The sequence below is a fragment of the Staurois parvus genome, unplaced genomic scaffold (assembly GCF_062004578.1).
Source record: "Staurois parvus isolate SC_StPar_1 unplaced genomic scaffold, SC_StPar_1.0 ptg000049l, whole genome shotgun sequence".
Lineage (NCBI taxonomy): Eukaryota > Metazoa > Chordata > Amphibia > Anura > Ranidae > Staurois > Staurois parvus.
The window spans coordinates 1,581,752-1,653,840 of record NW_028317845.1 but is presented as its reverse complement, the minus strand read 5'-3'; the positions used below and the strand labels follow the sequence as shown (position 1 = coordinate 1,653,840).

The 72,089-nt window shown below is 42.7% G+C and overlaps 2 protein-coding genes across 5 annotated transcripts in view; both read right to left on the bottom strand.

The window, feature by feature from the left end:
- Positions 1-14,645, bottom strand: part of DGKD (diacylglycerol kinase delta) — a 136,341-nt gene extending 121,696 nt beyond the window's left edge. For 3 of the 4 annotated variants that reach the window (XM_089665735.1, XM_089665741.1, XM_089665754.1), the window contains exon 1: positions 14,427-14,644. In XM_089665735.1, coding sequence (XP_089521861.1) covers positions 14,427-14,552 — 126 coding nt within the window. In that variant the 5' untranslated portion in view covers positions 14,553-14,644. Of the gene's footprint in view, positions 1-14,426 lie in introns of all 4 variants that reach the window. The other variant, XM_089665748.1, reaches the window with a different exon arrangement.
- A 15,391-nt stretch (positions 14,646-30,036) lies between these two features.
- D2HGDH (D-2-hydroxyglutarate dehydrogenase) lies at positions 30,037-63,228 on the bottom strand. The gene is made up of 10 exons (XM_089665726.1): positions 63,156-63,228; positions 56,866-57,164; positions 53,768-53,825; positions 52,713-52,852; positions 50,153-50,346; positions 49,902-50,070; positions 46,343-46,486; positions 46,118-46,260; positions 32,039-32,204; positions 30,037-30,694 (listed from the first exon to the last, which is right to left on the bottom strand). Exons 2-10 carry the CDS (start codon positions 57,155-57,157, stop codon positions 30,432-30,434), a joined length of 1,569 nt encoding a protein of 522 aa, XP_089521852.1. The 5' UTR covers positions 57,158-57,164; positions 63,156-63,228; the 3' UTR covers positions 30,037-30,431.
- Positions 63,229-72,089: the final 8,861 nt, after the last annotated feature.

The window sequence follows — 72,089 nt, the reverse complement described above, 5'->3', positions numbered from 1 at the left end:
CTGTCTCAAAACAATGCTAAAAATTTCATATGGGTACAGTGTTGCATGACCGTGCAATTCTCATTCAAAGTGTGATAGCACTGAAAGCTGAAAATTGGCCTGGGCAGGAAGAGGGTGAAACTGTCCGGACTTGAAGTGGTTAAAAATACTGAAAATTAGATTACATGTTAAAGTTGATATAAGAATATAGTGATTAGGTTTTCATATACTTTATGGGCTCATTCACATGGATGCAGAGGGCCCTAAAGCGTGAAGGTGGTGAGTATTTATGATGCCAGGAGCCTCCCGGGAGTGACAGGTGTTTGCTCATAGTAGTCTGTAAAAATCATTGACAAGCTGTAGCTTTACATGCGTCACTGCACATCTGAGTGTTTGCATTCATACAGAGACAGATGAGCAGCCCTGAACACAGGCAGTTTGCATCCAGGGATGCTCAATCATCCCCATACGCATGCAAATGCCTGGATGTGTGGCGACACCTTCTTCATGCTGTACAGCATTCTGCACCCATATAAAATGACATCACATCTGTGCTTTGCTTTAACCACTTGCCTACCGGGCACTTATACCCCCTTCCTGCCCAGGTAAAATGTTCAGCTTTCAGCGCTGTCACATTTTGAATGACAATTTCATGGTCATGCAACACTGTACCCATATGAAATTTTTGTAATTTTTTTTGTGACAGATAAAGCTTTATTTTGGTGGTATTTAATCACCTCTGGGTTTTTTATTTTTTCTTAAACAAACCAAAAAACACTGAAAATTTTGAAAAAAAAAAGTTTTTTCTTAGTTTTTGTTACACAATTTTGTAAATAAGTGATTTTTCTCCTTCACTGATGTGCGCTACTGAGGCTGCACAGTGATGGGCACTGATAGGCTGCACTGATGGACACTGATAGGTGGAACTGATGGGTACTGATGAGGAGGCACTGATGGGCATTGACAGGCATCACTGATGGGCACTGAAAGGCAGCACTCATATATGGCACTGATAGGCAGCATTGATAGGCAGCACTGACGGGCACTGATGCACACTGATGGGTGGCACTGACTGGCACTGATAGGCGGCACTGATTGGCAGCACTGATAGGTGGCACTACTGGCATTGATAGGTGGCACTGACTGACACTGATGGGTGACACTGAAAGGCAGCTCAGATGGGCACTGATATGTGGCATTGATGTGCACTGGTAGGCACTGATATGTGGCATTGATGTGGCACTGATGGGCACTGGCAGGTGGCATGGATGGGCACTGACAGCTGGCACTGATGGACACTGACAGGTGGCACAGCTGGGGCTACACTGATCATCAGGGCACACTGATTCTCAGTGCCCTGATGATCAGTGTAGATGCCCCCTCTGAGGGATGCCGATTACCGGCTCTCCTGTCCTCTCGAGCTGTCAGCGTGACAGCTCGTGAGGAGAGAAATGCCTATAACCGGCATTTCCCTATTTACATGTGATCAGCTGTGATTGGACACAGCTGATCACATGACCGAGCTGACATCTTCGGCTCTTTCTGTTGATCGGTGATCCGCTGTGTCTGAGGGACACAGCGCACCACCAATCGCCGTGCTGCGCACTCCCGGAGCCGCGCATGCAGGGTTAGAATGGTACGACATCATAGGAAGTCGTCCTAGAACGAGAGACCCACCTTGCACCCGTAATTGTACTATATGGCGGGCGGCAGGTGGTTAAAACATGGTCGATGGTGTGGTGCCATTCATTTTAAAGGCTTCATAATCCTTCACATGTGCATCTTGTGTTTTTCACCTGTATACGCTGTGCACTGATCATGTAGTTTCATGGTGATATTTGTTGCCCTGTACACACTGATACTGGAATGTGAAGCTTTACTCTATACAGGCTGAGGTTTCGGTTTGTCTCCAAGCATGAGGCATGCAGCATGGCACTGTGCTGGTTAATGCACGACCTCTGTCTGATAACGAACACTTACTAAATTCTTACGGAAACTATGTATCCCACAATCCCTGGATCTCTCTGTCTTACATTGGTATAATTAGATCTGACACAGCCACAAAGAGGTAGAGCATTCATGCAGGCTTTCATCACATTAGCACTCTCACATTTGTGATGCAACACAGAGTGAGGCATGGATTGGGCGCTGCATGTCTTAAAACAAAGAGTTGCCCGTTCCTTTAGAGAATAGGGACAAGCTAGGTGGATGAATACATGGACATAGAAGAATCGATCAGGCATAACACTACATACTACAGCCACATGTGAGGTAAGGCAAACCAATGACACAGTGAATAGAACTACACCAATACCTAGATAAAATGACAAAACATTTGAATGTTTACAGTGCCTTTAAGGCCTCATTCACACAGGCATATTTAATCGTACGCCCATGCTTGCCTGCATGGGAACGCACAGGAGTTCTATTTATGTCAGATGGGATGCAGCAGCATGGACACAGCCACTGCTCCCATTTTGACGGTCGTGTTGGTGTGGGTTCCCAAACACAGACAATGTGCACTCGGGGACATCATCTATGTGATGTGGTGCTTTGTCGTTGTGCTGAGCTGCAAATCCATTCCAAAAAGGCTGCTATAATACAAAATGTGAAATAAAGCACATTCATGTATCTGTGTTAATGCACTGCAACGCACCAAAGCAGTAGGATTGGGACCTGACAACAGCATCCTATCAGATAACGCCACTACTCTACAAAAATAAGAGGAACAAAAATTTTTTTTTTATGTTTGCCTTTTGCAAAAGTTTAAAAATGAGGAACAATACCCTTCCTTCAATTACATTTTTAGGTCTGCCGTTTGGTAACTAAACATATTCACAAGAAAAAAAGCCAGTACATTGCCTGCCTCAAAACCCATCGCTTTCTCAGTTTCTCTGAAACATTAGAGTCAAGCCACCAAAGGATGTGGCTTGAAGTATTTTCAGAACTGTGCTTTATTTCCTAATTTTAACTATTTTTGTCTTACAATTCTTAAAAAGATCTGCTGTACGTGTTTGTGTTCTAGCTGGCAGTAACAACTAGGTTCTATCAGGTGTCAATGGCAAGTTCATCATTGGACAGTTCAAAAATCATATGATAAGTCATAACCCATTTGCAACAATAAAACTATTCAAATTGTTGCAACTCAAGTTGCAACGACTTTGAAAAAAGGTTCCTGCACTATTTTTGTGAGATTTCATTGCGACTTGCATTAACACCTGTTTAATGAGGTTGCAAGCTGCAATGGAATCGCACATTAAAATCGCACTGATCATCGGATTTGAAATTTTGCTTTAGTAGCGCAACTTTAAAGCCGCACTGATGTGAAGCAGAGCTAAATGCAGAAAATATGAAAATTTTGATGCAAAAAAAGAAAAAAAAAAAACTTAAAATCATGTGGCTTTGTAAATAAAAAAAAAAAAAAACGCAACGACAGTTCACCAAGACGGCGAAAGCAGAAATAAAACAGAACAATTAATGCAAGAAAAGGTTAAAAAAAGATCACAAAACACATCCCAACCAGAAACCAACTGAAATACAAAAGAAGAAGGATGATGGAAAGGAATGTTTTAATATACTCCTTTATTACAATGAATACATAATCACAACTTGAAAAAACAATAAAAAAAAAAAAAAAACTCCTGAACAAATCCCTCTGCGAATGTACTGTATACAAAGCTGTCAGCCAACCACATGGCATTATCTCCTGCACACATCAATCCCACTGCCGGAGGTAGCGGGACCAAATCAGTACATGTCGTTTTCGATACTCAGAAATCTATCTGTAGTGCAACAAATGGCAGGACTTACCACTCATGCATGTCCTGCTAAGGTGTTTAGGAATCGGTCACAGAATTGTCTCATGGATGCGGTACAATACTTACATGGGACACAATTTACGCCAACATGTCCTACCTTCTTTTTCAACAGTAAAGAGGTATTTCTCACAATTTGTCGCAGCAATAGATAGACAGTATATGTGTCACTTCCGAATGGCTTCTGAGTCCAGTGCCAAGCGACTGTCCTGCTGCTTAGCGAACACAGGGGATCGCTCGTTCAAAATGAAGCCATTAAGACAACACTATGCATTGTCTCAATGAATACAAATTGTTCCCTGAGTGGATGAGGTGGAGACTGCAATGTCACCACCCCTTCGAGCAAGCACCTTCCATGTCCAGTAAACAGCAGGGCAGTCATTTAGCATAGGACCCAGAAGTCAGTGGAAATCTCTGTGTTCTCAGTGCCCACTACACTGATTTTCAGCTTCCAGGTGGATCCCACAGTTACAGCACATACATACTTACATAGCTCCAAGCTGAAACCGTCTGGAGTTCAGCTTTAAAGTGGTGTTAAACCAAAAACAAAAATGTATTATATTACACCTCACCAATTCTCTAGTCTGATAGCTGCATTCATTTTCTTATTTAGGCTTTTTTCCCCCTTTATTTTCTCCTGGTGATCCTTCCAGTAACACACTTCCTATTTTTGGGTGTCTCCACTCTACTGGAGAAGCAAAGGAGACACCTGAATACAGCAGCATCTCCAGTCTGGGAAGAGGGTAATGTTAGATGGGCTAGCAGATTTAAATGGACTTAGCTAACAAGTTACACATTAAAGGTTCCCTTTTTTTCTCTTTAAAATAACCATGTTATAGGTACCTTCTTTGTGCAGCCCCAATTTTCTTCTGGGGTCTCTCGCCAGCTCTCCTTGCTCCTCCCCTATAGCTTCTTATGGAGGTACTCATGCATGCTCACTCCCGAGCTGCCTTGTCTGGATCCACTGATACCCCCGGTGCCCTCGTCACAGAACTTGATTGACAGCAGTGGAAGCCAATCTGTGCAGTGAGGCAGGAAAGCCGCTGCTCTCATGCACATGGCTGGATCGGGCTCAGGTAAGTATAACTGACTTCAATGCAAAATCGTGCGCCATTGACTTCAATGCAAAATCGCGTGCCATTGACTTCAATGCAAAATCGCGTGCCATTGACTTCAATGCAAAATCGCGTGCCATTGACCTCAATGCAAAATCATGTGCCATTGACCTCAATGCAAAATCATGTGCCATTGACCTCAATGCAAAATCATGTGCCATTGACCTCAATGCAAAATCATGTGCCATTGACCTCAATGCAAAAACGCTTCCTGCTTACCTCAATGCAATAAATGCCTCCCGTTGACCTCAATGCAAAAACTTCTGTCAATAGCAATCCTATCCTAACTTGCACAGGACCCTTTCGAAATGGCACTCAAATCGCAATGCGTGTGGATCGCATCTGTGTGAACCACCTTAATAGGAACACATAATATCTAGCCTGTCATGCAAACCTGTGACTTTATATACACATCCAGAATTGCATGTGAACCAGGAAGGCTCCAGTCACACTTTGGAGTTTTGGAATCGCAGCAGAATCACAGCAATTCTTCCCACAATCGCAAAACGCGGGTTCAAGTGCCATTATTTTCAACGGCACCTAAAACGTGATGCAATTTTGCCACGATTGTCAGGTGGCAAATCTGACTGCATGAAGCTTGTCACCCAAAAGAAGGGGATTGCCGCACAGTGAACTGCACAACAATTGAGGCAAATCACATCGTGTGATTGACGCCCAATAGAAGCTCCTGCTCCTCTTTGGGAAACAAGCTTCACGTGATGTGATCTGCCATGCAGTAAACTGCATGACAATAGCGGTAAAACCGCACTGTGTTTTAGGTGCCATTGAAAATAATGACACCTGAACCTGCATTTTGTGATTGTAGTGTGCTTTGAGATTGTGGGCAGAATCGCAGAGATTCTGCCGCAATCCCAAAACGCCCAGGTGTGAACGGGGCCTAACGGAGGGGACACCCAAGTTTGATTTGGCTGATGGTACTGAGCACCCAAATGCTTCTGTGTGCAAATGTAGCCTGAAGGAATAAAGTTGTTTTTTTTTTTCTTCATTGGGGCCCATGCTGTATTTACTCGATCAGCTGATGTGCTTCAAAAACGTTAAAAGGAGTCAGACACTCCCTTTCCTGACGAGCATCCAATCGGTGCTCATTACACTGCAAGGTCCCTCCCTTCCCTGCTAATCCCCGGGTGCTAGCAGATAAACAGAGCAATGTTAGAAACATTAACCTCTCGGCACCGGCCGAATGCAAATGTGTGGCCTCCCGGCGTCTGGGCCTAGATGCTGAGCGGCCGCACATTTGTGTTCTATTAAAAAAAGACATATGTGCTGAGAGCGCGCGCTCCCAGCACACATGTCCGGTACTCATGGAAAGCTCCCGATCTCCTTTCGATTGGGACCTTTCCCGATCATGTGACCACCGTGATGTCGTGTCACGGTGGTCACATGACTCTAAACCCCACCCCGCCTCCCGGCTTCTGAAACCCTTATAGGGCCGCGAGACGCCGGCACCAAGGGGTTAAGGCTCCGTGCACACGGGGCATTTTGATAACGCTGGTAACGTTACCTGTGTAAAGTCACGTTAAAAACATGAGTTTTTCAGCTTTTTTTTAGTATTTTTGCATTAGCGTTTAGCCGCGTCATTTTCTACCAAAAAAAAATTTTTTTGGGTCAAACAACCTTCACAAAACGCTGGTTTGCAGCATTTTACCGCATTTTTCAGCATTCGAGTGTTTGTACAGCTAAAAAACTCCTCTAGAAACCCACTAGTTCTGGGTTTCTTTTCCAGCCAAGAAACGTTCCAGCCAAAAAACGTTGATTACAGTGTATGTGTGCATGGACACATAGGATAACATGCTGGGGAGTTTACTAGCTGTAGAAAAAAACATCAAAAGCCGCTGTAAAAACGTCCAGTGTGCATGAGGACTAAGGGCTCATGTATACGGGGTGTTTGGAGAAAACATCTGAACAATGGAAACTGACTGCTGGAAAACGTAGGTTAAAAATCGGCAGTTTAATCGCGTCTGCATACTGCGTTTATGCGCGTTTGCCTTTAGAAGCATTTTTAAAAGATAACCTCAGGAGACCTTCCAAAATGCCCAGAATGCACTGCAAAATAGTAAATAATTAACTGTTTCAGACATTTTGAGAGAAATAGAGAGAGCAGAAGCAGAGAGAGCAGTATGTGTTGAGATGACCTGTCTTTTCTGGTTGTATTCACTATGGATCCCATCATGAGCATAATGCAGCATGTATTACCATTTTTTCCTTCACGCGAAACCTGGAACTGACTGCACTGGTGTACTGGGTCCATTTGAATACACAGAAAACGCTTTGTATGCATTTCTTATGATGAAAAATGGCTCTAGACAGCATCTGGATATGGAACAGTTTAAAAACTGCTTCTAAACGCAAATACTTATAAATGCGGTTAACCGTGTTTACAAGTGTTTGGCATTAGAAACGCCGGTAAAATCTACTCCTAAACGCAAGTTTGGTGCGTTCAAAAAAACGACTGTAAACTCAACTGCCTGTAAACAACTGTAAATGACTATGTGTACATGGACACATAGGAAAACATTAGGGAGAGTTCAGGGGCTGCTGAAAAAAAAGGCAGAAAGCTCCTAAACGTCAGTTTAGCAGCTGTAGCGTACATGAGCCCTAAGTCGCCATAAAGCCGCTTTCGTTTTCAAAAGCCACAGACATTCCTAAAATCACCTCAGATTTCAATACAAATTTGGTTACATTTTTTTTTTTATCCGGACAAGTAGATTGCCATGAGCGACAAGTAGATTAGGTCCCCGATTTAGTCCCTGGACAAGTAGATTTTTAACAAATGTCCACACCCCTGATAAATGAATAAAGGCTGACCATTGTATGCACCCCTGTCAGTGGTAACTGGCTTGTCTCACCCCTCTGTTGCTAGGTTCACATATATACAGGTGTAGGAATGCGTGCAAATTGCAAGCATACCCGTAGGAAAACCGCTGGGGAACTGGAATAGTGGAAATCCAGCCTACAGGGTTATAAGAAAAAGGCAAAACCCATAGCAACCTAACCACTTCATTATACAGAGAAAATTATTTGCCACAGAGACGGAATATTATTAGGTAATGTTTTGTATCTTTTATGTGCTATTTTGAGGAACATAACCTAAGTGCGACAAAAATAACTACAAGGTGGTAGAAAAGGTTTTGAGACTAATTTTGTAACACACCAACAAATGGCAGCACAAGGCTGCACACACAGTCACATAGAGCACCGCCCTTCATAAGTCAGTGGGCCAAAAGACATCATCCAGTGTACATCGGGAGCTGTGCAACTGGTGCTATTCTGACCACATGCGTTACTACGTCTGCTATTTCATGATGAACAGCAAGTTAGAACAAAGCAAACATAAAATTCTGTATGAAACCTGTACACCCAAGTCTCATCACCGGTAATGATCCTCGGCATGAAGGACGGGTCATCCACGGCACGCTGATGAAGTTCTTGGCAGACTTCGACCCGATGTTCCTTCTACTCCTGGGTTAGCAGCCTGGGGACGAACATGGCAGAAACATGGTGCATGTTCAAATCACACGTAAGGATTGCTTGGACTGTTCCATATGATGCACAGACAATGGCAGCAATGTTGTAGATTGTTCTCTGACGATCATCATGCACAAGCCGGGGGTTGAGCTCATTGAAGGTCTTTCTGGTCTCTCGTCATCTTCCAGTTATGTTCTTTCACTCATGAAGCATGTGTGCTACTCAAAACACCTCGAACAACTCATTGCAGCATCAACATAAATTTTCCAAATCATGTCAAACGTCTCTGAAGCAGGTTTGCCCAGTTTCTTGCAGAATTTCACGTTTGCTCTTTGTTCTAACTTGCTGTCCGTGATGAAATAGCAGACGTGGTAACACATATGGTCAATATAGCACCAGTTGCACAGCTCCCGATGTACACAGGACAATGTCTTTTGGCCCACTGACTTATGAAGGGCGGTGCTCTATGTGACTGTGTGTGCAGCCTTGTGCTGCCATTTGTTGGTGTGTTACAAAACTAGTCTCAAAACCTTTTCTACCACCTTGCAGTTATTTTTGTCACACTTTGGTTATGTTCCTCAAAATAGCACATAAAAGATATAAAACATTACCTAATAATATTCTGTCTCTGCGGCAAATCATTTTCTCTGTATGATGAAGTGTAGGTTGCTATGGGTTTTGCCTTTTTCTTATAACCCTGTAGGCTGGATTTCCACTATTCCAGTTCCCCAGCGGCCTCAGCAGCCAATTCATTATGGCAAAAGCAGAAAAAAAGGTCCCTGCACCTTTCCCAAAATCACAGGTGCAGGCAAGCCACATAGTGCTACGTGGTTCCCAGAATGGGTTCCCAGAAGAGTGCCATGGACAGTTAATGAAACCCCCCTACCCCTGCTAACAGCAGTGCCTCTTTGATATGGGCCCCACGCCTGCATATCATGTAAACCTATCCTAAAGTGGTTTTAAACCCAAAACCAAAAATGTTATATATTGCAGATTACCAGTCATGAGATGTTGTGACTGCATTAGCTTTCTTTTTTTAGGCTTTTTTCCCCCTCTGTATTTATCTGGTGATCTGGCCAGTAATACTCCTCCTGTATTAGAGTGCCTTTAATCTGGATGAAGCAGCACAGGGGGAACCTTTGGACAGCACCATTGTTATTCTGGGGGGTGGGGAGTGTTAGATGTATTAGCAGATTTGGATACACTAACAAAGTGAAGCCAAACTCCAGCTAATACTTTATAAGCAGTTACAGCAACAGTTTTGTTCCTTTTTACACAGGGGTGTTCGATTCCTATCGCCCAACACATGTAGTTCTGGGCACCGGGCAGGTCGTTTTTTTTTCTACCCTTAGGCCTCGTGCGGGCAAGTAGCGGGCTCACCTGTCAGGTGGAAGCATTCAGGCAGAGTGCTGCCGCCCGATTGCTTCCACACAGTTCCAAACTCTACCCACCCCCCCGGACCCATCTGCGGGTCCGGGACTGACTCATTGCTGTCGACTAGAGGGGAGGGAGAAGTACGGACAAGTCTGCTCCCCTCCCCTTCTTGTCCTGACCTGGAAGAGACGTTATGAGGTCACTTCCGGGTCCCCGTTGAGAGATTCCCGGTCATGGAAGCCAGGAAAGAAGGTAATTCGCTGCGATGTGCACCACATTACATTCAGTGGAGCACAGGGGAGACATGCAGGGTCTTTTAGACCCTGGATGCCTCTATAAAGAGAACCTATCACCAAAAAGTCCTTTGTCCCCTACATGACTGAAAAAAAAAAAGTATTTTTTTTCCATTGTAAAAAATAAACGTTACACCCAAGCACATACAATCCACCCCCCCAAAAAAAAAAAATTGAGGACCCCCATCCCCACATATACGCACCACCAAGTTTTGGTTAAAAAAAAAAAAAAATTATCTGCACAAGTAGAGAGACAAGTAGATTGGGGCACTGATTTAGTCCCTGGACAAGTAGTTTTTTTTTTAAATTTCAACACCTCTGTTACATAAATAAAACTAATCATTGAAAGCACCCCTGCCAGTGGCGAATGGTGTGTCTCTTCCCTGCAACTTATACACCTGCAGTACAGCTTGTTCTTTTGAAAAACAGACTTACTGGCCAGATCACCGGACGAAAATAGAATAAAGAAAGCCTAAAATAAAAAACTAATGCAGTCATCCCATCTAAGATTTGGTAAGCTGCAATACATTAAATGTTTGTTTTTGGGTTTAATACCACGTTAACCCCCGACATATAGAACACCGTGAAGTGCTCACCTCTTCCATAGCCAGCAGTCAGGATCACATATTGTTCTATCACAGAGCTGAGCGCCCTGAACAACGTGCCGACACCTTCACACCCTCAATGTGACACTATGCAGTCTTCAGTATATGTGAGACACTCGTCTCACCATCATATATATTTTCTGTTTCCCTTTCAGCACCACATCACTGTCATGTTCATGCTAATTTAATAAACGTCCACAATTCAATTACTGTGTATTAGGAACAAGCAGTTCTTAATCTATTAACACTATAGAAGGCCAATGATGTGCTTTACACTACAGCAAAGGATTCCAGCTATAAAATAACATTTCTGATTGTCAGCTATAGGAAACAACATATCAATGTCATTTTTCTTATTTCAATAAAGAACATTTTAGTTACTCTAATAAAACATCTACAACAGGTTACTGCACTTTGTACATGATTAGTGCTCATAGCATTGACTGCAGAAGGCCATATGAAGTCCATGATCATTGTACCAGTTTAATTTCCTTGTCCCTGTACAAGGGACCAACTGAAAATTCCCATTCCAGCCTGTCATAATGATGTCTACCACAGTACTGATCATCACTGACATCTGTCAATTCTGCAGCCATTGGACAAAACACATGTTAAGGCTAGATTCACACCTATGCAGTTTGCGTTTGATCCATTTCTGCAGTGCTTTTTTGCACATGTGGTTTTTGACGTGTTTTGCGGGGTTTTTTTTTTCTTGTTGCTAGGCAGATTAAAATGCAAAACACATAAAAAATGCACTACATGCTTTTCTGCAGCGTCTCCATTGAAGTCTATAGAACCAAAAATGCAACTTTTTGCATTTAAAAAAGTCCCTGACCCTTTCCTAAAAATGCCCCGCGTGAAAATGCAGAGATGTCAACGTGTCCCATTGGAGATCATGTTAAATGGACTGTACTGCGTTTCTGCAAAGCACTTAGGAGTGAACCTAGGGTTAGGAACGGCTAAGCCTCGCAAGGTGCTGGTCCCCTGAAGAGTTTTTTTTTTTTTTTAACCACTATATATCTGTACCAATCCTAACAACCACTTGCCTGCAAGATACCAACATTTATTTGCCAAGATTTTAAAATAGTTTCCATTAGGTCAGACTCACACCTTTTGATTTAGAGAGCAGGTTTTTTTTTATTATTTTCTTGACACAAAATTACAAACACCATGAACAGTCAATTTACATTGCTTTGCTCCTGCTTTTTGGCCCTGGGCTCAAGCATTTGCTCATAGAGCTTTACATCTGGGTGTATTTCAGCACTCATGAGTCACAGGCGGTGTGTACAGAGGGCTGCCAGCACCTTGTCAAAATCACCGACAGGCTGAAATAGCAGCACATCTGAGGGGTACTTGTGTACAGGGCCATGTGGGTACAAGGATGTATTTCCTAAATGCAGAAAGCTCTTACCCTAGGTTCACACCTAAGCATTTTCTGCAGCATTTTGCGTTTTGCAGAAACGCAGTACAGTCCATTTAACATGATTTCCTATGGGACAGGTTCACTTCTCCGCGTTTTCACCCGGTGCATTTTTTGGAAAGGATCAGGGACTTTTTTGAAAGCAAAACATTGCATTTTTGGTTCTATAGACTTCAATGAGAACGCTGCAGAAAAGCATGTATTGCGGTTTTGATGCATTTTGTGTTTAAAATCTGCCTAACAAAAAAACGCATCAAAAACGCCAAAAATCAAAAAAGTGCAAAAATGCAAAACAATGCAGAAACGCCTTAAATGCAACCTGCATAGGTGTGAACCTACCCTTAGGCTGATTAAGGCCACACACCACAATAATCAGTGTATATCTGCACTAGGGATCAAGGGTGTATGTGATCAGCTACAATCAAGGAGTCTGTACAACTCAACGGCAGGCTGACATGTACCATGGCTGTCTGCAGGAAACCAGACATTGAGTTGTGACATGCGGTGGTCCTCGACGCAGACACTTTATACCAACGGTCACCATACATGTTACAACCTGGCTGCACAATCAACTTTGGATCTACTAAATCTATGCAATCTAAATGTCCAATCAGGGAGGTCCTAACACTACATGCTTTTAGGTAGATGTAAAGGAGATTGTACAATCAGATTGTAACAATGCTGCAACTGTATTATATTGTCTAACTTATTCATTCTGTGGAAAATCCTAAAAACCATTAACGATATCCAGGGGCCCCGTTCTGCTAAGCTGGGTTATCTACAAGTATCCCCTATAATTATGTTCCCCACCATTCCTTCTCCACTGAGAAGTATTTATTGTACTCATTCATTTGGCAATCGTTCCTCATCTCTATACAGGCTTCTAAATCCCAGAGCACACTGACAGCTCTCAATACCTGCAATGCAGAAAAAGATTTGCAGTGCATTCTGTTTATATAGCAGAGCAGGGACATCCCAGAGAAAATACTTCAACACCAAGTATGACCCTAAAAATCATGGCTAATGGCCAGCTCAGTCAATGATCAGCTACACCAACATTCACCCTGCCCAATGGTAAGCTCCACCAATGGCCAGGCCAATGGACAGCTCTGCAAGTCGTCAGCCTGGCAAATGATTAGCTCTGCCAATTGTCAGTGCAAGCCAAACGTCAGCCCTGCCAATTGATCAGCTCTGCTAATCGTCAGCCCAGCCAATGGTCAGTTCCACCAATGATCAGCCCCGCCAATGGACAGCCTGACAAATGATCAGCTCCCCCAATCGTCAGTCCAACCAATGGTCAGCTCCAAAAATTGTCAACCTGGCTAATTGTCAGCCCGGCTAATGGTCAACTCCACCAATGGATAGCCTGGCAAACGATCAGATCTGCCAATCATCAGTCCAACCAATGGCCAGCTCCACAAATTGTCAACCTGGCTAATGGTCAGCCCAGCCAATGGTCAGCTCCGTCAATCACCAGCCTGGCCAATGGTCAGTTCCATCAATTGCCAGCCCGGCCAATGGTCAGCTCCACCAATGGATACCCTGGAAAACGATCAGCTCTGCCAATCATAACTCCAACCAATGGGCAGCTCCACAAATTGGCAACCTGGCTAATGGTCAGCCCAGCCATTGGTCAGTTCCGACAATCGCCAACCCAGCCAATTGTCAGCCAGGCCAATGGTCAGCTCCGCCAATGGATAGCCTGGTAAACGATCAACTCTGCAAATCATCAGTCCAACCAATGGCCAGCTCCACGAACTGGCAACCTGGCTAATGGTCAGCCCAGCCAATGATTAGATCCGCCAATCACCATCCCGGCCAATGGTCTGCTCCACCAATGGACAGCCTAGCAAACGATCAGCTCTGCCAATCATCAGTCCAACCAATGGCCAGCTCCACGAATTGTCAACCTGGCTAATGGTCAGCCTGGCCAATGGTCAACTCCGGCAATCGCTAACCCAGCCAATGGTCAGCTCCGCCAATCATCAGTCCAGCCAATGGTCTGACAGTGGCAGCTGTGAATTTGGTGCCCTGGGTATGCCAATGGCTGTCCTGTGTGGGTGTGCAGTGCCCCCTATAGATCAGATCCCGGTGTCCTGTCCCTATGGACATCCCTCTATGATCCGCCCCGGATCTCTCCCATGGCCTCTCTGCTCTCGCTGTCCCCAGATCGCGCCGATCAGTGTGCTGTAGAACTGTAAGTCCCAGCATGCCGGGCTGACTGCCCAGAGACTGCTGAGACTTGTAGTCCTTCAGTAGTCGGAGGGCCGCAGGTTGTCCATGTCCCCGGCCACTAGCTGCCCCCACCTTTCCTTCTTGTCCCAACCTCCCCTCCTCACCTTCCTTTTGATCTGTCCCGACGTAGACACTTTCCGGCTCAGCTTCTGCGGCTCAGGCTCCGGCTCGCTGTCCGATGAGTCCTCGGCCGGGGCCCCGGGATCCGCCGCAGCCAGGGAGGCCGCCATCACTAGCCGCAAGCCGGGGACATGGAGACACGCAGGGCCAGCTGCAGGGGACCGGGATCATCCGGGGGAACAGCGACATCTGCTGGCAGCCGGGGACGGGCACAGCGCCAGCTACTGGTGAATGGGTGCAGAGCCTGGGGAAAGAATGAAAGCTCCCACAATGCCCCGCTCTGCAGGGAACAAGTCGTCCACCGGAAGTCCTGTGATATCTGGACATCCAACTTCCGCCAAGATTGACTGGATAGTCGGGAGTGGTCTGGCTGTAGAATGGAGCTCTATTTTCGGCAGGAAACATGTGACTTCCACTCCCCCCCCTTTTTTTTCCAGTGAACTTTAATATAACAAGCAGAGGCTGAAGAGTGGAGCTCCACTAGACTGGGAGCATGTGACCTCCACTGCACCTTTTTTTTATTTTAATGAACATTAATGTCATAAACAACCAAATTGTCCAAAATGTCTTGGTATGCTGACGCCTTAAGAGTTCCCTTCACTGGAACTAAGGGGCCAAGCCCAACCCCTGAAAAACAACCCCACACCATAATCCCCCCTCCACTAAACTTTACACTTTGCACAATGCAGTCAGACAAGTACGGTTCTCCTGGCAACTGCCAAACCCAGACACGTCCATCGGATTGCCAGACAGAGAACGTGATACGTCACTCCAGAGAACACATCTCCACTACTCTAGAGTCCAGAAGTGGCATAATTTACACCACTGCATCTGATGCTTTGCATTGCACTTGATGTGAGGTGATGTAAGGCTTGGATGCAGCTGCTTGGCCATGGAAACCCATTCCATGAAGCTATTTACGCACTGTTGTTGTGCTAATCTGAAGGCCACACAAGGTTTGGAGGTCTTTAGCTATTGACTCTGCAGACAGTTGGCAACTTCTGCGCACTGTGCGCTTCAGCATGCACTGACCCCGCTCTGTCATGTGACGTGGCTTATCACTTCATGGCTGAGTTGCTGTTGTTCACAGTTGCTTCCACTTTGTTATAATACCACTAACAGTTGACCGCGGGATATTTAGTAGCAAGAAAATTTCATGGACTTATTGCACAGGTGGCAACCTATCGCAGTACTAGGCTTGGATTCACTGAGCTCCTGAGAGCGACAGCATGTTAATGCTGGCAGGAGAGAGACCTGTGTTGTTTACACACAGGTCTCTCACGTCAGTGATACTCAGCAATCGTCAGGTGCCGGCGAGGAATTCCTTTGCAGCTATAACAGCTTCAACTTTTCTGGGAAGGCTGTCCACAAGGTTTAGGAGTGTGTCTATGGGAATGTTTGACCATTCTTCCAGAAGAACATATGTGAGGTCAGGCACTGATGTCAGACGAGAAGGTCTGGGTCGCAGTCTCCGCTCTAATTCATCCCAAAGGTGTTGTATTGGGCTGAGGTCAGGACTCTGTGCAGGCCAGTCAAGTTCCTCCATTTGCTTATCCATGTCTTTATGGACCTTGTTTTGTGCAATGGTGTGCAGTCATGTTGGAACAGGTAGAGGCCATCCCTAAGCTGTTCCCACAAAGTTTAGAGCATAAAAGTGTCCAAAATGTCTTGGTATGCTGACGCCTTAAGAGTTCTCTTCACTGGGACTAAGGGGTCAAGCCCAACCCCTGAAAAACAACCCCACACCATAATCCCCCCTCCACCAAACTTTACACTTGGCACAATGCAGTCAGGCAAGTACCGTTCTCCTGGCAACCGCCAAACTCAGACACGTCCATCAGATTGCCAGAGAAGCGTGATTTGTCACTCCAGAGAACACTTTTCCACTGCTCTAGAGTCAAGTGGGGGCGTGCTTTACACCACTGCATCTGACGTTTTGCATTGCACTCTAATCTAAGGCTTGGATGCAGCTGCTCAGCCATGGAAACCCATTCCATGAAGTTCTCTATGCACTGCTGTTGTACTAATCTGAAGGCCACACGAGGTTTGGAGGTCTTTAGCTATTGACTCTGCAGACAGTTGGTGACTTCTGCACACTGTGCGCTTCAACATGTGCTGACCCAGCTCTGTCATATTACATGGCCTACCACTTCGTGGCTAAGTTGCTGTTCCCAGTTGCTTCCGCTTTGTTATAATACCTCTAACAGTTGACCGTGGAATATTTAGTAGCAAGGAAATTACACTGATGGACTAATTGTATAGGTGACAACCTATCACGGTCCCAGGCTTGAATTCAATGAGCTCCTGAGAGCAACCCATTCTTTCACAAATGTTTGTAGAAGCAGTCTGCATGCCTAGGTGCTTGATTTTATACACCTGTGACCATGGAGATGATTGGAACACCTGAATTCAATGATTTGGAGGGGTGCCCCAATACTTTTGGCAATATAGTGTATCTACAGGTGCCCCTTACCTGCATAGGCAGTTTTTTGGTAAAGATGAATTAAGCCTTTTAAAGCTTTTGCTGCCACTAATGTAGAAACTACACCAGTGGCAGCAAGAGTGTGTTTATATATGACAGATGGAAGTGATTGGGTGCTCAATCACCTCCACACACCCTAGTAACAGCAGCCATCACTGCCCTCCCCTACACACCCATCATTGGACTCAGCATGAGCAAACTGGTTTGCTGGTCTCCCCTTTATCCTACTGACCCAGAAGAAACATGTTAAACATCACTTTCCCCAGCTTGTATGGCCAAAGAAGAAGCTGATGGAGCGTGATCTGCATTCCATCAGTTTCCATGGAGGACAGGTGAGACATCACGGGTCTTTTAGACCCCTGATGGCTTATTAAAGAAGACCTGATAGGAAACTTACTGTATTTGCCCTTTATGTGATGAAAAAATGTTTAGTATAAAAAATTTTATAAAAATGTAAAAGAGTTCCACCCAAGCACTTAATATTCCCCTCCAAAAAATAAATGTAAATGCTCACATTGTGGGCACCTACGCATGAAAATGTCAGTTGCACTACATGTTATATATCACCATGCGCGCCAGAGTGAGAGCAATAATTCTAGGGCCATTATTCACAGTTAACTCTAATAAGATAACCTGTAGGGCAGGGTTCTCAACCTATGGCCCTCGGAGCCCTTTGATGTGGCCCTTGACCTGAAACCAGGGAAGTGCATGCCTGAGGTTGACAACCCATTGATCGCCATCTGTGCTTGCTGACTAGCCAACCCAGAGCATCAGAATGGGATCCTGGGCTCATGAGTATGTCTCTCTCCACACTACAGGAATGTCTCAAATCATACCGGACTGATGTGGTGCTGGTCAAGACACATGTCACTGGCCATCTCCAACTGGCCTTGAGACACCCGTGGATAGGCTGGACATATCATGCTATGCACACCCAATACTCTCAGGGAGTGTTGGGAAATAAAACTACATTTCGAGCTGCTCTCTCTCTGTACTGACCCCCATGGCAGATATATTTTTATGCATGTTATTTTGTACAGTCGACCATATTTAATCCTAGCCTGTTATATCCATTCTCCATATAACTCCACGGTGGTCAGCGAGGGTTTCCTTTTTATGGCCCAATACCCGATGGTGCCTGCAATATGGCTAGGGGACTTCAATCTGGTCCTGAATCTGATTTTAGACCAATTACACCCTGTGATGGATCCGCCTGCTAGGACGATGACCAGATTTGGCTGCCGATTTCGCTTTAGCTTACATCTGGCGCTTTACCCATCTACTCCTGCAAGCCATATCTCTTCCACTGTTGTCTGCATCCCAGAGGAATGACCTTGAGGCTCCCATCACTATTGAGGAGATTGCGGCGGCAATCTCATCTCTCGCCCCTGCGAAGGCACCTGGTCATGACGGCCTCCCCCTAGACTTTTATTCCACCTATTCGGAGGTGTTGACCCCAGAGCTGTTGCACCTATACAAGAACATATTTACTGAGGGTGTACTCCCGGACTCCATGCGGGACGCTTTAATCATAGTTATCTCTAAGCCTGGTAAAGACCTTACCCACCCAGATGCCTATAAACCTAATTACCTTCTGCAAGTGGAATTTTGGCTAAAATCTTGACAGCTTGCCTTAACCAGATTATTCTGTCCTTGGTACACCCTGACCAAATGGGATTCATGCTGGGGAAAAACACTGCGATGAACATTTGGCGTTCATGAATCTGCAGGCTTCCCACGACGAGGTTGGTACCAGGGCAGTAGTGGCGCTTGATGCCGCTAAGGCATTTGATTTGGTGGAGTGGGATTACCTTTGGGCATCCCTGGAGAATTTTAGATTTGAGCATTAAATGGGTACAACTGTTATATTATTCCCCCATTGACAGAGTGGCCATCAATGGTTGGATCTCGGACGCATTTCCCTCGGACCAAGGGACCTGTCAGAGTTGCCCTTTGTACCCGCTGTTATACGCGCTGGCGGCAGAGCCCCTAGCCTCCCTGATACGGACACATCCTGAAATTAGGGGCCTTTAGGTTGGCTCCTTGGTGGAGTCTATAAGGGTGTATGTGGATGATATGCTTCTATATTTGGCTGATACGGGCCCTTCTCTTAGAGCCGCCCTCCGGGCTTTTGAGGAGTTTGGAGCACATTCTGGACTGCGTATCAATTGGAATAAATTGCAGATTCTCCCGTTGGATGCCTATCCTCCAACATACATTTCAGACTCTCTGCTGTTGTGCAGAGTTTCTGTAATTCAATATTTGGGGATTTCCATGACTAGGGTACCTCATGACTACCCTATGCTCAATGTTCAGCCATTATCTGAAGCCTTAAAGGCATGCATCCAGTCATGGACGAGACTTCCGTTGGGTCATGGGTAGAATTAACATGGTTAAGATGATTCTTCTACCTAAGTTCCTGTGTTCTGGCACTCCCCAATAATATTGCCCCTGAAAATCTTCAAAACAATCGAGAGTATCCTGAATTCGTTAGTTTGGGTTTCGAACAGACAAACTTTCCTGGCTCTTTCTTAAGAACCCTTCTATAATGGGGGGGGGGGGGCTGCCGGACTTTCACTCGTATTACCTTGCTGCACAGCTTTCTCATTTCTACCATCTGGCTGTTTCAGAGGCAATGCGATATCAGGCTTTGGTTATTGGGCAACCAAGACGTACCCTGTTTCCCACCCCTACAGGTGTTGTTGTGGGATGGCGACTCCCCCATATATATAGATTGAAAGCACCAATGTATTGTTATTTTGTGCATCCTAGATTGTAAGCTCCGAGGATCAGGGCCCTCCTATCCCTCTTGTATTGAACTGTATTGTTGCTGTATTGTCTCTCGTTATATTGTAAAGTGCTGAGCAAACTGTTGGCGCTATATAAATCCTTTATAATAATAATAATAATAATAATAAAACCCTGGCCCTGTACAGACAGCATTCTGCAGCTAACGCAGTGCACTAGATGTCTGGAAAAGGGCCACTAGCAGAGCCTAGTGCGCAAAGGTTTTTCTTACAGGGTGGTCTAAGACAGTGTCAAGGGTCAGCCGATTTGGAAACCTGCAAAGGAGCTCTCTTGGTTCTGCAGGTAACAAAGAATCTTGATTGAAGAATGTCTTGAAAAAGAGAATAAACAAATCCTCCTACATAAGTTGCACCTGTTTATCTACGGCTATCAGTCCCCCTACATCCACTCAAAGTGCAAAATGTACACAGGATCTCTCAGCTGTGAAAAGCAGAGGGCAGGAGCTGAAGTTATCAGTGAGGTGGGATCTGAGAGCTGATTTGAGGGAAGGGGTACACCCCCTTGCACACAGGAACAGAGATGAGGGTGTCAAACTGCTGGAGCTCCCTCCCCATCACCATTTTTCTGTTGGTGTCAGGAAATGCATCAGAAGTGACTCGTGCTTATAACAGAGGAAGGAGACAGAAGCAGAAATGACACTTAGTGCTCTGGATTGAGACAAGTACACAGTATAGATATATGCTTTGTTCATATTTCATGTCTGAGGTTTAAAACCACTTTAAGATACTGCAGGCAGGTTTGAACTTTTCTGTTAATAACCGTTGTATTTCATATTTATGCATTTTGGTTAGAAAGGTTACATTACCAACAGTCATGCTGTAAAGGATGGCAAGATATTAAGGAAAGTAGTTTCTATTCTTGCACTCTGTGTAGAGTGCTTACGTTACCGACAGTTTAATTTTTTTTTTGTACTTTCTATTCTTGCATTGTTTAGAATGTTTGTTTGTGTTATTGGCAGTTTGTGTTTATTTTCTTGCATTCTGTTTAAAATGCTTTTATTATTGACAGTTTAATTTTATATTCCTGGTACTCTGTTATAATTCAAAGTAGGACTGCAGCCAGTTTAGACCTTTTATTCCTGCATTCTGTTTGGAATACATGTGTTACTGACATATATAGTTTATATGACTGCATTCTGCTTAGAATGCTTATGCTACTAACAGTTTTACTTCACATTACTTCATTCAATTTAGAATGCTTATGTTACTGGCAATTGTACTTTGTATTCCTTCAGCCATTCAGCCAGTGTAGTTCTTCTGTTACTGACTGTTGAAGCTAATGTTTCTGCCTTCCATTTTGAATCGTTATGTTACGGACAGTTTGACTTTGAAGTACTGCAGCAAATTTAGAACTCTTATGATACTGACAGTTGTACCTCAAAGCTTAAAGCTAAATACTGTACTGGGGAAACAAATCCTCCCCTGCACGTGCTCATTGATGTGCAGTGTACTGGAAAACTCACCTTTTCTTGCCCCGTTCCTCCCTCCAGCAGTTTTCCCCAGCAGACTATAAACCAGCGCCTTTAGGCTCCCCTGCACTCCAGCAGTTACATGTAACAAGGTTGTAATTTACGTTTCTGCAATTCTTGAACCTAGCAATAAGACCAATGCCTTGGAGCAGAGGCTAGACAATGTTGCCACCATTTTTGATGCCTACGAAAAATATGTGAAATAAAAATCTTAAAAGCGCCAATGCCGTTTCACAATGATTCGGTGCGAATTGATGCGATTTCACGTTGTTATTTGTGGTTTGACAGGTGCACATTTAATGTGATTTCTGAGGGGACTGGGCGTATCTGCCTTTCAGATCGCATCTGATCTGCATCAGTGTGAACCAGGACTGAAAGAGTTAGCTTCAGTGGTTTGTCGCCTAAAGGTCGCAAGGGTCATCTCCACATCTGAGGCCTCTCTAAAACTAAGGAGGCCTTCACCTCTGTGATTACCACCTTCATTCAAGAGTTAGCCCCAGCTATTATAGTCAATTGCCTTGAAATTAACTGGGTGCACAATTCCTAGGCCTTAAGGGCCAATTCACACCAGCGCAGTGTAGCACAGCTTTAAAATGCAGATCAATGGAAAGACATCTGCAAAACAATTTCTAATGTGTCCTCAACGGACATCAGCGTGTGTAAAACGCTTATAAAATGGACGGAAACGTATAGTGTGAATTGACCCTGACTTGTGCTAAAATGTATAGAAGATGTGGATGTACATTTCCACCCATTTTAGGGCCAATTCACACTGACATGCGCTAAAATGTATCGAAAATGGATGTACATTTCCATCATCCAGATGCTCAAACCAACGCAAACTGGCTAAACAACAAAGAAAATACAACAAAAAAAAAGAAAAAGCTGCTCTCCTTCTTAATGCCCAGTGAAATTTAAGGCTCCATGTACACTGCAGCTGATAAACTGACGTTTAGGAGCTTTTCTGCACTTTTTTTCAGCAGCCCCTGAACTCTCCCTAATGTTTTCCTATGTGTCCATGTACACTATGTCATTTACAGTCGCTTACAGGCAGTTGAGTTTACAGTAGTTTTTTCTGAACACACCAAACTTGCGTTCCGGAGTAGATTTGATCAGTGTTTCAAACGTCAAATGCTTGTAAATGCAGCTAACCATGTTTATAAGCGTTTGGATTTTTTTTTTTTAACTCTTACATTTCCAGATGCTGTCCAGAGCCTTTTTTCATTATGAAAAATGCATGCAAAGCTTTTTCCCAGCACTCAAATGGACCTGGTATATCATACTTTGAGGTTTTGCATGAAAACAAATGTGTTAGACACTGCTGAAATAATCTCTGCCCAAAAATGAGCTGGAACGCATCCAAATACCACAAAAAAAAAAAAAAAAAGCTAATCTCAACACATACTGCTTTTTGCTTCTACTCTATTTCTCTCAAAATGTCTGAAATAAATAATTTTTTAATGTTTTCCAGTGCATTCTGGGCATTTTGGAAAGTCTCCTGAGGCAATCTTTAAAAAAACGCTTCTAAACGCAAGCGCTCATAAACGCGGTATGCAAATGCGGATAAACAGACATTTTTTAACCTATGTTTTCCAGCAGTTTCCATTGTTCAGAAGTGTTTTCCAAAACACATCCTGTGTACATGGAGCCGAATGGATATAATCTAGTACAATGCTAATCACCTGCTCCATGATGTTACTGACAGTTGTACTTTATATTCCTACACTCCATTTAGAATGCTTATATTGCTGACAGTTGTACCTAATATTCCTGCATTATGCTTGATTGTTTATGTTACTGACAGTTATGTCTCATACACACAATGAGAATGTCGGACGAATGGTCATCTTTTTTTTTGCATGCTAGTCTCATATTAAAAATGAATAGGTTACTGAAGTTATGGAAATTCTTATAAGACAGAATACATCTTTGTAAGTGATGTAATGTATTGTATAAACAAATTCAAACAGATGAATATAATCATAAATTACAAAAATTGGAAAAAATCATAAAATTCAAAAATACAAAAATAAAAAGTAATTAAAAAAAAGTCCAGCATAAAGTGTCCCAAAATGTCCCAATGTAAACACAAATAGTGTCAAACAGAAATGGTGTCCCAAAATTGTCCAAATCTCCAAATTTTATCCAGTCAGAAGAAATTCCCTTTCATCCCGCAATACCTCGAAAAAAACAAATTCAGAAATCTAGTGCATTACCTTTATAAATAATATATATATATATATTCTCTTCGTGCAAAAATAAAACACAAAAACACAAAAAAGTGTGCAAACACTATATATGTGTATTTTTCCGTGCACATGTGAATGAACTGTGACCACTCAGTGAACACTGCAACAGTGTGTATCCACCAGCACCAATAGTATTGGACACTATTACCCTCTGTATCCTTATACCAACATCCACATGAGATCTTCTGAATGCTCCAATGAAATTATTCCAAGGTCCTCAAAAAGACAAGAAGGGTCTCAAGGCTCATATTCAAAGTGTAAAACAAGATTTAATGAGAACTTACATTAAAATTTTCTTAATTCGGCTTCCAACATGCTTCCTGTGTGAGTCCTATCAAACAGATGCAAAATGCCATGTGTTGATAACCCACAAAATGGCCGCGGCGACACTTCCGGTCTGCGTGCGTGCGTCACTACGTCACACCCTTAACGCGTTTCGTCACTTCCGGACTTCGTCTGAAGGGATACGGACGTCCCACACCACTCTCCTTATATATTGATGTCTCTCAATGGTATGAGGCCGTCGCCGCCATTTTGAAATAGGGAAACCAGGCCATCACTATTCCTCTCTCACTCTAATGAATATCCACCGCCCAAAAACATCGGTCTGGGCAAATACTATTATCAGAAGAGTACCAGAGGAATATAGATTCATAAAAATACAATAAACAAATGAACCTCAATATTATCTAATCTAATTGACAGCCCAGAATACAATAAAATACATCAAATATTAACACTTTCATTAAACACATGTTCCCTAATCTTCCACCCCACTTTAAAAACATATTAATAAATCCTATCATTTTTAATTTATAACCCTTCCAACATATATATATATATATATACACATAACGCTACCTCATTATTAAGCCTCTTACTCCCTCCAGTGGTCAAACATATATATTACATCCCATTATACTTAATTCCTCATGCTTTTCAAACTAAATACTTTGCTCCCTCCAGTGGTCATTCACAAGGCCAAGTAGAAATAATTCATATATCAATATATATTTTACATATTTACAATTATATTCATAATTTCATAAATCTATTTTTACTTTTTACATTCGGAAAAACTTTTTATATATCTCAACTCCACCTATATATTTTTCAATACTATAACACTATACTAAAAACATAAATTCTAATAAGCTCCTTTATAATTTTTTCACCTATAATTCATACATTACTTATTAAGAGACGCAACCCCTAAGATTCTACTAGGTCATACAAGATTATATCTCAGCTCTCAACAATTACGCCCAAGGGGTCTAAAAATCAGAAATAAAGCAATTTAAATCAAGTTCTATATTAAGACCTCTAGGTTTTAGTGTATTCATCCTAAATATCCAAAAAGTCTCATTTTGCGACAGCTTTTGGACTCTATTTCCCCCCCTCCAATGTCCTTTAACACTATCAATGCCGCAAAATTTTAGGAGTCCTGGATCTGAATTATGGCAGTCTTTAAAATGTTTCGATACATTATGGTCTTTCTTGCCCTTTATAATATTTCTCACATGCTCCTCCAATCTGACTGACAGATTCCTTTTAGTCCTACCAATGTATTGAAACTGGCACGGACATTCCAATACGTATGTTACATAACGTGTATTACAGGTGATAAACCTCTTAATAGGAAACTCCTCTCCAGTAGAATGGGATTTAAAGGATGAAAAATGGGCCCTAAAATACCATACAGAATTACATATTAAACAAAGGAAATTTATTATACAACTATTGGAATTTTCTATGGGGAAGAACTATTTTTGGTATGATGGTGGATACTATGAGCAAAAGAAAGGTGTCGCGATGGGCGCGAAACCTAGAGGTCTTAATATAGAACTTGATTTAAATTGCTTCATTTCTGATTTTTAGACCCCTTGGGCGTAATTGTTGAGAGCTGAGATATAATCTTGTATGACCTAGTAGAATCTTAGGGGTTGCGTCTCTTAATAAGTAATGTATGAATTATAGGTGAAAAAATTATAAAGGAGCTTATTAGAATTTATGTTTTTAGTATAGTGTTATAGTATTGAAAAATATATCGGTGGAGTTGAGATATATAAAAAGTTTTTCCGAATGTAAAAAGTAAAAATAGATTTATGAAATTATGAATATAATTGTAAATATGTAAAATATATATTGATATATGAATTATTTGTACTTGGCCTTGTGAATGACCACTGGAGGGAGCAAAGTATTTAGTTTGAAAAGCATGAGGAATTAAGTATAATGGGATGTAATATATATGTTTGACCACTGGAGGGAGTAAGAGGCTTAATAATGAGGTAGCGTTATGTGTATATATATATATATATATGTTGGAAGGGTTATAAATTAAAAATGATAGGATTTATTAATATGTTTTTAAAGTGGGGTGGAAGATTAGGGAACATGTGTTTAATGAAAGTGTTAATATTTGATGTATTTTATTGTATTCTGGGCTGTCAATTAGATTAGATAATATTGAGGTTCATTTGTTTATTGTATTTTTATGAATCTATATTCCTCTGGTACTCTTCTGATAATAGTATTTGCCCAGACCGATGTTTTTGGGCGGTGGATATTCATTAGAGTGAGAGAGGAATAGTGATGGCCTGGTTTCCCTATTTCAAAATGGCGGCGACGGCCTCATACCATTGAGAGACATCAATATATAAGGAGAGTGGTGTGGGACGTCCGTATCCCTTCAGACGAAGTCCGGAAGTGACGAAACGCGTTAAGGGTGTGACGTAGTGACGCACGCACGCAGACCGGAAGTGTCGCCGCGGCCATTTTGTGGGTTATCAACATATGGCATTTTGCATCTGTTTGATAGGACTCACACAGGAAGCATGTTGGAAGCCGAATTAAGAAAATTTTAATGTAAGTTCTCATTAAATCTTGTTTTACACTTTGAATATGAGCCTTGAAACCCTTCTTGTCTTTTTGAGGACCTTGGAATAATTTCATTGGAGCATTCAGAAGATCTCATGTGGATGTTGGTATAAGGATACAGAGGGTAATAGTGTCCAATACTATTGGTGCTGGTGGATACACACTGTTGCAGTGTTCACTGAGTGGTCACAGTTCATTCACATGTGCACGGAAAAATACACATATATAGTGTTTGCACACTTTTTTGTGTTTTTGTGTTTTATTTTTGCACGAAGAGAATATATATATATATATTATTTATAAAGGTAATGCACTAGATTTCTGAATTTGTTTTTTTCGAGGTATTGCGGGATGAAAGGGAATTTCTTCTGACTGGATAAAATTTGGAGATTTGGACAATTTTGGGACACCATTTCTGTTTGACACTATTTGTGTTTACATTGGGACATTTTGGGACACTTTATGCTGGACTTTTTTTTAATTACTTTTTATTTTTGTATTTTATGATTTTTTCCAATTTTTGTAATTTATGATTATATTCATCTGTTTGAATTTGTTTATATAATTTCAAAAAGGTTGTAATATTGTGTTGCTTTCTGGGGAGAAGGCGTGACTTTTTGAGGGGATTTTGGGGTTAGGTGATACACATATCTAATAATGATGTAATGTATTGCATTGTAATGTAATGTATTCTTTAGTTTACGAGCATGTGCAGTCTTGGTCACTCGATTTTCCATGGACGAATACTAGACTGATTAAACGGAAATTGTTCAAGAAGAATTTTCGTGCTTTTCCCTTCAGGTAGTTTTGCATGAACTGTCATGGTTGGCTCTCAAAAGCTGTGTACTAACAATCAGATTATCCGATGATCACTCCAAAAGCTGTATTTTACGTCTGATTTTTTTCTGTGTGTGTACTAGGCTTTATAGTTTATATTCTTGCCTTTTGTTTACAATTACTGTGTTACTGACAGTTGTACTTTATATTCCTGCATTCTGTTTAGAACTATTATGTTACTGTTAGCAGTACTTTATAGTCATGCATTCTGTTTATGACTTATTTTCATAATATTTAGGGGTTGATTTACTAAAGGCAAATATACTGTGCACTGTAAGTGCAGTCGCTCTAGATCTGAGGGGAAGCACTGCTGATTTCTATCATCCAATCATGTGCAAGCAAAAATGCTTTTTTTTTAAATTTTCCTTGCATTTTATTGGGTATTCTTTGCAAAGTGAAGCTTTATCTCATTTACTAAGCACTGGAGCAACTGAACTTGCAGTGCACAGTATATTTGCCTTTAGTAAACCAGCCCCTTATAGTTTCTATTTTTGCATTCTGTTCAGATTGCTAATGTTACTTCCAGCTGCATTTTATACACCTGCATTCGATTTAACACTCTAATACTGACAGGTATGCTATATACTGTATTTCTGCATTCATTTCAGATTTCATATGCTATTGATCTTTAAATTCCTGCACTCCATTTAGAAGGCTTATGTTACTTACATGTATAGTTTATATTTCTGCACTCTGTTTTCAATTCTAATGTTAATGATTGTTCCACTTTATAGACCTACATTCCGATTAGATCCGTTATGTTACTGACAGTTGTACTTTATATTCTTGCCTTCCATTTACAATTCTTGTGTTACTGACAGTTGTACGTTAAAGTGGTTGTAAACCTCAGACATGAATTATGAACAAAGCATATCCTCTATAGTGTGTACTTGTCTCAGTTAGGAGCACTAAGGGCTCGTTCACACCATGGTGCAGAGACATCAGTTTTTCTGTACGTGTTCTGTAAGGGCACAATGAAATCAATTGTTCTCTATGTGCCCTGTTCACACCACAACACTAGTATCACGTGCAGATTTTCTGCACAGGAATCTGCAATGTGTATAAAACCCATTGAAGCACGCATGAAAATTCATGTAAACTGATGTCTCTGCAAGTGAAATCTGCACGCCAATTTTCATCAGTTTTTCTGCACGTATGGTGTGAACAAGGCCTAAGCGTCATTTCTGTCTGCTGCCTCGCTCCTCTGCTATCAGCATGAATTACTTCTGATAAGTTTTCCTGACACCAAGAGAAAGATGGTGACAAGGGAGGGACCTCCAGCAGATTGACAGTTGTAGCTCTGTTCCTGTGGGCTGTGTGAGGGGGGGGGGGTGTCCCTTCCCTTCCCTCCAATCAGCTCTCACTGAGCTCTGCAGAGTGTAATTTTAGCTCTCTGCCCCCTTTTTTCAGACAACTTTAAAGTAGAAGTTCACCAAAACCTGACTGGCTCTAAACGTACTTGCAGCCACATTCTAAAACTAACCTATCTAGCCTTGTAACGAAGAAATCGCTATACATACCTTTTTTTAAGTCGATCCAGTCCAGTCTCCAGCAGTGGATGCTGTGTGCAATGAAACAAAAAACCTACAACAGCTGTAAAATGCCTGGAAAGTGACGTCACCCATTGCCTATAGACCTTCCGTTATCAGCTTCCTCTCCTGCGCATGCCTACACACTGAAGCCGCCGTTGACAGCTCAGCATGGGACTGGACCGGAGCAGCTGCAGAACAGGTATGTATAGTGATTTCCTCTTTACAGGCTAGATAGATTCGTTTTAGAATGTGGCTGCAAGTAGGTTTAGAATTAGTTAGGTTTTGGATGAACTTCTACTTTAATAATTCAGCACTTTGAATAGACATAGAGAAGAGAAGACTGCAGATAGGTACAATTTATGTAGGATGATATATTTCATCTCTGTGTATCACTTGAGGTCAGTCACTTCACTGGGTATATCTAAGTGTTTATAGCCAATTTAAAGAACTAGAAGCAGTTTCACTTATGTTAATGACAGTTCTAGTATAATTTACATTCTGGTCTTCCATAACCAATAGAAAGGTTTGAAAGAAGGTGAAATTAATTTTTTAATTGTTGCAGGAAAAGTCATAAAATCAATTGGCCCATGACTGTAAGTCACTTTATTTTTTTGTCTTGCAGTTTTTACTGAAGGTAACCTCTGTATACAGTATGTATTTATTCATTATATGCTTAGTCTAAATTGTTTGGAGATGTGTTAAGTACAGCATGCTTTAAAACCACTTTGTGACTGCATTATGCCTATTTATTCTTTGGGCTCGGTTCACACTGTTGCGATGCAATTTTCAGTGCAATTATGTAGCGCAACTTTGATGCTATTTTGCATATTCTATGGGCCAAATTGCACTGTAAATGGCATGAAAGTTGAATGGTAACCTTTTCCAAAGTCACATCGTGCTGAATCACTGTGTTTTCCCTTGTCATATGATTCTGTGCAACTCAAGTCAGCAATCATACCAGTGTAAACTAGCACTCAGGCTCCATGCCCATTGCTGTCAATAAACATTGCAGTAGAGAACCAGGCATGCGCAACTTTGTGTGCTCCAAGTTCTTACACCCCACTGTCCGTGACAAATTAGTTATGGAGGTAAAGTTAACTAGTGCTGCCAAATTTGGCCTAAGCATCTAAGCTTCAATGAACTCCAGTTATGAAGGAGTTACCCGAGGCCTCCAGGATCTTTTAACCAACATGAAAGGTGGAGCAGCAGAAAATTATTTTAACTGCTAATCCACTTCAATATTCTCTAACCAAAGCTTATTTCTTTAATTGTGAGTGGAGAAAACCTTCTACAGCTCTGTGGCTGTACACATTTTATGCAATACACAGAGCAAAAATGTAAAAAATACTAAAATTTATTTTACACAAAATACTAACATAATTACATTTTCATTATATGTCTAGTAGATTGTTGTTCTTTAGCAGTTAGGATTAGGCTGGCTTTACACTCTTGTGAAATATCAAACAATTTGAGAAGCACTTCAACTGAGTTTCTGATAATCAGAACTTGTAGGAGTTTACATGTTGAAAACTACCTGTGCCTCTAGGTGCCAATCATTTTCTACAGAAACACACATACTGCATTCACCCATCGGTTCACAGCCATTTGTTTCTCTGTTAAAATCAGATGAGACCACTTCCGGATCTAGGGAAACATTGCCCATTGCACCAGATCCTCTAACAAGTTTAAATGAATCACATATATAGCAGTTGTATAGAAACAAAGGACACTTGTCATCTGTCAGTTGTAGGAATAGTCTTGTAAGGGTTCATGATGCCTTTTGGATCCAGCATGTGTTTGATTTTCTGCATTATCTGCACTGCTTCTCTAGATTTGCTGTAAAAAATGTGGTCCCTCTTCTTAAATCCCAAACCATGCTCCGCGCTGATACTGCCATTGTGGTGAGAGGTCCATTCATACACAAAAGGCTCCAACGCAGCCAGTAAGGTATCACTGTGTGCCTTTGCTGTGATGTTTAAATGTAAATTCCCATCGCCTAAACATTAAAAGCAACAAAGAATACAAATTAAAAAGATTGTTGGAAAATTATCTACGTATTTTACATATTATCCTGCTTTGAGATTTTCTTCTTTATATGTAAATAGGCAAAGGTATGGGAAAGATTTGCAGTATCGGATTTTTGAGTTTTTCTTTATAAACAATGTTTCTGTCAATGACATGAGTATTGTATACTGGGTTGGTCATTGATTAAAGTGTAACTGAAGAAAACCCTTTTTTTTTTTTTAGTTTTGGATATAGTGGAAAGGGAATAGAAAACCTGTCAGTTGTTGCTGCTGTCTGTGTCCCCGTTAGGGAAATTCACCCTGTCTAGTTGTCCTGTGTACCATTATCATTGAAAATGAACGTAAAAGAGTCCCAAATTTTAGGTTGACATCAGAACAGTAATGGAGGGGAAATATTCTAATGGGGACATTAGTTCTGGTTCCTGACTTTGGAAAGATTTCCTCTCGCTTCATGTTTGGCTATGGAACAGAAAGTGAAGGGAAATCTCCACTAAAAGATATGACAGCTACCCAGGGAATCTTCTCCCCCTCCCCCGCTAGCTGTCAAATTTAAAAAAATGAGCCGCGCAGAGCCTTAACGGCTCGCGACTTGTAGTTCACAATGAACTACCACAGTGTTGTGGAGCGACATGATAGTTCACTGAATTTTCCTGTCAGTGCATCTGCTTGCTCGTACATCCCGTATGGGCAAGCAGATATACTGAGAGGTCTGCAGGAGACCTGCATGGCACCAGCAATCTGAGCACTGGAGCAATGGTTTCCAGGCTCCTGCAACCAAAAATAATGCAATTACCTGCAACAAAATGTGCATTTATTATTTATAGTAAAAAGGTGAACTTATGCTTTAAGGCACAGGTGTCAAACTGGCAGCCCTCAAGCTGTTGCCAAACTACAAGTCCCACGAGGCATTGCAAGATTTACAGTTACAAGCATGACTTCCAAAGCTAGAGGCATGATGTGACTTGTAGTTTTGCAAAACAGCTGGAGGGCCGCCAGTTTGACACCCCTGAGCTAGAGGGTAGTGGGAGGGAGGGATGAGAGGGGGTTGTCTTTTGCCTGGAGTTGGCCTTAAATTGGTAAAACTACCAATATCATCACAGAGCTTTGTACACATCTTTTTTATTTGGTTCAACACTTTCTGGAACAGATAAAATATCCTGCATTATTTATGAATATTACTCCACTGCCTCCACAGATCTATTCTAGAATATAATATCCAGATCCATTCTGGAATATAATATCCAAAGTAACCAGCATTCCATTGTCTAAGGAAAGATTATTTTAATAATAAAAAACAGCCTCCAGTATCCTCTTACCTAAATGGCCATAACCAACCACAGATTGAGCAGAGGATCCCAAACGAGCCTTTGTTTCTTCAACCAGGGTATAGAGTTTCTCTACAGGCATGGACAAGTCATATTTGTAGACGTAGCCATCATGTGCTAGAGCCTCTGTGATACGCTCCCGAAGAGCCCAGAGGGACTGAGTGGGAAAATACAAATGGAAAATTAGATAAAAAGATGTGCTTAGTAGAAAACACAATTTGCACTAAAAGCATATATAAATATTTGCAATAAAGATTGTAATATTAACTAATCAGGACCAGATGAATTATCTCTATGATTTTGAGAAAACGTTATTTATTTTTCAGAATGGAGGCCATCAGTTGAAAATTTTATGAATATCAGTTTATTTTCATAGGCCTTTTTATGGAAATTAAAGCAGATCTTTCATGAAGCTGCAAGCCTTGCAGGATCCCTCAAGAAAGTTGAGTAATGTCATCTTGTGAAAGGACTAGAAGCCAAATGTAAGTTGAGTATTTTGTTTTTTGTTGGCTCGGATTGTTTTACTTTTTAAAATTTAAAGCCTGAGTCCTGGTTTCCTGTCACTTTAAATAGTTTGTTTGGGCCATTTACAAAGTGATGCGGCTTTTGTCAGCACTGTATCATACAGCTACATACAGCGTGCAGTGTTCCAGCAGCATTTTGGGAGACTTCCTGTCTGCTGCTGGAACAAAATTGGGTCACGTTGACAGCCTCTCCACCACTCAAAGGAAGCCTTGTACGGAGTACAAATCTTTAGTTGATTGGCTGAGGTGGAGAGGCAGACAGATGTCAGTCTCCACTTGTAGAAATTTTTATTGCAGGGTTGCCCTGTCCTAAAAATAGAAGTTGCAGGGCTAAACACAGAAATATTGAATAATATCACTAGATAAATACCATCAAGTGCAAAAAAAATAAAATTCAGATAAAACAAAAAATAATATACATAAGTCCAATGTTGTTCAAATCAATGATTGTGAACTGTGATAAACTGAAAAGAATAGTCCCAATGTCCACTGTATAATAAATCTTCACCCAGTGATCCAAGAATAAGACGTGTCACCTCCACCAATGGCTAGAATGAACACTCACCAGATGTTGCCGTTTAGAAAAACAGCAATAGCGCTTGTATGATAATAAATTCTTAAGGTACGATCCTTCAGTGTATCAGGAAACTCAATAGTCCTCCTCATATCCTGCTCCACCAGATGTCAGAACATGCACGTTCATCCTCCAAAAACCACCAACAAATCTTTCATAGTGTAGTAGTCTTAATAAAGTGCATATATACACAGATAAAATAGCCAATTAAAAACAAAGAAACCGCTGCGTATTCACTTACATAAGGGGCTGCCAGACACTTGTAATGGCGGTACGACCTACAGCAATAACGCCTAACAACCCAACGCCATGGTGTCCTCAGGGGTTCATAAACTAACAAATAACAGAGGCCATCAATATGTAGCCCATCTATACAGACAGATGTCACTTCCTGTCTCTGAGCCATTTTCCTGTAGTCTAAAGGAAGTGTCATTACATCACATCCGGTATTGGCACCATTTTCTTAGTCTTGAAAGACCAAGACACGGCTGCCATCATGTTGAAAATCAACTCACAGGATCTAACAGATCACAAAAACCGGACCCATTCTTTTAATCAAGAAAACATAAAAAGGATAAATCAAATACTTAGATGGGCTGCATATCTTGACAGAACTAAGATCACAATAATAAATACATACTGATAAAGTTTTTTTCTGGTGGAGGGAAATCTCAAACTAAACAAAATATATATAATATAAACAGAAAAAAATATATTTTTAAAAAAAAATGATTTTATATAAACATTAGCTGGTACATTTAAACCTAATGGGGCATAAGATTTTAATTCATACAGCCATTTAATTTCCAGTTTAGAAATTTCTCTTCTACGGTGGCATCCTCTCCAGTGCGGCTGTAGTTTAGTAATTGCCGTAAATTTGAGGCCCCTAGGGTCTTTATTGTGATGTTGCCGAAAATGTGCTGACAAACTATCTTTTTTAAACCCTTTTTTAATATTGTAAATATGTTCCCTAAGGCGATCTCTCAGCCTTCTAGTAGTCCTGCCAATATTGTTTCTGACATGGACACTCCAATAGATACACTATATATTTAGATTCACGTCATACATTTATCAATGGAGTATTGTTTACCAATAACCGTTGACGCAAATGTCACTACTTTTTTCTTCCTAGTATTATTAACCGTACAATTCATACAGCTATTACAAGGGTAAAATACTTTAGGATGCATGAAAAAAGAGGGTGAGGGTTTTGGATGGTCAATTACATTTGGGGCCAGTTTATCCCTCAAATTAGGGGCTCTCCTAAAAATATTATCATATAAATTCAGCACAATACCACCTCTATCTATAAAAGTACACCCAAAAGAAAAGACAAAAACTTTCACCCTTGAAAGTTTACATAAATATTACTGAACGTTACTTAGTGATTAACCACTTGAGCCCCAGAGGATTTACCCCCCTTAATGACCAGGCCTTTTTTTGCTGTTTGGCGCTGCACTAATTCAAATGATAATTGCGCGGTCATGCAATGCTGTACCCAAACAAAATTTACGTCCTTTTCTTCACACAAATGGAGCTTTCTTTTGGTGGTATTTGATCACCTGTGCGCTTTTTATTTTCGGCGCTATAAACAAAAAAAACACGAAAATCTTGAAAAAAAACCAATTTTTTCTACTTTCAGCTATAAAAAATATATCGTAAACTCAAAGTTAGTCATAAATTTAAGCCAAAATGTATTCTGCTACATGTTTTTGGTAAAAAAAATCCCAAGAAGTGTATATTGATTGCTTTGTGTGAACGTTATAGCGTCTACAAACTATGGTATAGATACTGTAATTTATGCCTTTTTTTGCTATACAGCGCTGCACTAATTCAAATGATAATTGCGCGGTCATGCAATGCTGTACCTAATCAAAATTTACGTCCTTTTTTTCACACAAATAGAGCTTTCTTTTGGTGGTATTTGATCACCTGTGCGCTTTTTATTTTTGGCGCTATAAACAAAAAAACACGAAAATCTTGAAAAAAAAACAATTTTTTCTACTTTCAGCTATAAAAAATATATCGTAAACTCAAAGTTAGTCATAAATTTCAGCCAAAATGTATTCTGCTACATGTTTTTGGTAAAAAAAATCCCAATAAGTGTATATTGATTGCTTTGTGTGAACGTTATAGCGTCTACAAACTATGGTATAGATACTGTAATTTATGCCTTTTTTTGCTATACAGCGCTGCACTAATTCAAATGATAATTGCGCGGTCATGCAATGCTGTACCCAATCGAAATTTACGTCCTTTTTTTCACACAAATAGAGCTTTCTTTTGGTGGTATTTGATCACCTGTGCGCTTTTTATTTTTGGCGCTATAAACAAAAAAACACGAAAATCTTGAAAAAAAAACAATTTTTTCTACTTTCAGCTATAAAAAATATATCGTAAACTCAAAGTTAGTCATAAATTTAAGCCAAAATGTATTCTGCTACATGTTTTTGGTAAAAAAAATCCCAATAAGTGTATATTGATTGCTTTGTGTGAACGTTATAGCGTCTACAAACTATGGTATAGATACTGTAATTTATGCCTTTTTTTGCTATACAGCGCTGCACTAATTCAAATGATAATTGCGCGGTCATGCAATGCTGTACCCAATCGAAATTTACGTCCTTTTTTTCACACAAATAGAGCTTTCTTTTGGTGGTATTTGATCACCTGTGCGCTTTTTATTTTTGGCGCTATAAACAAAAAAACACGAAAATCTTGAAAAAAAAACAATTTTTTCTACTTTCAGCTATAAAAAATATATCGTAAACTCAAAGTTAGTCATAAATTTCAGCCAAAATGTATTCTGCTACATGTTTTTGGTAAAAAAAATCCCAATAAGTGTATATTGATTGCTTTGTGTGAACGTTATAGCGTCTACAAACTATGGTATAGATACTGTAATTTATGCCTTTTTTTGCTATACAGCGCTGCACTAATTCAAATGATAATTGCGCGGTCATGCAATGCTGTAACCAATCGAAATTTACGTCCTTTTTTTCACACAAATAGAGCTTTCTTTTGGTGGTATTTGATCACCTGTGCGCTTTTTATTTTTGGCGCTATAAACAAAAAAACACGAAAATCTTGAAAAAAAAACAATTTTTTCTACTTTCAGCTATAAAAAATATATCGTAAACTCAAAGTTAGTCATAAATTTCAGCCAAAATGTATTCTGCTACATGTTTTTGGTAAAAAAAATCCCAATAAGTGTATATTGATTGCTTTGTGTGAACGTTATAGCGTCTACAAACTATGGTATAGATACTGTAATTTATGCCTTTTTTTGCTATACAGCGCTGCACTAATTCAAATGATAATTGCGCGGTCATGCAATGCTGTACCCAATCGAAATTTACGTCCTTTTTTTCACACAAATAGAGCTTTCTTTTGGTGGTATTTGATCACCTGTGCGCTTTTTATTTTTGGCGCTATAAACAAAAAAACACGAAAATCTTGAAAAAAAAACAATTTTTTCTACTTTCAGCTATAAAAAATATATCGTAAACTCAAAGTTAGTCATAAATTTAAGCCAAAATGTATTCTGCTACATGTTTTTGGTAAAAAAAATCCCAATAAGTGTATATTGATTGCTTTGTGTGAACGTTATAGCGTCTACAAACTATGGTATAGATACTGTAATTTATGCCTTTTTTTGCTATACAGCGCTGCACTAATTCAAATGATAATTGCGCGGTCATGCAATGCTGTACCCAATCGAAATTTACGTCCTTTTTTTCACACAAATAGAGCTTTCTTTTGGTGGTATTTGATCACCTGTGCGCTTTTTATTTTTGGCGCTATAAACAAAAAAACACGAAAATCTTGAAAAAAAAACAATTTTTTCTACTTTCAGCTATAAAAAATATATCGTAAACTCAAAGTTAGTCATAAATTTAAGCCAAAATGTATTCTGCTACATGTTTTTGGTAAAAAAAATCCCAATAAGTGTATATTGATTGCTTTGTGTGAACGTTATAGCGTCTACAAACTATGGTATAGATACTGTAATTTATGCCTTTTTTTGCTATACAGCGCTGCACTAATTCAAATGATAATTGCGCGGTCATGCAATGCTGTACCCAATCGAAATTTACGTCCTTTTTTTCACACAAATAGAGCTTTCTTTTGGTGGTATTTGATCACCTGTGCGCTTTTTATTTTTGGCGCTATAAACAAAAAAACACGAAAATCTTGAAAAAAAAACAATTTTTTCTACTTTCAGCTATAAAAAATATATCGTAAACTCAAAGTTAGTCATAAATTTCAGCCAAAATGTATTCTGCTACATGTTTTTGGTAAAAAAAATCCCAATAAGTGTATATTGATTGCTTTGTGTGAAAGTTATAGCGTCTACAAACTATGGTATAGATAATTTGAAATTTACACAGCTTTTACTTTCTGACCGCCCATCACATCTCTTGAGGTGCTAAAATACCAGGATAGAACAAACACCCCCAAATGACCCCTTTTTGGAAAGCAAATCTCAGGGAGGGGGAGGGGGGGCCATTTTCTCCCGCTGCTTGTAAAGGCAATTCTGCAGCTAATTAACCACTAGGAATGCTTTTACATGAAAGCCCATTTCCGGCTGAAAAAAATAAAACCAGGATGATGCCTGCAGCTGCAGGCATCACCCTGGTATAACCATTCAAAGTCCAGTGATGTACCAGTACGTCACTGGTCCTTGTTGGGTGTATATGCTATGTTCTTTTTTTCTTTATGCAGCCTGTGGGCTGAATGAAAAAAAAGAGAAGAAATCTCTGCCAGAAAAAGTGTGTGGTATGCCCACCATTAGAAACCTCCCTCAATCCACCCACTTCTAATGGTGGGCACATATGAAATGTGCCAACAAATATAAAATATATATGCCGAAGCATGGGGGCCATCCACCCACTGGCCACCCCAGGCCCCCATGCTTTGGCATATATTTTCTTTTTTTTAACTGCGGATGAAAAATCTCATCCGACAGCACTGCACACACCTACTTATGTCTATTCTGAAAGCAAGACCCTGTTGCTGTCAGAATAAACAGGTCAGTGCTGCAGTTTGACGTTCCTGCAAAGAAATCAACAAGGGTTAACAATAAAACATAAACTCAACAACTTTATAATGAAAAGTGTGTGGTGGTATGCCCACCATTAGAAACCTCCCTCAATCCACCCACTTCTAATGGTGGGCACATATGAAATGTGCCAACAAATATAAAATATATATGCCGAAGCATAGGGGCCATCCACCCAGTGGCCACCCCAGGCCCCCATGCTTTGGCATATATTCTCTTTTTTTTAACTGCGGATGAAAAATCTCATCCGACAGCACTGCACACACCTACTTATGTCTATTCTGAAAGCAAGACCCTGTTGCTGTCAGAATAAACAGGTCAGTGCTGCAGTTTGACGTTCCTGCAAAGAAATCAACAAGGGTTAACAATAAAACATAAACTCAACAACTTTATAATGAAAAGTGTGTGGTGGTATGCCCACCATTAGAAACCTCCCTCAATCCACCCACTTCTAATGGTGGGCACATATGAAATGTGCCAACAAATATAAAATATATATGCCGAAGCATAGGGGCCATCCACCCAGTGGCCACCCCAGGCCCCCATGCTTTGGCATATATTCTCTTTTTTTTAACTGCGGATGAAAAATCTCATCCGACAGCACTGCACACACCTACTTATGTCTATTCTGAAAGCAAGACCCTGTTGCTGTCAGAATAAACAGGTCAGTGCTGCAGTTTGACGTTCCTGCAAAAAAATCAACAATGGTTAACAATAAAACATAAACTCAATAAAACAACTTTATAAGGAAAAGTGTGTGGTGGTATGCCCACCATTAGAAACCTCCCTCAATCCACCCACTTCTAATGGTGGGCACACATGAAATGTGCCAACAAATATAAAATATATATGCCGAAGCATAGGGGCCATCCACCCACAGGCCACCCCAGGCCCCCATGCTTTGGCATATATTCTGTTTTTTATAACTGCGGATGAAAAATCTCATCCAACAGCGCTGCTCACGCTGACTTATGTCTATTCTGAGAGCAAGTTCCTGTTGCTGTCAGAATAAACAGGTCAGCGCTGCAGCTGAAAGCATTCCTGCAAACAGAAATGGTTAACAATAAAACAACAATAAACCAGTGAAAGTCGAACAATCACAAAAATGACAACAACAAAAAAAACTATAACTATTTTTGGTTTTTACATTTTTTTATTTTTTGGGGGGGTATTTGTACTTTTATTTATTTTTTTTATTTTTTTTAACTTTTTTTTCCAAACTTCAAACATTTAAACAGCTGGTAGGGTCTCTCCAAATGCGATAGCCAGTTTCCTGACTACCGAACATCTTTTGAGACCCTGTGTAAATGTGCCCTGATCTGTGCCGTGCTGTACCCTATACTAATAGTTCACTAGTGTATGGTAGAGGCGGAAGCAGGGCTTGATGCAGAGGCCAGGTTGGCCAGGACAGGAGGGACAACAATAGCGGCTGTCACGCCTAATTCCACGTTTGCTGCAGACACGACATCTTTTTTGGGGTCTTCTTTGGGTTGGGGTACCAGGAATGGTATCGAGAAAATGTCTCTCATGCAGACGGCTAACTGCATCTGGGAGAGGGATTTGGGGCACAGCACCTTCTGGATACAAAAGGGCCCTGATGTTCTCTAACTGGAAATTTAGGTATGATCCACTATGTCCAGTTGCTTTATAGAGAACAAAAGCATTATATAGAGCCAATTGAAATAAATAAACTGACACTTTTATGTACCAGCGTTTGGATTTTCGGGAAACTAAATACGGCTGCATCATCTGGTCATTGAAGTCCACCCCTCCCATGTTAAGGTTATAATCGTGGACACAGAGGGGCTTCTCAACAACACCAGTTGCCGTGGTAATTTGGACGGTCGTATCTGCATGAATGGAAGACAGGAGGTAAACATCCCGTTTGTCCTTCCACTTCACTGCGAGCAATTCTTCATTTCTCAAGCAGGCTTTTTCCCCCTTTTTAAGACGGGTATTTACAAGCCGTTGGGGGAAGCCTCGGCGATTAGATCGCACAGTGCCACATGTGCAAATTCCCAAATTGAACAAATGTCTAAATAGTGGCACGCTTGAATAAAAATTGTCCACGTATAAGTGGTACCCCATGTGGAAATAGGATGACGCCAAGTCCCAAACTATCTTGCCACTGCTCCCCATGTAGTCTGGGCATCCGGGGGGCTCCAAGTAACTATCTTTTCCCTCGTAAATCCGAAACTTACATGTATAGCCTGTTGCCCTCTCACAGGTCTTATACATCTTGATCCCATATCTGGCACGCTTGCTGGGGAGATATTGTTTGATTACAAGGCGGCCAGAATATTGAATGAGGGACTCATCGATGCAGATGTTTTTCTGGGGAGTATACACATCTGCAAATTTTTGGTTAAAGTGATTTACGAGGGGCCGAATTTTGTGGAGCCGGTCAAATTCAGGGTCACCCCGAGGACGACTGAGTGAGTTGTCGTAGAAGTGCATAAAACGCATTATACTCTCATATCTATGCCTGGCCATGGCAGCAGAGAACACGGGCATGTGAACAAGAGGGTCGGTGGACCAATACAACCGCAACTGATTTTTATCATTAATGCCCATGTTGAGGGTTAGGCCCAAAAAAACTTTAAATTCGGAAACCGTAATGGGTTTCCATGCGAATGGTCTGGCAAGGTTTGAATTTGGGTTGGCGGCGATAAATTGGCGTGCATATAAATTGCTTTGATCCACAATCAATGCATAAAGATCTTCTGTGAAAAACAGCTCAAAAAAATTAAGGGGAGTATTTAAATTTGCTGTTTCCACCTGAATTCCGGGTTGGGCAGTGAATGGGGGAAGTACGGGTGCTGCAGAATTTGTGGGCTGCCAATCGGGATTTGCAAGCACATCCGGAAGGACACTAGGGGCTCTACGGGCCTGTCTGCGAATTCTTGGTGGCCGCGGGACACTACTTGTGCTCGCCACCGCACCAGCTTGTACTGCACTTATGGGACTCGCCACGTCACCAAGTGATACTGCAGTGCTGGTATGCCTACGACCAGGACGTACTAGGCCGCTGGTGCTCGCCAGTTCACCAAAAGATACTGCGGCACTAGTACTGGCACTCTGCTGCATATGAGAGTCATCATGCATTTGTACCACCTCAGCAACCTGTGAATGGGATCGGGTACGCCTGACCTTAGCAGGGACCACTTCCTCGTCGCCTGAGCTAGCTGTCAGGGTGCCGCTGCTGTCTATAGGTTCGTATTCTGAGCCTGATTCTGCCAGTGAGTCTTCCCCTTCGCTCTCACTTGACATGCTCAGAATCCTATAGGCCTCTTCACTAGTGTACCTTTGCTTAGACATTTTGGCCACTAAATTTACAGGTACCTAGTGCGACTCACGGGAAAAAGAGCACCTGGCTGTCAGGGACTGCTTGAACTGCTACAAAAAATTTACCGACAAGTGCTAACAGATATCAGGCCTGATTCTGTGAACACTGCGGTTTTGTGTGTAATATGTATCAAGTGACAGTTATCTACTGACACTGCACTTGCCGGGGGAGAAGGGGGGGGCGTAGGGGCTAAACGCAGGTGCTGGCAGGTGTTGGGGCTGATCCCGCTAACACTGCGTTTTTGGGGATACTAAAGTAATGTGAATGCTGGTATAGCGCTGATCTGATCAAAGATATTGATCCAATCAGACACTATACTAGCAATGAAGGTTTAGCGTGCAAGTAAGCGTGTTCCTGGCAATCAAGGGGTCAAATGTGATTATCTGTGTACTAGCGGGCAAACTGGTGCTATCTGGGAGGGGCGCTAACACTATTGGAAGTCGCTAGCGACACTGATACAGTGATCAGTAAAAATTGGTTCACTGAGCAGTGACACTGGTGACAGGGCAGTGAAGGGGTCAACTCAGGGGGGAGGGGGGGGGCGATCAAGGGGTTAGACGGGATCACTGGTGTATTAGCGGGCAATCTGGCGCTATCTGGGAGGGGCACTAACACTAACGGAAGTCGCCAGCGACACTGATACAGTGATCAGTAAAAATTGGTTCACTGATCAGTGACACTGGTGACAGGGCAGTGAAGGGGTCAACTCGGGGAGGGGGGGGGCGATCAAGGGGTTAGACGGGACTACTGGTGTATTAGCGGGCAATCTGGCGCTATCTGGGAGGGGCGCTAACACTAACGGAAGTCGCCAGCGACACTGATACAGTGATCAGTAAAAATTGGTTCACTGATCAGTGACACTGGTGAGAGGGCAGTGAAGGGGTCAACTCAGGGGGGGGGGGGGGGGGGGGCGATCAAGGGGTTAGACGGGACTACTGGTGTATTAGTGGGCAATCTGGCGCTATCTGGGAGGGGCGCTAACACTATCGGAAGTCGCCAGCGACACTGATACAGTGATCAGTAAAAATCGCTTCACTGATCAGTGACACTGGTGACAGGGCAGTTAAGGGGTTAACTGGGGGGGTGGGGGGGGAAATTAAGGGGTTAAATGGCTTTATTGGTGTACTGGGGGGCAAACTGGCGCTATCTGGGAGGGGCGCTAGCACTATTGGAAGTCGCCAGCGACACTGATACAGTGATCAATAAAAATCGCTTCACTGATCAGGTACACTGGTGACAGGGCAGTGAAGGGTTAACTGGGGGGGGGCAATCAGGGGGTTAAATGTGTCCTAGAGTGTGTTCTAACTGTTAGTGTAGTGTTTTACTCACGTTTAAATGTCTCTTCTTCTCTGTCTGGAACGGAATGTGTCCAGGCAGAGAAGAATGACATCATATCCTGCCCTGTGTAAATATCAACACAGGACAGGATAGGACAGGGACCGATCATCCGATTTCAGCCAGAAATCACTGGCTGAAATCTAATGATTGATCCCTCCTGGATCGAATCGGATCACCCGCGGGTCGGCGGGCGCGCGCGCGCGCGCTCCCTGCCCGCGAAAGTGTCGGGAGCGCGGAACCCGTTTTTAAACGTGGTTTTGCGCTCCACTGCCGCCCTGCACACGTATAAACACAGTGGCAGGGCGGCAAGCGGTTAAACTATCCCAATAATATAAATACCCCAATAGATAAATAAATCGCAAAATAAAATGTCCAAACATAAATTAAATGTCCAAAATAATGTCCCAACAGAATGTCTCTAAATAATAATAATATCTTTCCACCTCCAACCAAAAAGTGTCTTTTAGGATGATCCAAAACGAAATATTCCAGAATCTTCGTGTACCTCAAAAGATATAAACTTAAAATAGTGTATTACCTCTTATATAAATTAATAATGTGGCATAAAATCGTGCATCATGCAAACTGCATAACAAGTGCACTCAAAAACACACGTCATCCTCTGGATGGCAAGTGGTTAAATAAGCTGGAGTCTGTGTAACTAGAACTACCGTATTTTCCGGCGTATAAGACGACTGGGCGTATAAGACGACCCCCTACTTTTCCTGTTAAAATATAGGGTTTGAGCTATACTCGCCGTATAAGACTACCCCTCTTCCAACGCACACCAAATAAAAAAACATCAGATTTGATTTCAATATGGTATGCTATTTCAGTATGGTATTCCAATGATGGGACACTATTCCTCCCACTGACACCAATGATGGGGCACAATTCCTCCCACTGATACCAATGATGAGGAACTACTCCTCCCACTGACACCAATGATGGGGCACTATTTCATCCACTGACACCAATGATGGGGCACTATTCCTCCCACTGACTAATGATGGGGCACTATTCCTCCCACTGACACCAATGATGGTGCCCCATCATTAGTGTCAGTGGGAGGAATAGTGCTCCATCATTGGTATCAGTGGGAGGAATAGCACCCCATCATTGGTGTCAGTGGGAGGAATAGCACCCCATCATTGGTGTCAGTGGGAGGAATAGTGTCCCATCATTGGTGTCAGTGGGAGGAATAGTGCCCCATCATTGGTGTCAGTGGGAGGAATAGTGCCCCATCATTGGTGTCAGTGGGAGGAATAGCACCCCATCATTGGTATCAGTGGCAGGAATTGCGCCCCATCATTGGTATCAGTGGGAGGAATAGTGCCCCATCATTGGTATCAGTGGGAGGAATAGTGCCCCATCATTGGTATCAGTGGAAGGAATAGTGCCCTAGCGTTGGTGTCAGTGGGGAGGAGTAATAGTGCCCCATCGTTGGTGTCAGTGGGGAGGAGGAATAGTGCCCCATCGTTGGTGTCAGTGGGGAGGAGGCATAGTGCCCCATCGTTGGTGTCAGTGGGGAGGAGGCATAGTGCCCCATCGTTGGTGTCAGTGGGGAGGAGGAATAGTGCCCCATCGTTGGTGTCAGTGGGGGAGGAACAGTGCCTCATCGTTGGTGTCAGTGGGGGAGGAACAGTGCCTCATCGTTGGTGTCAGTGTGGAGGAGGAATAGTGCCCCATCGTTAGTGTCAGTGGGGGAGAGCAGCGGCTGCTCCATCTTTCAGATTTTCGCAGGGCCGCTCGGCTCCGCCTCCTGGCCGGTGATTGGTCGCCTGTGTGCCTTTCCAGTGCTGGCGCCCAATCACCGGTGAGGAGGCGACCATCGAGCGGCTGAACTGAAAGGAGGAGCAGCTGCGCTTCCTGGACCAGATCGTCGTGGGACCGGGACCGGAGTCAGGTAAGGTACAGCAGCCCCTCTGCCCACCCCTGTACTTAGTGTCCGTTGAAGGAGGAGGGGGGGGGGGGCAGCGCCGCCCCTCGAAAAAGTGCCGCCCTGACACCGGCTCGCCGTATACCGGCGTATAAGACGACCCCCCACTTTTCAGAAGTTTTTCTTGTGTTGAACAGTCGTCTTATACGCCGGAAAATACGGTAAGTAAAAAAGAATCTATATATTCTCCTATTCTTGATGTTAGAGAGCCTATTCAATTGATTTTAGGTATACCTGAAGGGTTAATGGGGTCCTTATGGACTTTTGGGAGAAAACAGATAATGGGAAGCCGAGGGGCTGCTGGAATGAGAAAAGCTTTTTCTTTTTTATTTAAAATACCTTGTTTATGGCCCTCGTTAACTAATTTTGTTACTTTTTTTTAACTCTACAGTAGGGTCTTTATTCAATTCAGAGGTATATATGTCTCCATATCATCCAAGATATTATACATCTCTCCTATATATTTATCTTTGTTCATAAGGATAATTCCTCCCCCCTTATCAGAGGGTCTAATTACCAGATCCCGTCTCTCCAAAAGATTTTTCATTCCTACATAACTGTCTTTTTCATTTTTGACCCTTCTAACCTCCAAACGCTTCCTCATGTTGAATCTTTGGTGCTGTGGTGGTTAACAGCTTTGGGTTTCCAGGCTTAGCTGCACTAAAAATGATCTGACAGGGATATGTCCCCTCTTTCCCTCTTCTCTACTGAGAAAAGTTCTTTCACTAACTACTACTAGTAACAAGATCTGTGAATGGGGGAGAGAATTCTGTGACTAATCAGGCTCTCCCCCATTAACAGATTGTATTACAGGCAGTGTGATCAGTGAGAGAACTCAATGAATGATAGGTCAGGAGGGGGCATGTCCCCCTTGGATCATCTTTAGTGCAACTGAGCCCGGAGACCCAAAGCTGTTCATCCCCACGGCACCAAAAGTCCATCAGCAAGAAGAGGGCAGGGCAGTACTGCAGTGAAGATTTCAACAACAGCCAGCAGAATGTATAAAATCTGTTTAATAATATCAGAATCTGTAATTTTGCATACTGTTATAGATGCTTACTTCGAAAATAAATAAAAGAAGAGTTTTTCTATCATGTTTGCATGTAATTGTATGAATTTCTTTTAAAATGCAAATATTGAAAGTGGAAACCAATTAAACACGCTCCTCCCCACCCCCCCACGTTCTACAGAGACAGTTCCAGGTTGAATGTGAGTTTTGCAACTGAGCTATTTATTTTTAGCTGGAGTTCTTAAACAAAGATATGCACAGATGGTTAAGGGACATACCGCTATTTTACTGTGGTCTGTTGCCACTGTGCCAGAAGTCACGCACTCCGAATCCAGAGCCTTCTCCAAAAATGCGTTAAGTTTCTCTTCATCATGCTTTGCACAAGATCCAGATGTTTCCACCAAAACATAGAAGGCATTCTCTATAATTGCAGAATATTGTCAGAGTAATTATCAACCCAGCAATGACTTGCAATCAGTATATAAATTAGTGTAAACAATTACCTGGCAGAGGGTTAGTGAGGTTCAGATGAGTTTCCACCAACTTCATGCATTCAGAGTCTAGAAATTCACATGCAGACAGGATTTCTCCAAGTTCATCTCTGCACATGGTGAAGATCTGCAGCACTCTGCTGAAATTCTCACATCCTGCAACATGTGAAGAAAATCCTAAAACTGATCATATTATTATAAAGATTAAATGTACTCAGAAAAGTCAGGTCATGATAAATTGCAACTTCAAATGATGAAAAGCTCCTTTAAAGCTAAAGCTGGCCATAGATGGATCAAAACTCAACCAGTTTAGCAGGGACCAGCCAACTTATGATCCATCTATGGCTGTTCCCACTGGACAAAAGTCGATCTAATGATCAATTTCTGTTGAATAGGAATGTTGGAAAAAGTCTGTTGATAAGCCACTGAGCAGCGTATTCTGACAGTGGAGGAGTCCCTGCTGTCTAAATACAAATGGCATGGCAGAGAGGATTCCCCCATCCACCTCGTTTGTGTGGATAGGAGAATCCTAGAAGCTGGATCTAGGAGAGATCCTTCAAAATCTGATATAGTCTGTGTATCTGCTGATATCATTGGTGGAACAGACCACTGGCCTCACATATCTTGTGTGGACTGCATTAACAAGATCTCTGCACTTGTGTTCCCAGCTCTTTCCACTTTCCACATTTGTCACCAAGGGCCAACATTCTTTGTTCTCAATTTATTTTATATTATGGAGAATAGGTGTGTTGGGGATGTAAAGCCAAGTACTTCTGACAAAGAGATCTTACCACTGTGCAATAACCAGCAAATGATTTGTACAACTGATACTGAGCAAATATTAAAAATCAGTTTTAGATAGTGTTAGCCTTTAAATGTTTACTGGTGCAGCCATGTCACTTTTTTGTTTTTGCTGATAAATTTCAGCAACACCCAACAAAAAAAAAAAGAAAAAAAAAAGGGCAATCCTCTTCTCCAAATTTTACAAGCAGTGCTGTGTGATAAAAAAAAATTTGTCACCATACATGAAAAAGGTGAAACCAAAAAAGTCCGACAAATTCCAAAACAAAGTGCAAACGCAAACAAAAGTCCTCCTAAATAACTTCTGTGATCATCACATGTTACTGTAAGGGAACTCTCCTTCTTGACAGACACTCACCGGATCTCAATGCCTCTCATTTACATGATTGGCATAAAGCGCTTAGTGTGAATTCACAAATCCATGGGGGCATTGGTAACCTTGGAACCTTCAAACTCTAGTTTGTGTGAACGGCTCAATACACATGTAAAGGTAAAGAACAGCCTGCAATGGTATAGTGTGCTAAAAACTCCTCTCTGGAAGAAGAATAAATGCTCTTCAATCATGAGATCAAATGTATAGGGCAGAGTGCTACTATCCTCTTCTCACCCAACCTAGACCTCATCAACGCTCCAGTTTGTCACTTCCATTTCTGGATTTGACGCTGTCTCCAGTTGCTGCGTAGCCACGCCCTTCTGATTTCATCATGAGGAGGAGTGATCACAGAAGTTATTTAAAGGGGACTTTTGTTTGCATTTTCACTTTGTTTTGGACTTTGGGTTTCACCTTTGTCATGTATGACAATAAATATTTTGTATCACACAGCACTACTTGCAAAATCTGGAGAAGAGGGTTGAACTTTCATTTTTTAGTATATGATTTATTACTGAGGGCAGCTGCAGTAAAATTATGCATATACAGTTGTGTTCAAAATAATAGCAGTGTGTTGAAAAAAGTGAATAAAGCTCAAAATCCTTCTAATAGCTTTTATTTCCATACACACAAATGCATTGGGAACACTACACATTCTATTCCAAATCAAAACATGAAGAAAAATAGATCAAATTTGTGTTGTTCCTCTAAAAAAATTGAAGAAAAGTGAATATTAGACTGTTCAAAAAAATAGCAGTTTGTATTCGTCTTTACAAGCTCAAACATTCACTATATAAACTGAAAAATGTTTGAAGATTTTGCTTTCCTTTGAATCACTTAATGAATATTTAGTTGTATAAGCACTGTTTCTGAGAACTGCTGTACATCGGTATTGCATGGAGGCAACCAACTTCTGGCACCTGTGAACAGGTATTCCAGCCCAGGATGATTGGACTACATTCCACAGTTCTTCTCCATTTCTTTGTTTTGCCTCAGAAACTGCATTTTTGATGTCACCCCACAAGTTTTCTATTGGATTAAGATCCGGGGATTGGGCTGGCCACTCCATAATGTCAATCTTGTTGGTCTGGAACCAAGATGTTGCACGTTTACTGGTGTGTTTGGGGTCGTTGTCTTGTTGGAACACCCATTTCAAGGGCATCTCCTCTTCAGCATAAGGCAGCATGACATTTTCAAGTATTCTGATGTATTTAAACTGATCCATGATCCCTGGTATGCGATAAATAGGCCCAACACCATAGCATGCGAAACATCCCCATATCATGATGCTTGCGCAACCATGCTTCACTGTCTTCAGAGTGTACTGTGGCTTGAATTCAGTGTTTGGGGGTCGTCTGACAAACTGTCTCCGGCCACTAGACCCAAAAAGAACAATCTTACTTTCATCAGTCCACAAAATGTTGCGCCATTTCTCTTTAGGCCAGTCAATGTGGTCTTTGGCAAATTGTAACCTCTTCAGCACGTCTTTTTTTCAACAGTGGGACTTTGCGGGGGCTTCTTACAGATAACTTGGCTTCACATAGGCGTCTTGTAATTGTAACAGTACTCACAGGTAACTTTAGACCTTCTTTGATCTTCCTGGAGCTGATTGTTGGCTGAGTCCTTGCCATTTTGGCTATTCTTCTATCCATTCGAATGGTAGTTTTTCGCTTTCTTCCACGTCTTTCAGGTTTTGGTTGCCATTTTAAAGCATTTGCGATCATTTTAGCTGAGCAGCCTATCATTTGCTGTATTTATTTATGTTTTCCCCTTTCCAATCAACTTTTTAATCAAGGTACGCTGTTCTTCTGAACAATGTCTGGAATGACCCATTTTCCTCAGAATTTCAGAGAGAAATGCACTGTAACCAGCATGTACAACAATTGCTGCCTTCCTTCCTTAAATAAGGGCAATAATTGCCAACTGTTTTTCAAAGAATGAATGACCTCAATAATAGAACTCCACACTGCTATTATTTTGAACATGCCCCTTTCAATTAGTGATTCAATTACACAGAATCAGCAGCATGCATGTCATGACTGTTGGGTCTGTTGGATTTCTATTACTCTACTACACCTGCTAGTAAATGATTTGCCATGTAGAAATATCATTTCTACCAAACACAGTGATTGATCAGGTTAGTGATGTCTGACTGCTATTATTTACCACAACTGTAAGTATTCACTTATTTATGTAGTGGAGCATTATGTATTATTGAGGTTTTTTTCCCTAAGCGCAAGGTGAGCTTGATTGAATTTTCATCTACAATTCAGCAATTTGTGCAAAACAGAAATTAAACAAAAATTTTCATTATGTTAAAACTACATCATAAAAAAATACTTGCTTCTATTTTTTTTTTTTAAATTAATGTTCTTAAAAAAATGTCAGAATACCCCTTACCCAGAAATGCCACATTGACAGTGCTGGGTTTGCGTGGACACAGTATAGAAATTGCAGTTATGATACCAAGAGTTCCTTCAGAACCAATGAACAGCTGCTTCAGATCATAGCCAGTGTTGTCTTTGCGCAGAGAGTTCAGGCAATTTAGAACAGACCCATCAGGAAGTACCTGATAAAGAAAAAATACAACATGGTACAGAAACTGTTTTATACATAAGCACAGAATGTGATAACAAAACAAAATCTCTCACTGCTTCTAGTCCTAGAACTGTCCCACGTAGAGAACCATATCGGAGAAGTCTTAGGCCTCCAGCATTTGTAGCTAGGTTGCCTCCGATGTGACAGCTTCCTTTTGCACCAAGATCTAATGGCATGATATATCCCTGCTCTCCCAGATATTGGTTCAGAGATTCCAAAATACAGCCAGCCTGGCAAACCAAGGCCCCTGTAATGAACACAAGCACAATTAAACATAATCTTGTTGAAAGAAACATGTACAATGGAATGTTGCATTGTTCTCACTCTGATGCTCTGGTTTTACTGTTTTTTAAAGACATTGACCCAAAACAAGTATGCAGATTAGGACTTCTGAACTTACTGGCTGCTAGCTTTCTCTGGGTTAGTGATTCAAAAAATAAAAAAAATACTGAAGCCAAAGTATAAGCATCCAGAGGTTCCCCCATCCTCTGGAAATCTCTACCCCAACTTATCAGACTATCGCATACTCTGCTCACTCTTAGGCGATCTCTGAAAACCTATCTCTTCATGGAAGCTTATCCTGCCCTCAGCTAATAATGCAATCTTCTACTCTTCCTACCAGTCCATCCCCCACAGTTATTACCTTTTGTACCACTAGCCCCTCCCTCTTAGATTGTAAGCTCCAAGGAGCAGGGCCCTCCTATCCGTCTTGTATTGAACTGTATTGTTGCTGTATTGTCTCCATTTATATTGTAAAGCGCTGAGCAAACTGTTGGCGCTATATAAATCCTGTATTATAATAATAATAATGTCAGACAACTAGCATTTTCAGAAAGTGGTCAGCAATGACAGCCTATGTATTTCCCTTATCATATGTCATGTGTCACAATTCAAATAAGCACAAGTCACCTTAGGTGGAAACCACGTTTAAAATATATAATTCATAGGAAGCTTAAAGTATATGCAAGTGTGACATGATTTGTAATTTTTGTTGGACATACATACACTATATTGCCAAAAGTATTGGGACGCCTGCCTTTACACGCACATGAACTATAATGGCATCCCAATCTTCGTCCATAGGGTTCAATATTGAGTTGGCCCACCCTTTGCAGCTATAACAGCTTCAAATCTTCTGGGAAGTCTGTCCACAAGGTTTAGGAGTGTGTCTATGGGAGTGTTTGACCATTCTTCCAGAAGCACATTTGTGAGGTCAGGCACTGATGTCAGACGAGAAGGTCTGGGTCGCAGTCTCCGCTCTAATTCATCCCAAAGGTGTTGTATTGGGTTGAGGTCAGGACTCTGTGCAGGCCAGTAAAGTTCCTCCACCCCAAACTCACTCATCAATGTCTTTATGGACCTTGCTTTGTGCAATGGTGTGCAGTCATGTTGGAACAGGAAGGCCCACCCCCCAACTGTTCCCAGAAAGTTGGGAGCATGAAATTGTCCAAAATGTCTTGGTGTGCTGACACCTAAAGACTTCCCTTCACTGGAACTAAGGGGCCAAGCCCAACCCCTGAAAAACAACCCCACACCAAAATCCCATCTCCACAAAACTTTACACTTGGCACAATGCAGTCAGGCAAGTACCGTTCTCCTGGCAACCGCCAAACCCAGACACATCCATTGGATTGTCAGAGAAGCGTGATTTGTTACTCCAGAGAACATGTCTCCACTGCTATAGAGTCCACTGGCGGCGTGCTTTACACGACTGCATCCAACGCTTTGCATTGCACTTGGTGATGTAAGGCTTGTATGCAGCTGCTCGGCCATGAAAACCCATTCCATGAAGCTCTCTACGCACTGTTGTTGTGCTAATCTGAAGGCCACATGAAGTTTAGAGGTCTTTAACTATTGACTCCGCAGACAGTTGTGACTTTTGCGCACTGTGCGCTTCAGCATGCACTGACCCCGCTCTGCCATTTTACGTGGCCTACCACTTCATGACTGAGTTGCTGTTGTTCCCAGTATAATACCTTTAACAGTTGACCGTGGAATATTTAGTATCAAGGAAATTTCACGAATGGACTTATTGCACAGGTGGCAACCCATCTCTGTACTACGCTTGAATTCACTGAGCTCCTAAGAGCGACCCATTCTTTCACAAATGTTTGTAGAAGCAGTCTGCATGCCTAGGTGCTTGATTTTATACCAGCAAATACAAATGCTCCTGCTCTTGGGGATGGACTCGATGTAGGCTACAACCACATAAGAATGTCCTGGAACATGCACACCTTGCTGCCCTCAAATAGACCGGGGGAATTCAAATATACTGAATGAGAAAAGAACAAAGAGGGGGCACACAGGCCTAGTGCATTACCATAAATAATGTTTAATAAGAAATAAAGTAGGTGTTGTACTCACAAACGAAAAATATTTTTTTCAAATCAAAAATAGCTAAGATACCACACACTTTTACTCTCTGATAGTACCATACCTATACAATATCCCTTAGGTTTACCAACAACTATGCAGTATTAGGGTCTGCCTAATAAAACAAAATGAACAGTACGGCAGCAAATGTGAGCTCTGACCAACACAGACTTCCACCACTCTGATTTGATTTTTAAGGAGGTCCATGCACTAACACAACAGAGAAATCCAGTCACTTACCTGAAACATTATCAAAGCTAATCACCTTGTCCATCAACGCTGTTGAAACCAGGATCTCATCAAAGACAGGGACACTGCCACCAACTAAACCTGTGTTTCCACCTTGTGGAGTCACAGCCAGGTACCTCCTATTACAGTACCTGCAGGCGAAAGCACAAGATATAACAAGGTAAGAGAATTAGGCCTTGTTCACACTAGTGTACTTAAGTGTGCAGCTGTGTGAGGGCTGTGTGTTGCCTTCATGGGATGCACAGATATTTCATGAATCCATGTGCAGGTAGGTCCCATGCATGTCAACTGGGATGCAGGGGCTACACAGACACAGCCACTTTGCCCAATTTGACATCTGTGTGGGTGCATGGGAGTTGTGGGTCCTCCAAATGCATACTGTCTGTCTTCTGGGACCCGCACCCCGAAAGCTGTCAAATTGGAGGCAGAGGTTGTGTCTGTGCAGCCACTATTTCCCTATTGACAGGAATTCCTGCAAGCGGTTGAATGAAGCACCTGTCCATGCTGTGCAGGCAAATCACAACCCTCACATGGTTGAATGCTTAAGTACCCCCGTGTGAACAAGACTTTAGAAGAAGCTGAGAAGGGAGAGAAGGTTAGAAAATATAACCTCCATTAAAAGTGAAGTTATGCTTGAACTTACCCTTTAAATTGGTGCTGTGTATATTTTTTTTTACTTTTTATACTAAATCTTTATTTTGCCAATAACTATTTAATACAGGATGCCCTCATGTCTAAAAAGACTGACCCTGGATAGCGGCACCCTTTTTGACTGTTCCTATCTAACTAATAAAGGCCCTTAGGAAAAGAGCAGGGAGAAAGAGACTAGTCCTCCAACTCGTTCGCATGTGTGTAAAATTTCAGGTTTCTTAACATCATGCTCTTTCATAGCAAAGCAGTTAAAGTTAGCCTATTAAACATGATAAGGAGCCTAGCTGGAATTGCATATTAAATATGAAATATGTACAGTGCATGCAATAGTTCATATTTACATGCCAAATACATCATTGGAGTAAATGTTTAAGGCACAAAGCAGAATGACTTACTTCAGAATTTGTGACATTTCTTCTGTATTTTTAGGCTTTAGAAGAACTTTGCTACGACCTGAAAGAAATCCAAAAACCATAGTGAAGTGAGTATAGAAAATAGCGAGTATAGAAAATACATATACATGTAGTACCCCACTCAAAATACATATACATGTAGTGCCCCCCCGAGAAGCGTTTTGAGCAGTGGTCCAAATCTCCAGCATACTACCTGCATTGATTTTCTTGAAGAATAATCTTTCACCACTAGATGGTGGCTGTGATGTTGGGTCTGTGCTCACACTGAAACAATCTTTCTGACCATCAGTGGTGCTGTTGCAGATGTCACCAGTGCTTTCTATGAGGTTGTGTAATGGTAATAGGCGGCTTCGGATTGCACATGCACGCCGGAGATCTTCGCGCATACGCAGTCATATACCGGACATCTGCACCCGGCCAATTACGTCACACGTCAGCCGGGTGGACGATATAAAAGAGGGAAGTAATAAGGATACGGCCTTTTGGCCGCAGAGAAGTTTTTGTTTGGGAACCTTTAGCTGTGATTTGGAACATATATTTGGTGAAACATTTGTTCAATTAGCTAAGTGTATTGCTGAGTCTATGGCGATTGTATTGCCAGTTAGGTGGCTGAGCATTTGCTTGGTCTTTATAGCTTGGATCTGTGACAGCTACTACTGACATCTAGTGGACAAATGTGATATTAACAACCAAATCCCATCTATTTTGTTCATTGGAAGTTATTTATACAGTTGCCAGAATTTCATAGCTATTTTTGTCCCTTCTTTTTCCTTCGGTTGAATCGTTGCTGATGTATACATATTTATACTTAGGTGGATATTTGACCCCTCTTATATCCTCTGCAATTGCACGGACGCTTGGGCCAAAATGATGTTTAATTATCTACATTGGTATGCCTCAATAGCTTTGTAAGCATGATTTTGACAGTAAGCTGGGGATTCATATATTGCTCTGAACAGTTAAAGATGCATTTTGTATAATAATGATTCATATTTGTTGTAATTATTATTGATTTATGCTTTTCACATAATTGTAGACTGTACTGCGGTTAAGTCATCTCTTCCCATGAGAAAGCCCATGTTGGGCGAAACATGTAGGGAAGCTACATTCTGCAAAGCTGCAGCAAACAGCCAAGTCTGTTTTGATTTTCCAGTACCACTGCATTTAGGTACAATTTTAATATTGATTTTTAATAAAAATGTTAATTTTTTTAACAAATATTATATTTACCGTATTTTTCGCTCCATAAGACGCACTTTTTTCCCCCCAAAAAAGGGGGGAAAATGTCAGTGCGTCTTATGGAGCGAATATGGAGCGGCCGGTCCGGTATTTCCACCGCGGCCGTGTCAGAATACCGGGCCGGCCGCTCAGCTCTGCAGCGGGACCTTATGGAGATGACTGCTGACCTTTGGAGAGGTGGGGAGCGGGTACCTGAATTTGACAGGTAACCGCTCTTACGTCTTTGTTCTTTGATCTTACCTGTTCCTCTATCCAGCGGCGCGCTGTCTTCCCGGCTTCTGAAGTGTGGGCACTGGGCATGACAGCCGGGTGCCAAGTGCGCATGCGCAAGAAGCGGTGTTTTTTGGGGAATGGTTAGGCGGTACCTGGGACACATGACAGATCCCAGAAGCCGCCGGACCAATCACAAAGCGCAAGTGCTTCTCGCTCATGCGCACTGGGCACCCGGCTGTCATGCCGAGCGCCATTACAGAAGCCGGGAAGACAGCGTGCGGCTGGATCGAGGAACAGATAAGATCAAACAAAAACTCTGTGGAAGTAAGAGCGGGTACCTGTCAAATTCAGGTACCCGCTCCCCACCTCCCCAAAGGTCAGCAGTCATCTGTGCTGTCCGCAGTCTCTGGTCATCCCTGTGCTGTCCGCAGTCTCTGGTCATCCCTGTGCTGTCCGCAGTCTCTGGTCATCCCTGTACTGTCCGCAGTCTCTGGTCATCCCTGTGCTGTCCGCAGTCTCTGGTCATCCCTGTGCTGTCCGCAGTCTCTGGTCACCCCTGTGCTGTCCGCAGTCTCTGGTCACCCCTGTGCTGTCCGCAGTCTCTGGTCACCCCTGTGCTGTCCGCAGTCTCTGGTCACCCCTGTGCTGTCCGCAGTCTCTGGTCACCCCTGTGCTGTCCGCAGTCTCTGGTCACCCCTGTGCTGTCCGCAGTCTCTGGTCATCCCTGTGCTGTCCGCAGTCTCTGGTCACCCCTGTGCTGTCCGCAGTCTCTGGTCATCCCTGTGCTGTCCGCAGTCCCTGGTCATCCCTGTGCTGTCCGCAGTCCCTGGTCATCCCTGTGCTGTCCGCAGTCCCTGGTCATCCCTGTGCTGTCCGCAGTCCCTGGTCATCCCTGTGCTGTCCGCAGTCCCTGGTCATCTCCTGTACTGTGTCTGCAGTCCATTAGTTCAGAATTTTTTTTCTCCTGTTTTCTGCCTCTAAAACCTAGGTGCGTCTTATGGTCAGGTGCGTCTTATGGAGCGAAAAATACGGTAGTAGTTTTTCTTCAGCTTTAAAATCCCATTATTCCACATTTCCAGATTCTAACTGCATAAGGCATTTAACCATAGCTGCAGCACAATAGTACATTAAAAAATAAAAAAGATGCCCAAATCTATTACTGTTTATACAACCTGACTACAATACAGTGTTAAAAAGGAGGCATCAACTGGGCTTTAAAAGAAAATGACATTTTCCCCTAAACTAAATCACATTGGGGCCGATTCAAAATTGGAGTAAAGGTGAAAAGATTGCATCATTCTGTCATGGCAAGTTGACTGGTTTCTAAGGCCAAACAGTATTCCAGTGTTTATAAATCAGCCTCAATCCTGTAAATTACAAATAATACAATGGAGAACCCATTGAAAGTCCTTTTAAAAAGGCACATATTCATGTAATCACATGTATATTCACACGTATACACATGTTCATGTATTTACTGCTTTATTTGCACTAGCTAGAATTGTGAACAGCATGGTCGCTCTAGATTTGTGGGTATTGATACACACATTAATATCATCCCTTGCAGCACTTTGTAAGTATTTTTATTACACATGAATACAAAGTTATCCAGGAAAATGAATAATTACCTCGCACTGTTTTCAGCCAGTCAATGTTATGTGATCTCAGGTCACTTTCATCTGTAATAACCCGACCAGGAATTAACTTCTGGAAGTGACCGATATCCTCAGCTGAGACCTCTGAAAATGGCAGACGAGACACACTATATCGCTCGGCGGTGAGAGGAGGGTCTGCAGAGGAGCTCACAGATCTACAACATAATAGTACATTTCTGGCTCTCCATCTATGATTTGTCAGGCATGGGACTCTTGCCGCTATCTGTGACATCCTCATATACAGCCGAAATCCTGATACACTCATGTCCAGCCTAACAGGACACATAAAGAAACAAATGATGATATTTCTAGTTTAGCTTTGACCAATGTGACTAGATCTATAATGTTATTAAAATCAATTCTTACCTCTATACAGTTAGCTCAAGTATGAAAATATTTCACTTAAAGCGGACCTTCACCCTAAATCAACATTAAAGTGTTACTTGACTCAGGAGCCTGCATTCACTATATCTGATCTCCCACAGTACACACAACATGGCAATGCAATTATTGTAGTAAATATAAACTACTAAATACCCTCTCATCAGTAGTATATAGCAGTCTTGTGACTTTTATTGGTGTCCAGCAGAGCACTGGTTAAAGCTTGTAGGAGGAGTTTTCATTCTGCTCTGACTGTTCTATGAGATTGCATAACCCCTGACCCTCTGTGTAGACAGTGCTGATTGGTCCTGTGCTGATCACATGCACCCTCCCAAGAAAAAAAACTCTCTAGTAATACACACTAAACTGAGCATGTGCAGTAACTCCTAGAGTTCTGTACTATCAGCAGATAGATTGGGGACAGCAGAAGAAGGGGAAGATCAGCAAAGACAGGATCAAATGGCCTTCTTACACAATGCAGAGGATTAACCCCTTGGGTTCCACAGTGAGCATAACAAGCGTGCTTTACTGCATATACAGACTGATTTTACTGTTGTGGGTTTTGTAACACATTAATCCCCCACCCTTCCTTTCTCACATGTGAATGTTATTTTTATTATTATTAGAACTTAACACAGTTTTTTACTGCAACATAGCACTTCCATCTTTCATTCTTAGGTAAAATTGACGTTTGCATCCCCCTGATTTTACATAGGCACAGATATACCTGTATGCTGTGGGGCTTCGGGTCCCTGCATGTGTGCCGCAGGGCTCTGCAGTACCAACAGGTTGGACAGAGCCCTTTGGCACATCTGCCCATGCGCAAGGATAACAAAAATGGCAGCGCCAGAGGGATAGGTGAGGTCAAAAGAAGTGGGGACTGAAGCTCCTATTCCAAAAGCAGTTCTGAGCAAGATATTATTCCTATCCTAAACACAGCATTACCTAAGATCAGAGCGTTCCCTCACTTTCAGACATTACTTATTTTTTTTAAAGCAGTGCTCCACAATACGTCATGTGAGTTGTGGTGCACTGCAGGGTGGATACATTGCCTGCTACTGATTTACTATGTTGAGGTGCTGTTCAAAATGTTATTGGCAAGGAAAGCAGTCTGATAAATGAATATGATTCTAATTTTGCTTGGTCATATTAGGGCTGAACTCCAGGAATGATCTGTATTGCATACTTACATCCAGCGTCCAGCGTCTTGTACTCTCTGATTAGATGAGGCACAGAGGAGGGGAAGTGACAGAGCATACCTTTTCAAGAATTTAGCTTTTAAACCCATATTAAGTTATTTGTGCTGTTTTGCTAGGCAGATTTTCCCTAGCTTCCTGTTTTGGAGATACAACAAGAATTGGGAAGAAATCTCCCAAAAGCATGGAGAATTCCTATCTAAGACAGCGGTCATCCAAACATTTGTCTCTATTAGAAGATTTCCTCTCACTTATTGCTCTCTATTTAGGCGTTCCCTTAATTCATTGTCTCAGTGACAAGGGTCATCGGTACAAAAAGATGAATGGCTCTCCTCAGCAGGAACGCAAACTTGGCAGAGTCTGACCCTTCACTATTCAATGTAAAACCAAAAAACGTTTTGCCTGTACATACAATACAAGTTGCAATCTGGCCATACGAACGTTTTTACCAAATTTATGTAACATAAAAACCTACCTAATCTGTCCAATCAGACAGGTTCTTGCACTAAATAGTTGTTGGTAGATCTAAAGGAGATTGTATGGTCAGATTGCAATGTGTGGTGAGCAAAAATTGCTAATTTTTACTACAATCCCTGCATTAGGTTTGTGGTTCCAGATGCATGTTTACATGTGTTTGTAATGCCTTTGCAGTGCATTATTTTACATAACTTTTTTTTCTTTACTATAGAAATCTATAGTTAGCATGCAAACTTTTTTCCTCATCTTTGTGCATGATCTATTGTGCTTATGTTTTTTCCAGTGCGAAAAAATACACACTGCTATACTCTTTTTGAAAGAACTTGAACTGAACTCAATGATGAGAACTAGGGTTATTAGAAATCATTGATTTACTGTGCATGCATTTAGGATGTTATTTTAAGACGCACCCTGATGCATCTGGTGTGAATAAGCCCTTTAAAGAAAAATGTGGGAATGAAAAAAAAACAAAAACAGACTTAGGTTGGCCATAGACAGGCCGTTTATCGGCCAAATTGTTGGCCAATAAACGAAAAATCGGTCGCTGCCGTTGCCGCCACCAACGTCTACGAAAAACAGCCGGTTTTTGTGGATTTTCCAGCATGACCGATAAAAAGAAACAAGAAGATCCACGAAAAACGGCCGATGGCATTGCCCCACTAACAGCATGAATATCGGCCAATTTTCCTTTTGGACGATAATTCGGCCGATAAACGGCCCGTTTATGGCCTGCAATACTCACCTAGATGGCTGCAGCATTGATATTGATCCAATGTTGCAGTTGTCCCCTGGCAGCTCTACATCGAGACCTGAGAGATCAAAGACCATGATCACTCAGTTCTCGGGTCTGCTCTGAGCACAGGGCGGTGACGGACTGTGCTCCGCCACTCCAGTGCTCACTGCACCGGACTGTGGAGACTCTCAGAGGCACACAGAGAGGCTGAGCCAGCTGCTGCTCAGGTATCTGGGAGGATCCTGACATTAATGTCATAATACCTGCACAACCTGGACCGGCTATATGACATCAGCTGACAGCATACTTGAGCTAGTTGTTGGCTAAATCTGAGTCACAGGAGTGTAGAACTAAGTGTACTCCTGGGACCCACAAAAGAAGTGGGACCAAAAAAGCATTGACCACACTTTAACCATTTAACTACCAGCGCCATTTATAAACAGCAGCTTGTAGACCAGGAATTTAAACAGACTCCTAACTTTTATAGCTATGTTTAAAATTAGGGATGCACCGATACAGTTTTTTTTATTGGGGAGTACAAGTATTGATACTTTCGGTCACGTACTAGCCGATACTGAGCACTGATACTTTGTGGTCCGATTTGCGTTAATGGATGCAAATTGCACCACAAAAAATAGCATGAGATTCCTGTCCAAATCGCATGCGGTTTCCCCATTTCTCCCGAGTGAACCCAGGCTTGTCATAGTCCGAGTTCACACAGGAACAGTGTGGGAAACCTCCCTGCAGGCATCCCATGCTTAGTGTCAGTGGTAGGAGAGGAGAGAAAGCGGCGGGGATTTGAAATCCCTGCCGCTTTCTTTCCTCTACTTGCAGCGATGACAGTTCGGGCTAGACGGCATCTGATTGGTTAGCTCACACAGAAACAGTGGGGAAACTGCATGCGATTTGAACAGGAATCACATTCCAGTTCACATCGCATGCTAATCAAGCGGTTAAGGTATCAGTAGTATTTTCACGTATACGAGTACTCATGAAAATACTCAGTATCAGCGCATCCCTACTTAAATTGTACAGTCAGTGATGGGCTTTCAGGTGGAATTGATTTGAGCAGTTGTAAAGCCACCCGATCACTTCCACAGCCTGTCAAAGGTACAGTGTGCCCCCCCCCTTCCCCCATGTATCTGGGGCTCTGCTGCCCCACCTGCAGATTTGGGAGAGGCATGGTTGGTGTCAGCTGGTGGAACAGATGGAGACCAGGGAAAGTCTGTTTGCTGATCTTCCCATCCAGTGAATGAACACGAAAGCAATGTGCATTACATCATTTCTAGTTCTTTCTCCGGCTGCTGTGGTGAGCAAGAAGCTATTGGTGAATGATTTGATATCCCTATGTGATAGCAGTAAAGGTCATTGTAAAAAAATACATAAAAAATAAAATAAGTAACAGTAGAAAACACCAAAAAACATGTTATATTGCAGCGACTGTAAAAGCAATAATACTAAGGCTATTATTCACAGTTAACTCGAAATTGATGACCTGAAAAACTTTTAAAATAACTCCCATGGACAGTTTAGACACCAAACTTTGCTGCCATTTCACAGGCCTGTACATTTTTAAAGCTTGACATGTTATGTATTCATTTACGCATCACAGCCTCATTATTTTTTTTTATTATTATTTTACTAAATATTGGCTAATTATATTGTGCCTGTGTACACTAAAATTTACTTTAGTAGCTTTGTAAAAGTTTAAAACTTTTCAATAAAATGGTATAGTGTAATGTCGTCAGCAGTAGTTAGCACTTCCACCTGCCAGTACTAGAGTCAATGGTTCGAATCCCAACCATGGCACCACCTGCCTGAAGTTTGCATGTTCTCCCTGTGCAGGTTTCCTCTGGGTACTCCAAAGACATGCTGGTAGGTTAATTGGATCCTTTCTAAATTGTCCTAGTTTCATCCCTGGCCACATGGAATCTCCTGGTTCGGAAAAGACCTGGCAACCTACACTGTAAAATAATTGCTAAGAGAATTCATGGAAAAAGTCGCTTAGGAGTGACAGTCCATGCAATTGCCAAGGGTCGGATACGACTGAATGGATAGAGAGACAGATGTATATGTATGAATGTGAGTTAGGGATTGTATGCCCCTTGAGGGTTAGGGGCTGATGGGAATGTATGATATATATGTAAATTGACGGTGCTATATAAGTACCTGTAGACAAACCATTTACCACTTACAGGGGTGCGTACAATAATCAGCTTTTATTTATGTAAAACCTTTACCCCAAAAAGGAAAAAAAAAATGGATGTAACTACTTTTAGCCTGGGTTCACATTTGTGCTGTGCAACATACCACATGTGATTCGTACAGGAACCTCACCGCAGTCCTGTGCAAATCACATGCGAATTCTGTGCAGTGCAATTTGAGCCATACATTATGTATGGCTCAAATCGCACCACATTTGCCCTTTTTTTTGCTTCCCACTAGAATCAGATTGCATGGATGTTCACACCTATGCGATCCAATTCTGCACATCGCACCGCGTTCTGCAAACTGATTTTGGGGTGTCGTTAACCTCTTCACACCGGCTGAAAGCAAATGTGCGGCCTCCCGGCATCTGGGCCTAGACGCCGGAGCGGCCACACCTTTGCGCTCTATTAAAAAAAAAGACACCTGCTGAGAGCGCGCGCCCTGCGCACTCCCAGAACACATGTCCAGTACTCACGGAAAGGTCCCGATCTCCTCTTTCAATTGGAACCTTTCCCGGTCATGTGACTGCGTGACCCTAAACTCTTCCCTGCCTCCTGGCTTCAGAAACCCTTAAAGGGCTGGGAGGCGCCGGCATGAAGGGGATGAAACACACACCTGCAATGGTTTGTGTGAATAAGGTGCGATTATGATGCGGTGTGGAAATCACACAGAAACCTGTGCAAATTTCGCACTGCATCAGTGTGAACCCAGGCTTAAGGTGTGAGCTGGAGTTCAGCTTCAGTTTGTTAGTATACTATTATTATTATACAGGATTTATATAGCGCCAACAGTTTGCTCAGCGCTTTACAATATATTTAACACTCCCTCCAGACTAACAATGCTGCTGTCCAAAGGTGCCCCCTGTGCTCCTTCATTCAGAGTGGGGGCACTCTACTACAGGAGGTGTGTTCCTGGCCAGATCACCAGGTGAAAACAGAGGGAAAAAGTCCAAATAAAACGAATAGAACCACCACATCTAATGATTGGTAAGCTGCAATGTGTAGCATTCTTGGTATGGAGGTTGCTATCGCTTTGCCTTGGTATACATTAGAGATGAGTGAAAACGCAGCACGTGGGAAACACAAACAATGCATCACACAGGGCAGCGATCATCAGCTGTGCAGTGTATACACAGCACAAACACTCCCCCGTTCATGATATCACCCCTCTATTCCCTATAACACACATGTATTACGTATGCAGCACTACAGTCTATGTAGACTGGAATATAATAATAATAATACAGGATCTGCACACAAATCACTCACCTCACCGTACTGTACCGTGTCCGCAGCTACTTCCGGGGGAGGGGAGTGGGCGGAGACGAAGAGTTGAGGTGAGGCATCCCTGGCATCCATTCGGCTGTGTAGCGTCCTCCCTTGTCTGGGTACTGGAGTGAAGAGAGAGCAAGACATGGCCCTCTATAGCAGTCTCCCCACAAAACATTCCCCACGTACGTACTGCTAATGGACACTACCTATAACCCTTGTGTATGGGGAAATGAATAAGAGGTCGTTTCTAGAATACAAATGTGCAAACATAGGGAGGAATTAGGCTCCATTCACACTGCTGTGACTTCAAAATCGTGGGACTTTCATTGTGACCTTACAGTGCAACTTTGGTGCGACTTTGTCTTTGACCAAGGATGATTGTGCAGTACAAATTTGCATGGATATCATTCAGGTGCGACTTCCATGCAACTCTGGAGGGTTTACATTGAAGTCTATGTCCCTCAAGTCACATGAAATTCAGACCGAAGGAGTGCAGGAACTACTTTCAAGTCGTGCGGCTTGAAGTTGCACCAATATGAATGGTACTCGGAAAACGTGGGGTGCGACTTGTCATGCGACTGGACCCCAAAGTCGCATGACACGTTGCACAAGTGTGAATAGGCGGTAAAAGTTTGGAGCACAAAAAAGTAACAATTTCAATATGTATGCTTATGTAGTGCTTTATGTGCAAGATAAATAAAAGTCTTCCACACATTCAAGTGCTGTATAATAGTGGTGCACTGTCCGTCCATACACACCCACCTTTCCTCCCCTCCTACAGTGCTGATCCTCGCTGCCCGTCCATACACACCCACCTCTCCTCCTACAGTGCTGATCCTCGCTGCCCGTCCATACACACCCACCTTTCCTCCCCTCCTACAGTGCTGATCCTCGCTGCCTGTCCATACACACCCACCTCTCCCCCTACAGTGCTGATCCTCGCTGCCCGTCCATAAACACCCACCTCTCCTCCTACAGTGCTGATCCTCGCTGCCCGTCCATACACACCCACCTCTCCTCCTACAGTGCTGATCCTCGCTACCCGTCCATACACACCCACCTCTCCTCCCCTCCTACAATGCTGATCCTCGCTGCCCATCCATACACATCCACCTCTCCTCCTACAGTACTGATCCTCGCTGCCCGTCCATACACACCCACCTCTCCCCCTACAGTGCTGATCCTCGCTGCCCGTCCATACACACCCACCTCTCCTTCTACAGTGCTGATCCTTGCTGCCCGTCCATACACACCCACCTCTCCTCCTACAGTGCTGATCCTCGCTGCCCATCCATACACACCCACCTCTCCTCCTACAGTGCTGATCCTCGCTGCCCATCCATACACACCCACCTTTCCTCCCCTCCTACAGTGCTGATCCTCACTTCCCGTCCATACACACCCACCTCTCCTCCCCTCCTACAGTGCTGATCCTCGCTGTCCGTCCATACACACCCACCTCTCCTCCTACAGTGCTGATCCTTGCTGCCAGTCCATACACACCCACCTCTCCTACAGTGCTGATCCTCGCTGCCCATTCATACACACCCACCTCTCCTCCCCTCCTACATTGCTGATTCTCGCTGCCCATCCATACACACCCACCTCTTCTTCCCTCCTACAGTGCTGATCCTCGCTACCCATCCATACACACCCACCTCTCCTCCCCTCCTACAGTGCTGATCCTCGCTGCCCGTCCATACACACCCACCTCTCCTCCCCTCCTACAGTGCTGATCCTCGCTGTCCGTCCATACACACCCACCTCTCCTCCTACAGTGCTGATCCTCGCTGTCCGTCCATACACACCCACCTCTCCTCCTACAGTGCTGATCCTCGCTGTCCGTCCATACACACCCACCTCTCCTCCTACAGTGCTGATCCTTGCTGCCAGTCCATACACACCCACCTCTCCTACAGTGCTGATCCTCGCTGCCCGTTCATACACACCCACCTCTCCTCCCCTCCTACATTGCTGATTCTCGCTGCCCGTCCATACACACCCACCTCTCCTCCCCTCCTACAGTGCTGATCCTCACTGCCCGTCCATACACACCCACCTCTCCTCCCCTCCTACAGTGCTGATCCTCGCTGCCCGTCCATACACACCCACCTCTCCTCCCCTCCTACAGTGCTGATCCTCGTTGCCCGTCCATACACGCTCACCTCTGCTCCCCTCCTACAGTGCTGATCTTCACTGCCCATCCATACACATCCACCTCTCCTTCCCTCCTACAGTGCTGCTTCTCGCTGTCCATCCATACACATCAGTCTCTCCTGCCCTCCTGCAGTGCAGCTTCTTGCTGTCCATCCATACACATCCACCTCTACTTCCCTCCTGCAGTGATGCTCCTTGCTGCCCATCCATATACATCCACCTCTCCTCCCCTCCTGCAGTGCTGCTTCTCCCTGTCCATCCATACACATCCGCCTCTCCTCCCCTCCTGCAGTGCTGCTTCTCGCTGTCCATCCATACACATCCGCCTCTCCTCCCCTCCTGCAGTGCTGCTTCTCGCTGTCCATCCATACACATCCGCCTCTCCTGCCCTCCTGCAGTGCTGCTTCTCGCTGTCCATCCATACACATCCGCCTCTCCTCCCCTCCTGCAGTGCTGCTTCTCGCTGTCCATCCATACACATCCGCCTCTCCTCCCCTCCTGCAGTGCTGCTTCTCGCTGTCCATCCATACACATCCGCCTCTCCTCCCCTCCTGCAGTGCTGCTTCTCGCTGTCCATCCATACACATCCGCCTCTCCTGCCCTCCTGCAGTGCTGCTTCTCGCTGTCCATCCATACACATCCGCCTCTCCTCCCCTCCTGCAGTACTGCTTCTCGCTGTCCATCCATACACATCCACCTCTACTTCCCTCCTGCAGTGATGCTCCTCGCTGTCCATCCATACACATCCACCTCTACTTCCCTCCTGCAGTGATGCTCCTCACTGCCCATCCATACACATCCGCCTCTCCTCCCCTCCTGCAGTACTGCTTCTCGCTGTCCATCCATACACATCCACCTCTACTTCCCTCCTGCAGTGATGCTCCTCGCTGCCCATCCATACACATCTACCTTTTCTTCCCTCCTGCAGTGATGCTCCTTGCTGCCCATCCATACACATCTGCCTCTCCTCCCCTCCTGCAGTGCTGCTTCTCGCTGTCCATCCATACACATCCACCTTCTCTTCACTCCTGCAGTGATGCTCCTTGCTGCCCATCCATACACATCTACTTTTCCACCCTTTCTTCACTCTGTACAGTACATACTCCAGACCCCTGCACTCTGTAAGTTACATGTTTCTGACACCTGCATTTGTACGTTATACATTGTATACACATATCTGAACCCTGTGCTCTGTACAGAGACCCCAATCTAGTATATTAGCCTTTAGTAATACCACTCAAGGCAAGAGAAGACCTGCTGCTCAGCTGTACTTCATATGCGATTTGTCAATCGTCCTGTTTCTGAATTGGTGGAAACCTTGCTTAACATAAGGTGCATATCAACCTTTTTAATAATAAAGTGGTTGTAAAGGCAGAAGGTTTTTTTTTTTTTTACCTTACTGCTTGCTTCTGCATGCAGCCCCCCACCCCCAATACTTTCCTGAGTCTAATCAAGGTCCAGGAATGTGCACAAGAGCAGAGGCTGTCTGCTCTCCTCCTCCTGATTGGCTCAGACACATCAGTGCAAGCCATTAGCGAAGGAGGGAGCAAGGGGCAAGGCCAAGCCATGCTCGGTGCAGAAGTGCGCAGGCAGGTGTGCCACAATAGGAAGCGGCTTCCTATAGTTGGCCATAGACAGTTCAAATCTCGGCCAGTTCAGCAGGAACCAGCTGAGATTCAAACCATGTATAGGCAGGCTGAATGTTGATCGATCAAATTAACTTGGGCGCAACAAGCCTGCCGGATTTTACATGCATTATCACTAGCGGCTGTTAAAGCTGCTGTAAATCATTACTGTCTTCTCCCGGCAGGGACGGCTTCATCTGCCCCCTGTCGGGGGAAAGCAATAGTTCGTCGGGAGGTATTCCCCTGGCAACAATATCAATGTTGTTGGGAGATTCGAGGGACAGGGACCCTCCTGTGATCCTGCAGAGTCTCCCTGGTTGTACTGTAGTCTCCCATCCCCTTCAGTGTACTGGATAACCTCAATAAACAGCCCACACATCAGGTCCTGTGCAATTTGCCTCAGTGTGCTCTGAGCTCATAGCTGGTCATAGTTACAATTAAAGCAGAATCTAGAATCAAGTTTATTTTTCATGTTGAGTGAATGCATACTAAGTAACATGTAAACATCTCGCACGAGCCATATGAGCTAACAACTCTATATTGGGCATACATACTCCTTCCGCGCACCACAAATTATCCCTATACTCTGACAACCTACTAGTTTACGTCCAACAACCACTTGTTTCCCTTCCCAGTCTTTTCCACGAATTCTGTAGATTTGGTTCCTTCAGTAACTTTAAACTTAATATCTCTAAAATTGAGGCCCTCAATGTTTTTCTACCTGCCCATGTAATGGCGAACCTTTGGCTAAATTTTTTCTTTCAATGTCGACCTAAGGCCATCACCTACCTGGGGGTCCTGATTTTGGCTGATCTTAATGCTTTATATTCTCTTAATTTTTAACCCTTACTTTCACGTATTCGAAAAGATCTGGCTGCATGGGGCACTTCAGCCCTCCCCTGGTTCGGTTGAATCAACACCCTCAAGATGGATACCCTACCTAAGCTATTATACGTTTTCAGACGGTACCGATCACTGTTCCTAAGAGTTTTTTCCTCTCTTTACGTTCCCTTTCGATTCGATTTATTTGGCACCGTGGGTTCTCTAGGTTAAAGCACAGGTTACTTACCTACCCGAAACTTGAGGGCGGAGTGGGTTTACCGAACTTTGAGCTTTATTACATAGCTACATTGCTGGCCTGAATGCTTGATTGGTTTCCTAGACCTTTTCATAAAACCTCTTGCATGATTGAACAAGATCTTTCTCAGGTGGAACTTCGAGCATTACCATGGGATTACGATCGGGACTATCAGCATTTCTCTTCCCTGTCTCCCTTGACCTTAGCTCTGCTACGGCTGTGGTATAAACGAGGCATAGTTGCTTTCTTATCTTCCAATCCCTCTCCTTTGTCATCCCTATTTGATAGCTCCACCCTTCCCCAAGGGTTGGGCTCCTCTATTATTGGACCCTTTACATGTGCCTCCTGGCCCGTAGCTCGGGACTTTATTTGTCCCCAATTGGGTCTTCCGCTCCTTCAAGGTGGGTCTAGAGATTGGTTGACCACTCCACACCTATCCTCATTTTGCAAGCACTTACACTCTTTTTCCAACATTCACCGTCCACTTTCTGAGATTGAATGGCTGTGCTCCCTCTCTGAACTGCTGAGACATGTCCTTGCCTCTCTCTACAAAGTGCTCCATAATGCTCTTTACTCTGAACTCCTTTCCTATACTAAGGCTTGGGCTCGGAACCTAGGTAGAGAGGTTTCGGAGGAGAAGTGGTCCACGTTGTTTCACTTCACTCATAAATTGTCTATTTCTTGCTACTCACAAGAAAGGAATTTTAAGCTTCTTTCCCGATGGTACAGGGATCCCCTCTCCCTACACAAACTTTTTCCTTCTACACCTGATATTTGTTGGCGCTGTGATAGAGCTGTTGGTACACAACTCCACATTTGGTGGAATTGTGATCGAATACAACCCTTTTGGCAGTAGGTCTTTGCTGTATATAACGAGATCTACGGGGAGTCCTTGGCCCCTTCTCTGGAAATTTCTCTTCTTTCTATATTACCCGGCTCACGGGCATCACAGAAGAAATGTCTGTTGCGTTTCTTCCTGTCTGCAGCCCGCCAATTAATACCTCTCTTTTGGAAATCGGCTGCCCCCCCCCTCTTCCGATGTGGGTCTCCGGGCTTAATGATACCATGCGTATGGAAGAAATGCTGGCGTTTACTAATGATACCTATGGTACACATAAGCTGTTGTGGTCGGCCTGTCTTTTTTTCTCCTCCTCTACGACTCTCCGTGATATGTGTGGAGCTGTGGCTTGTTCCCCCAACTCAATCTCATCTTGGCTTTTCCACCGTCTGGACCCTGTGGCGCATAACACGCTATGTACATCAGAGTTGCTTCCATGTGACACGCGTGGGCAGCTATTTCGTTGCAGCTTACTGCCGTCCCCGCTCCCCACCCCCTTCTTTTTTCTCCTTCAATACCCTTTACACTGGCCCCTTCTTTTCTTTTTTCTTTTTTCCTCCCCCCCCCCCTCTTTTTTCCCCTCTCTTCTCTTTTTCTTTCTATCTTTCTCCTCAATTACGATTTATCATCTTGGTTGTGCAGAGTTCTTTCATATTGGACGAAAACACTGTGCCAGGGGATCCCCCCCTGGCAATCTGTTATGTTCTACCTCTGTAATATCAGTTATCGATCCTTTCCTCCCACTGTTCTATAGCACAATGTTTATTTATCCACATGGATCATAACCACCTCTCTGAAGTTTTTCTTTTGTTTCTGTATTTGTACTTGTTTTTTATATTTCCTATGCTCTGCTTGTGAAATTTATATAAAATAATAAAGACAAATCTGCCTTTAAGTAACATGTAAGCATTCTTCCAGTACTTGATTTCCTCTCCAAGACACCACAGTACTCCCCCTGAGAATGCTTTTATCTTCCTTTGTTCCCATAGCAAGAGTGCCATATTTTATTAGAAGAATCAGGTTGCCATACACAACTGAAATTTTCCAGCATGAATCAGCTAAAATACAAATAGTGGGTGCTCGACGGCACCACACAGCTCCACAAAAGTCAACTAATATTTCATATTTGTCAAAGTGGTTGGGTGAAAAATTGTCAACCAAGCAGCACCGGCATCCAAATCAGATACAGGCACTGTTTGGGTATTCTGACAGCTACTGTAGCCGACAGTCAGAAAAAAAAATAGCCAGCAGGGTAGATTCCTCCATCCACACTGTTTAGCAAGGATGGAGGAATCTACAGGCTGAAGGAAAAAGATCTAAGAGCATGGCCGGCCTAATTCCAAAAACGAATGTAAATCTCCATGCATATGTATTAACTTTTACATCTTTGGCTGTGTGTATATGCCATTTAACACAGCTCAGCCTCCTGCTATTGCCTTTCACTCTGTGACCAAACAAAGCAAAAATCTAACACACTTCCACAAAGGTTATACTTGGTACCATCTCTCTCTCTCTCACCCTGTCAGAACACTACCCTCATCAAAGACCACAGGAAAATCCTCTCTCTTACCCAGTTACTATAACACTATTACTGGATCTGACAAACGTGAATGTCAGACCCCTGTCCCTGTCACCAACTCGTGACAAAGGACTGGCTAATATCACACTGCGTGGTCACTTGGGTAACAATGCCACTCTCAGCTGTGCCCTGCAAAAAGATTTTCCAGCTTGCGGGACCACAATCTAGCTGCCAGCAACCAGAAAGCGATTATCACTGGGTTAAGTTAACTAAGCAATGAATCCTTTAAGGTACCACCACCACCTTTTTACCAAGGAGGAGGAAATTCACAATCTTAGCAATAACAACAATGATTTTAGAATAAATGCCTGTAACACACACTGTCACCACAGACAGGTATATTTGGAGGATTAGACTACAATAGCACTCTTCAAGAGACAGGGATTCTTTGAGTTTGCATTAGTGCATTTAGAGACAATTTCAACACTTTTCAAAATAAGGTTTAATAATGAAAAGGTCAAAATGGTGCAAAAACAAAGATATTACAAAGTAACAAAGAGAACAAGCCACAGCAAGACAGAGATGAAAAAAAGATAAGTACTTGTAAAGTCCTTGGTTTAGCAGAGTTCAGTCAAGGGTGAGCAAGGTGTTATCGGCTCTCATAACTTGACAGATGTTCCTTGGCTGCTGGTACACGAGAGCTGTCAAAATGTCCTGGCATTCTCTTTTTCTTTGGTATCAAAGGGGTGTTGACAGAAACCATTTGACCAATTAAGCGGCTGTGGAAGGGCCATGGGGTGTCACCATGTTTATGACTGTATCATGGCTCTCCCTTTCACACAGTTTTATACGAATATAATATAATCCAACATGTGCAGGATGCATTCTAGAAACTGGTAGATTATTGTTCAGCATTCAATTTTATGTCTAGTAATACCAAACACACTGGGTGACAGTCAGATGGGCCCGTCACCCAGGAGGTAGGAAACTGCAATCTCCCCTTATGTATGCTCTAGCTTAGTCATGTATGACCTTGATTTGTGCGGTATGATATTCCCCATTCAACTATATACATAATATTAACGTGTTATGGCCCCGACTTATTTTATGAATTGGACAGGAGGTCTCCGAGAGGTCGCCTAAAGCCTGACTGCTTTTATGATACTCATTAGTCCTTGATAGACATTTTATGGCATGCTATGTATTCCTAATGCATTTGGTTGCCCTACAAACCACGGGTGATAGAATTGAAAGATTTTTGTACAGCTTTATGATAGGTCACTTTCAATCGCCTCCAAGTGTAGGAGTTGCTTGGTAGCAGGCCCTGCCAGATCTCTGGCCTAAGTGGAGATAATTGGTCCTTTGAAGACCCAGACCCTTGTTGACAAAAGGCGCCTTTGAGACTAGCTATGTTCTGGAAAGGTAGGGGGAGGAATCATAGCTGCTCGATCTGGGTTTTTTTTTTTAAACAGAAAAGAAAATGACAATTAAAATGTAATGGCTGAATTCTGAAAAACATTGCTGCCACACACAGCCTGTGTGCCCAGTCCACACAGCCATCACACTGGCATGGGCACTTGCTGTATAATCTTGAATGTTGTTAGCCAATGGAAATGTATAGAGTAGACTAGACAAATCAGTATCAAATGGATATTGCGCAAAAGGAACTGTTGAGACTGCATACTTCCAGTGGCTAACAACTATAGTTGTCATG

Coding starts and splice junctions, on each gene's coding strand:
- D2HGDH (XM_089665726.1), bottom strand. CDS start 57,157: ATGAGTGTATCAGGATTTCGGCTGTATATGAGGATGTCACAGATAGCG. Junction 53,826..56,865: donor CTGGCTGAAAACAGTGCGAG/GTAATTATTCAT, acceptor GATTTCTTTCAG/GTCGTAGCAAAGTTCTTCTA. Junction 30,695..32,038: donor GGTTGGTTATGGCCATTTAG/GTAAGAGGATAC, acceptor TTTAATGTTTAG/GCGATGGGAATTTACATTTA.